General features: G+C 43.0%; 3 protein-coding genes across 12 annotated transcripts in view; all 3 read right to left on the bottom strand.

Annotated features, from left to right (window-relative positions):
- LOC135543590 (low molecular weight neuronal intermediate filament-like) overlaps window positions 1-2208 on the bottom strand; it is a 6626-nt gene extending 4418 nt beyond the window's left edge. Inside the window, exon 1 of the mRNA XM_064970973.1 lies at window positions 1366-2208. Coding sequence (XP_064827045.1) covers window positions 1366-2109 — 744 coding nt within the window. The 5' untranslated portion in view covers window positions 2110-2208. The remainder of the gene's footprint in view (window positions 1-1365) is intronic.
- Window positions 2209-14350: 12142 nt separating this feature from the next.
- On the bottom strand, window positions 14351-33384 carry LOC135543576 (max dimerization protein 1-like). Of its 2 annotated transcripts, XM_064970956.1 has the most exons (6): window positions 32530-33384; window positions 31712-31811; window positions 23942-23971; window positions 18427-18541; window positions 15847-16006; window positions 14351-15544 (listed from the first exon to the last, which is right to left on the bottom strand). In XM_064970956.1, exons 1-6 carry the CDS (start codon window positions 32594-32596, stop codon window positions 15339-15341), a joined length of 678 nt encoding a protein of 225 aa, XP_064827028.1. In that variant the 5' UTR covers window positions 32597-33384; the 3' UTR covers window positions 14351-15338. The 2 variants fall into 2 exon arrangements, with proteins under 2 accessions (XP_064827028.1, XP_064827034.1); XM_064970962.1 differs by lacking the exon at window positions 23942-23971.
- Window positions 33385-34806: 1422 nt separating this feature from the next.
- Window positions 34807-66380, bottom strand: LOC135543535 (beta-adducin-like). 9 transcript variants are annotated; one of them, XM_064970921.1, is made up of 17 exons: window positions 66008-66378; window positions 54093-54304; window positions 53045-53192; window positions 52644-52795; window positions 48901-48981; window positions 48426-48575; window positions 48032-48175; window positions 47650-47748; window positions 47082-47258; window positions 46426-46671; window positions 44862-44969; window positions 44657-44743; window positions 44265-44333; window positions 43895-44021; window positions 36527-36606; window positions 35602-35704; window positions 34807-35171 (listed from the first exon to the last, which is right to left on the bottom strand). In XM_064970921.1, exons 2-17 carry the CDS (start codon window positions 54255-54257, stop codon window positions 35107-35109), a joined length of 2001 nt encoding a protein of 666 aa, XP_064826993.1. In that variant the 5' UTR covers window positions 54258-54304; window positions 66008-66378; the 3' UTR covers window positions 34807-35106. The 9 variants fall into 9 exon arrangements, with proteins under 9 accessions (XP_064826993.1, XP_064826954.1, XP_064826963.1 ...); XM_064970938.1 differs by lacking the exons at window positions 34807-35171; window positions 35602-35704; window positions 36527-36606 and adding exons at window positions 41341-41402; window positions 42445-42482; window positions 42939-43025 and having other exon boundaries at window positions 66008-66379; XM_064970946.1 differs by lacking the exons at window positions 34807-35171; window positions 35602-35704; window positions 36527-36606 and adding exons at window positions 41355-41402; window positions 42449-42482; window positions 42939-43025 and having other exon boundaries at window positions 66008-66380.
- Window positions 66381-72089: the final 5709 nt, after the last annotated feature.

Raw genomic sequence — 72089 nt, 5'->3', positions numbered from 1 at the left:
ATAATCACTACTGAAATCTATGTCAAACCACACAGACCAACATGGGCTTATAGTAGACACATGGGAGCTATGAGCCCTGGGCTAATGTGATCTATATCCAGTGAGGTAAAATACTGAGGGCTGATGTAGTGAGCCCTGAGTCAGGGCTCTGTGCACCACCATGGGGGTTGCTTTCAATTGCTTCCATGGCAATTATATCTCGAGCAGGGCAATAGAAAACCCCTGGAGAAAACAAACACTTAATTATCTTTCCGATAATGAAGATTCTCTGTTGCATCAATTGATATTAAATTGTAGATAAGACTTATTTTTTATTTAAAGAAAAGCATTTAAAGTACTATCACCTTATCCAATGATCTATCCAAAATGCCACTGCCTTCTAAAACACTGTAAGCTACAATATTAATTGTTACCTGGATGAATGATTATATTGCAATTAACCTTGTGTGACAACATGAATCAGTACCATGTTGACAATCTTGTAAATAACAACAGCTAGGCTATGTGCCAGCAGTAATTAACCTATCGAAATCGTCCTGTAAAATGTGTTTACAACGTGTGATCGTGATAGTTGATCATCGTGAGACTGACTACGTAAAATCCAACAAGGGCCATAATTCATCTTTATTTTCGTATACGTTCTGAGTTGACCCTATCCTATCATACCCCCCCCCCCCCCTCCCCTCCCCTCCTACATGCTAGGTCGACCACACCTAGATAATGCGCTACTATTTCTCTGCATCATCAGTGGGAACGCTAGCATCCCTATGAACCCATATGCTCCCCCTCTCTCTCCTCCCTCTCGATCTCCCTCCCATTCCCTCTTTTTAACACACTGGCTCTTGCTTTAGACTGTATAACACTTTCAGACTATGCACAGAATCGATTTTCAGTAAACCACTACACCATTTCAATTCTATTTTATAGTTATACAACTTCCCTCATAGTTTATATATAGTTAGTGTCCTATGTCAATGCTAGGTTTGAATTGACAGAAGAGAGGGAGTACTGCATGGTGCTGTTTTACGCAGAACCGCAGTGCCGTAAAATTTACTGCCACTTATCGCAGTGCGCAGTGTTCACTGGCTTCAGCACCAAGGACAGCGCATGTGCTGTGAATTAACTTTGACTAAGTGAATGTGGATCCACAGTGAATGTGAATGATAAGATAGCCATATGATAACAAGCTATGAACAGTGTTAGTTATTTGGCACTGGTTATCACCATAAATGATAAAAGTTATCATCAAAACTTTTCCCTTGGTGTATATTTATTTGGTAGGCTATTTGGTGGCGGCGAGATGGGGAGATGAGGGTGACAAGTGACAACTGATGGGGGTCATGAAGGGTGATGTGATGTTGGCACCTGTGTGGCTTGCAGGGAAGCCTGCAGCTCTTGCTGCTCCTCTTCGTGCACTTTCCTGAGGAAGGCGATCTCATCCAGCAGTGACTCGACTTTCTTCTCCAGCTCGAGTCGGGACATCGTGGCGTCATCCACGTCCTTACGGTAGCTCTTCAAGGTGCCCTCCGCCTCCTCGCGGAGCCTCGTCTCCTCTTCCAGCTTCTCCTTCACGCGGTCCAGCATCTCGTTCATCTGCACGCAGTCTAGGTGCATCTGGCTCTTTTCGTGCGTCAGCTCCTCGACCCGCGCCCTCAACTCCCGGATCTCCTGCTCGTACAAGTCGTGCAGACGGGAGGGCTCTGTGTGGCGCTGGCGCAGTAGAGTCACCTCGGCTTCCAGAACCTTGTTCTGTTGCTCCAGGTTGTGGACCTTCTCAATGAAGGAGACGAAGCGGTCGTTCAAGCCCTGGAGCTGCTCCTTCTCGTTGGTGCGGATGATTTTCATCTCGTTGGTGACGGCCGTGGACTGGGTCAAGTCCATGGAGTCGGGCATGGAGGAGTGGAAGTTGCGCCCGGCACCCGCCTTGCGGAAGCCGGAGGATGTAACCATGGATGGGGAGCCATAGTTGCGGTGTGAGCCGCTGGAGCGGTATCCGCCGGACAGGCGAGAGGGGCTGCTGCCCACCGACATGCGGCCGGAGCTCCGGGGCGCATCCCCGAAGATCTTCCGATAGGAACTGCTGGAGTAGACGTCGCCGGAGTAACTCATGTTTCCAGGTGGAGAAGTGGAATGCTAGTCTGACCTTTGCTGCTTGCGGAGTCCCTTCTCACTGCCCCGTGTGAGAGTGTGTGGGAGAGAGAAAGAGAGAGGAAGTGAGATACGAGTGATGCCTGGCAAAGACAGGTGCTTTTATAGTGATGAAACTCGAGCATCATTTGACGCAGGGGCAGGAGCAGGGTAAGGGAAACCTGCAAGCTCCTGCAAAAAGAGATATTCTCAGGGGAACACGAATTCAACATGTAAGTATTTCAGGCTAATCCATGCTGCACAGACAAGCCAAGATAGACCTTTGGTCAATGCGAGAGCATAAAATGATAACTTGTAGGGGGCATGTAAATAGTTATTTTTAATAAGACCAAAAGGCCAGGCCTACTAATATCATGATGATAATGATTGTACTAATTAAAGCGAAAAATGACTTTACTATTAAATGTTGACGCTGAGGCCAACGTAGGACATAATAGGCCAAATTGACATTGCCTAGACTGTTTCCGATGAAGTATTGTGAAACGTCCCATGCAGGTTATCCAATCCTAGTAAACACTGTCATTACAGTTTTGCCGTGCTGTCCCAGCAGTCCAGGCATGGGATCGATGCATGTTAACTGTGTGCCAGGACTGAGTATGTATAAACGGTACTGCTGTATTGCAGTCTGCAGCCATGCACCTTTCGTGCCCGACCACCGCAGTGTCAGAATACAGGAAGAGACACAGACACAAAGGCCTGTTTGCATGACTCCCCAATGCCCACATATCACATTAAATAAATGCAAGTCACTTAATAGCCTAACACCTATTATCAAGTTTAGCCTAAACTATATTGAAAACACAAGCCTGTGAAATGGGTCAGTCCTGCAGACATTTTCCAGAATCACAAAGCACTTTTGGGGGATGATTCAGCATATGAGAGAGGATTATTGATGGTGCAGCGCTGTCTTCTTCTCGCGCGATGACTCGACCTGCTGGTTCTGGCCTTGGCCCTGATCCAGGTTACCGACCACTCCATTTAGAGGGTTAAACACACGCACACAGAGCTGTCGGGACTGCAGAATGCATAGCTCAATAGCTATCTTATCCCATATAGTAAACATTCAACACATTTTTAATTTGCATTTCCAATCACTTTAACATTTTTTAAGTATTCATGAAGCTAACACATTCTAAACTAGTTGTTTAGTCACTTTGAATGTTGATGGGGTAGCCTAGCCCTTGAAGATTTATGAGATATTGATATCTTGAACTATATGCTATTATAAGATTGCAGCAGATTGTAACATGGGCAAGGGCATGTCATGATGGTCAAGTTATTCCTAATCAAATTTAATCATGTCACTGAGGCTTTACATATGGAACCACAAATGCACCAACAAGGAGTAATCATGGTTATTATCTGAACAGAAAATAAAATACTGTTGAAAAAATAAACATATTTACACTGTAGATGCCTTGCTTACCATGATGTAATACAAATGTTAAAGTCGATGCAATGCATTTGCAAATGTCCCATTTTAACCACTAGAGGGCAGAATATCCTTAGTAATGAGCAACATCTCCACTTGGCTTTGAGAGATGCCAGGCCAAGTAAACAATGGGATAACCTCATCTCTACTTCCACACTGACCAATCACCATCAGCAGCTAGACAGACTGTCTGTCCTGAGATCTTCCTTCATAAGAAAAAAATTATTGTCCTTATTTCTTTCTCTCATACCATTCACTCTTTCACGCACAACTGTCTCTTCATAGACATCGCATTGTTTGCTTATGGCATGTATTTGAATCCTCTCTCGGTTTTATAGCCGGTAACTCTCAGCTCATATGCTCCCAGACATAATCACCAGACTTCAACCAAAGTCACCTTGACATCCAGAACACAGTGTCACCCACATGTACAGACATGTACATTCAGCACTCCCACATAGTTCCAGCCTACACCTCCTCTATCAAAAACACCTTTTATCATTTGCGTGTGAGACATACACACATCCCACACCCCAACTATACCAGTGGAGGCTGCTGAGGGGAGAACGGCTCATAATAATGGCTGGAACGGAGTAAATTAAATGGCATCAAACACACGGAAACAATGTGTTTGATGTATTTGATACTATTCCACTGTTTCTGCTCCAGCCATTACCACCAGCCCGCCCTCCCCAATGAAGGTGCCACCAACCGCCTGTGCTACACACACCCTGCCGCCACCTCACCAGCGAGCTCAGGCCAGCCATTTCCAGCAGCTCCAACAGCAGGCAGCAACAAAAGGCCCATTGAGACAGGAGACGACCGGGAGTGACTCAGCAGCACATGACAGGTAGAGGTATCATCACCTCTTTCTCGGCCAACGTTTGTATCGTCCAGTCTTCCTTTCTCCTGCTCCAGTTCAGCAAGTCAGTGAACCTCGAAATGGGAACATTTGTTGTACTGAAAGAGAGAAACTGAAAACAACTCACCGCTGTCAAGGTGTAAATCTATGAGATTTGTAAATGAAATGAGTGATTCACATGCATTTACTTTGCAGTCTGCAGTTCCTTTCCTGTTGGGACAAATGCCATTTTTGAAAAGCAGTACCACTTTGAGAGCATTTCCTTTGAATGCTGCAGTATTGATCTACAATGTCTGTAGTATCTCCATGCTTAGGCTCTCACTCAAAAGGCTACTTTAAAACGTTCCTATCCCAGGTGCTTTGATTTGCCAGGTGCTCATGAAGTAGCTGTACCAAGACCAACTGTATGTTACTGGCCAGTAACCATTCTGTTCATCTTTTTTTCTTCCTGAAAAAATAACTAATCCTGTCTGATGTGCACTACCTCGTCTCTCTGGTCCCAAGAGACCCTCTTCCTAATGCAGACTATCAGCTCCATCTGTCAACAAGACCCCTCATTCACAGCATGGCCCCTACCTTACCTACATGTTTTCTCAGTGTAGGGATGGGATTGTCAGTCACGTCCTCTGTCTCGCTTAACACATCATTTATATTCTACAATACGAAATAACTATGAGACAGAAGGGTCCTTCTACCAATTCGGCAACATTTGTATTTCACTTTTTTTTAACGTAATTTTAATATTCTGTCATAAAGAACATGTTCAACTACATAAAAACCCGTTTTCCCATCTCAAGAGGTGAAATAGAAAAAAATACTATAGTAAGTAATTAAGTGTCAAAGTAACACGATTGACCGTAACAGAGTTGCCAATTTCATCTTAATAAATTATAAGGAATAAGGTTTTGAAGTGTCTGTACTATATCTCGGACATAAAAGTAAACACAGGAAATATCGTTTTTTTTATACATACAGTGCATTCGGAAAGTATTCAGACCCCTAAAATGGATTATATAAATAACAATCCTCATCAATCTACACACAATACCCCATAATGACAAAGTGAAAACAGGTTTTTAGACATTTTAGCAAATTTATAAAAAAAACAAAAAAAAAACAGAAGTACCTTATTTACATAAGTATTCAAACCCTTTGCTATGACACTCAAATCAAATCAAATTTGATTTGCCACATGCGCCGAATACAACAAGTGTAGACCGTGAAATGCTTACTTACAAGCCCTCAACCAACAGTGCAGTTCAGGAAGAAGAACAAATATTTACCAAGTAGGCTAAAATGAAAAGTAACACAATAAGAATAACAATAACGAGGCTATATACAGGGGACACCAGTACCAAGTCAGTGTGCAGGGGTACAGGCTAGTTGAGGTAATCTGTACTTGTAGGTGGGGGTGATGTGACTATGCATAGATAACAAACAAACAGCGAGTAGCAGCATTGGGGGAGGGGGGGGGGGGGGTCGAATGTAAATTGTCCAATGCCAATTTTCATGAATTGTTCAGCAGTCTAATGGCTTGGGGGTAGAAATAGTTGAGGAGCCTTTTTGTCCTAGACTTGGCGCTCCGGTACCGCTTGCCGTGCAGTAGCAGAGAAAACAGTCTATATCTTGGGTGACTGGAGTCTCTGACAATTTTATGGGCTTTCCTCTGACACCGCCTATTATATAGGTCCTGGATGGCAGGAAGCTTGGCCCTGGGCCGTTCGCACAGTTGCCATACCAGGTGGTGATGCAACCGGTCAGGATGATCTCGATGGTGCAGCTGTAGAACCTTTTGAGGAACTGGGGGCCCATGCCAAATCTTTTCAGTCTCCTGAGGGGGAAAAGATTTTGTCGTGCCCTCTTCAAGACTGTCATTGCATGTTTGGACCATGATAGTTTGTTAGTGATGTGGACACCAAGGAACTTGAAACTCTCGACCCGCTCCACTACAGCCCCGTCGATGTTATTGGGGACCTTTTCGGCCCACCTTTTTCTATAGTCCACGATCAGCTCCTTTGTCTTGCTCACATTGAGGGAGAGGTTGTTGTCCTGGCACCTTATCGTTGTCGATGGTCAGGCCTACCACTGTTGTCTCATCAGCAAACTTAATGGTGGCGTTGGAGTCGTGTTTGGCCACGCAGTCGTGGGTGAACAGGGACTACAGGAGGGGACTAAGTACACACCCCTGAGGGGCCCCAGTGTTAAGGATCAGCGTGGAAGATGTATTGTTGCCTACTCTTACCACCTGCGGCGGCCCATCAGGAAGTCCAGGATTCAGTTGCAGAGGGAGGTGTTTAGTCCCAGAGTCCTTAGCTTAGTGATGAGCTTTGTGGGAACTATGGTGTAGAACGCTGAGCTGCAGTCAATGAACAGCATCCTCACATAGGTGTTCCTTTTGTCCAGGTGAGAAAGGGCGGTGTGGACTGCAATTGAGATTACGTCATCTGTGGATCTGTTGGGGCGGTATGCGAATTGGAGTGGGTCTAGGGTGTCTGGGGGGATGCTGTTGATGTGAGCCACGACCAGCCTTTCAAAGCACTTCATGGCTACCGATGTGAGTGCCATGGGGCGGTAAGCATTTAGCCAGGTTACCTTAGGATTCTTCGGCACAGGGACTATGGTGGTCTGCTTGAAACATGTTGGTATTACAGACTCAGACAAGGAGAGGGTGAAAATGTCAGTGAAGACACTTGCCAGTTGGTCTGCGCATGCTCGGAGTACACGTCCTGGTAATCCGTCTGGCCCTGCGGCCTTGTGAATGTTGACCTGTTTCAAAGGTCTTACTCACATCGGTTGCGGAGAGCGTGATCTCACAGTCGTCCGGAACAGCTGATTCTCTCAAGCATGTTTTAGTGTTACTTGCCTCGAAGCGAGCATAGAAGTTATTTAGCTCGTCTGGTAGGCTCATGTCACTGGGCAGCTCTCAGCTGTGCTTCCCTTTGTTGTCTGTAATAGTTTGCAAGCCCTGCCACATTCGATGAGCGTTGGAGCCGGTAGAGTACGATTCAATCTTAGTCATGTATTGACGCTTTGCCTGTTTGATGGTTCGTCGGGGGCATACCAGGATTTAGCATCTTCTTCATCTGATCACTTTTTTTATAGACTGAGTCACTGGTGCGTCCTGCTTTAATTTTTGCTTGTAAGCAGGAATCAGGATGATAGAATTATGGTCAGATTGGCCAAATGGATGGCGAGGGAGAGCTTTGTACATGTCTATGTGTGTGGAGTAAAGGTGGTTGCACATTTAACATGCTGATAGAAATTACGTAAAATAGATTTGTTTTCCTGCATTAAAGTCCCCGGCCACTAGGAGCGCCGTCTCTGGATTAGCGTTTTTCTGTTTGCTTATGGCGGTATACAGCACATTGAGTGTGGTTTTAGTGCCAGAATTGGTCTGTGGTGGTATATAGACAGCTATGAAAAATACAGATGAAAACTCTCTAGGTAGATAATGTGGTCTACCTCAGGCGAGCAAAACCTTGAGACTTCCTTAGATATCGTGCACCAGCTGTTGTTTACATATATGCATAGGCCCCCGTATCGTATCTTACCAGAGGCTGCTGTTCTATCCTGCCGATAGAGTGTTTAACCCGCCAGCTGTATGTTCTTAATGTTGTTGTTCAGCCACGACTGGGGGGAACATAAGATATTACAGTTTTTAATGTCCCATTCATAGGATATACAGCACGTGCTTTCAGTTCGTCCCTTTTTTCCCCCCAGCGATTGAACGTTAGCTAGCAGGATGGAAGGCAAAGCCAGATTAGCTATTCGTCACCTGATCCTCACAAGGCACCCTGATCTTATTCACCAAAATGTCCTTTTCCAGCGAACGACGGGGATCTGGGCCTGATCAGGTGTCTGTAGTATCTCCCTCCGGCTCATTGAAGAAAAACTCATCGTATAATCTGAGGTGAATAATCGCAGTTCTGATGTCTAGAAGCTCTTTTCGGTCATAAGAGACGGTAGCAGCAACATTATGTACAAAACAAGTTAACAATGTGACGTCATACCCAAGAAGACTCGAGGCTGTAATCGCTGCCAAAGGTGCTCCAAGAAAGTGCTGAGTAAAGGGTCTGAATACTTATGTAAATGTGTTATTTCAGTTTATTTTTTATAAATATGCAATGAAAAATTAAACTGTTTTTGATTTGTTATTATGGGGGTATTGTGTATAGTTTGATGAGGGTTTGGATGCTACAAACAGAGGTTGGCACATTGACGTTAACAACTTCAGATGATTCCCGTTTTTGTGAGAATATCAATTTTTGGGATGTCTCATTGTCTGACAAACAACTGTAGCTCGGCCACCTCCCACCACAGATGTGGAAGGCCGCCATAAGCGGACGTGGTGGATTGAGTTGCAGCCCATTCGGATATCTCTAGCTTAAACTGAACAATTTTGATGGGGCTTTTTTTACATGAATTAGATTGACGCACCGATGCATCTATAGACTCTAGGGAGTTACATCAGCCATAAATACCCTAGTGACATGAGGAATGGAAGCTTGTGGCAAAGTGCAAAAGTTTTCCGACCACAAAATACCAGAAAACTGCCAAAAAGAGTAGAACCAACTCAACTGCTTTTACACTATGATTTGACTATCAGATGTTCAATGTTTCTTTTGAAGTAAATATTTAAAATTGAATAGTTTCAACATATTAAGAGTTCAGTTCACATAAGTGTCCCTCATTTTAAGGCCAACAGATGTACACTGAGTGTACAAAATATTAAGAACACCTGCTCTTTCCATGACATAGACTGACCAGGTGAAATCTATGATTCCTTATTGTTATCGCTTGTTAAATCCACTTCAATCAGTGTGGATAAAGGGTAGGAGATTTTGAAGCCTTGGATCGGGTATGTGTGCAACTGAGGGGTGAATGGGCAAGTCAAAAGATGTAAGTGCCTTTGAATGGGGTGTGGTAGTAAGTGCAATGTGCACAGGTTTGTGTCCAGAACTGCAACGCTGCTTGTTTTTTTACACTCAACAGTTTCCTGTGTGTATCAAGAATGGTCCCCCACCCAAAGGACATCCAGCCAACTTGACACAACTGTGAGAATCATTGGGGTCAACATGGGCCAGCATCCCTGTGGAATGCTGTCGACACCGTGTCGAGTCCATGCGACGAATTGAGGCTGTTCTGAGGGCAAGTAATCTTCAGAAATTACTTTGAGAAAGTGGGTTAAAATCTTCCTAGAAGTCACAGACGGACAGGCCAAAATGCAGAATTTTGGCACTGTAGCAAGTCTTGATTCATATTAAAAATCAGATTGATTGAATTCCACGTGGTCTATAGGGCACTTCATTTAATATAACAGGCTTTAAAAATTCGATATTGGTGGACAATTTTTACTTAAAATATAAAAGGGCATTCCATTTGTGGAACGACCCAGAATTCTGTCTGTATGTATTTTTTTGTTGTAAACTATGCCATTTGATCTCACAGAGAGAATACTTCCTAACTGCAGCTACCTGTTCTGTTTCATATGCCAGTGTTTACATTTGAATAAAAGGGTGCGATCTGGCATGACTGTTGTGCGAGTCTCTAAACATATTAACGATAATGCCGAAAGCAAGCATCTGCAGTGGTGATTCAAAGTACATAAATGATAGAGTCGTGTACTCAATGTTTATTTCCCAAGGGCATGTTGCAATTGTATTGCAAAGTGTTATTCGGGCCCAGGTGTGTGTGTGCGCAAAAGGTTGTGGTTCGTTGGGTCTGCAGGGTTGGGATAAACTGATGGATTTGCCTAATCTGACAGCCAGGGGGATGCAGGGGTCACAGGGACTCGGATCCCACTGACAGAATATAGACACACACACTTGTCATGGCATGCACACACGTCAATGATAAAGCCATCTTTGTACACTTGTCATCAATACACTGACACGATAGTGGACCTGCAAACCAGTAACAGATGCAAGTAGAGAGTAGGCTATTCCAGCTATTGCAGCAATGACAAAGACAATACTATATCAGGTAGCGTAGTGTTGTGGGAAAGCATTTAGGGTCAGAACTGCAATGCAAAACATGTACGCCCCATGAGACAATGACACTGATGGCATTCAAAGACTGTCCATTCATGTCTGTTGTTTGGAGTCTATATTATATTCAAGGTTTCCTTGACAGTTGTGTTCCCCCCCCCCCCCCCCGGACCTCCCACCTACTAGGGTAGACTCACTCCCCTTTAAGAATATCCCCTGTAGACTCACTCCCCTTCAAGAATATCCCCTGTAGACTCACTCCCCTTCGAGAATATCCTGTGTGTGTGTGTGTGTGTGTGGGGGGGGGGGGGGGTCAAACAGGTCAGGTCAAAATACTGTAAAGCACCAATGCTTCTTCTGCTATATTAGTTCAGAACAGAATAAACCTGGAGTGAAAAACTCTTCAATAATATAGTAATTTAACATGTACTTTTATCCAAAGCGATTTAGTCATGCGGGCATACATTTTATGTATAGCTGATCCCGGGAATCAAACCCACTACCGTGGCATTACAAGCACCTTGCTCTACCAATGAGCTACACTTCAGATTTCCTTTGGCCAGTGTGTTATAAGCAGTGAGCATCTCATAGACTGACCTGGACACATATTATTCCAGTCTGAATTAGATGCTGGAAGAATAACTCATCTCAGTCACCAGGAAGGAGAAGGGTCAAAGGCGTGCTGGAATCATAGAGGGTGTAAGAACAGTAATCCATAGTAGAATATCCACACTGCACTCTCCATCTTCCTCCCGCTGAGTTGGCAGCCAGACAAGGACAGACTGCATCACAAAGGTGCCAAAATATAGAAATTGCTTTGCGATGTGTCATTTGTGACTATGTGCAAGTGTGTGTGTGTACTAGTGTGTGTGTGCTTTAGCAGTGAGCAAAAGGACGACAGACTTGAGAGGAAGGATGCCGACCAAGGTTCCATCACTCCCTCCTCTCCTCCCTCCATCTCCTGGTTATTAAACAGCTGCAGACTTATCTAGTCATACCAGGGATTTAGGCAGGAGATTACTGTCAGAAACAAGTTATCCTGCCTGCCAGAGCGAGCTTTGATTACCTCCCAAGACGATGGCTTTGTTTTCCTGTCTGACATCATTCCACATTGAAAAGGTCTCAAACCCAAGCTGATTATTGCTACTATAGAATATAGGTACTAGAGGCTTGGCCTCCGCATCAGATTTACATTACGGTCATTTAGCAGACACCCTTTTCCAGAGTAACTTACAGCCTGAGTATTCAATTAAGGTAAGACAGACATCTGCTATCAGCATAATCATAGATAAATACATATTTCAAATCATCAGACCAAGTCATAAATACAAAGACAAGGAAAGTAGCTAGGTAAACAAGGTTGGGAGATGTTTTATTCCTTTCATATCACTGGCAAATATAAATTACTGCTCCACATTTCCCCATTTTTTCTCTCTCTCTCTCCGAAATGTTTAAGTGCTTTCTTTTAAAGTCAATATTCAAATTCCCCAATTCTAAAATGGAAGTGCACAAAACGTCAACCTTTTTAATAGTTGAACCAACCCTCGAGCCATCGTTTTTCTGACGTGCGTGTATGACAACGTGTGTGCGCGTATGAGGGAGAGCAACACACCCGAGACAGTCACAATGAAAATAATGACATTTGTAATAACACGTCTATACTTACATTATATACATTCATATATAATATACTTTACTATGGTTCTCTTACAGTTGTCTGTTTTAAGGCTTAAGCCCCTTCGTATGAACCTAACCCAAATATACACACACATTTTGTTTTTTGAATCCCGAGGGTGATATCCCATATAGCTTACACAGGACTACACAGAAGCCAACTGCAGTGATCTGCTTGTTCTTTGTAAGAATCCACACCTGCTCAAGGCAGATGCTGAAGCACCAAGGGTGTTAAAAGAGTGTAATACGGGGAGGTAGGAGAGCTGCAGCTATACTGTACAAACAGCCCAGTCTGCTCCCTCTGCACCATGGTGGCTGGCCAACAGCATGTGGGAGGAAGGGGGTGGGACCACCATAGAAATGAATCAGGATCTCTTCTCAATGGGAGCCACATTCACACACGAGGAGTGGAATACACAGAAAACAGGCCATGGACTGAGGGAAAGAGAAGTGTGTGGCCCCCGAATAACAGACAATGCTTAGGTTAAAGTGATGCTACAGAGGTTTCGTATATTTTCAAGCAGTAGTTTTGAAAGTAGCACTCAAGACAAAACGGGTCCCAGAAAATTGTGCACGTCATCCTTTTTTCCCCCTTCTCAATTCGTATGTTACGAATTCCAATTCATACAATATGTTATGAATTTGTAAGTGCTTAAGATCCCATTCGATCTTTTAATAATACATGAGGTCTTCTTTGAAGAGGTGGGATAAAAAAAAAAACTTGTAAACAACTAAAAACATCCATATAAGTGCCATTTTTATCCCCCATTCAAAACAACCCTCCCTCTCCCAAACCCTTATAGTTTCTCTCTGAAGACAGTGACGGGACATACACACACCTGCCCCATAACACCAGTCTCAGCCAGGGGCTCAATTCACAACAATCCCCTTCTGGCAGGGCTACATCGTTCCTCTCCTTTTGGATACCTTTTTTTTAAGTGACACAGAAGTGCAGCATTCCACACACACACACACACAACACTAAACAACCCTAATCCTATATTTTTTTTGTCTGTGTATCGACCATCTTCCCATTCTAACAAGATTCTGCATGTGACAGGTTCCAGGTTCGCCATTGTGCTGCAACAGTGCAGGAGATAGATTACAGGCTAGTCAACTACATCCAACCGCTACTGCAATCCTCTCCAGTTTATCCCCCAGGTTATTGAACCCACCATTTCCTCCTCTCGCTACACTATGTTATAATCTCTTGGGTCAAGGAGCCATTTTGTTTCAGGCTCTCAGGCACAAAGAAGGGTGAAACCCCACTTCCCACCGTCACAGCAATGCCAAAGCACCAACACCAGCTCTTCTTAAATTATATACATTTTTATATTTCATTTTTTTATTATTATTATTATATTCATTAAAATTATTTTCCTATTGACAGAGGATGTTTATTATTATTTAAAAATATAATCAACCACGTAACAATTTCATTCATTTCTAGGAGCACCGTGCCAATTTCTGAAAGGACACAAGTCTATAGGCACAAAAGACAGTTCTAAAAAGCTATGGATTGACTATGCTGTGCAAACCAACCACACATAGAAAACCTCACAAGAATAACATAACTAAAGCGATAACTAATTAAATAGATATTTATATATTTATATATAATATAAATATTTTTTATTCAATATACATAGAGCTCTTTCTGTGTCAACTATTTACATAAACATGACTACATTTTGCTAAAATAATAAATAGCTCTATAGGCCAGGCAGATATTTAGTGTACAGTAACCTTTCTGCTCTTTCCTTTTCAGAGGTGAACTAATTCAATAGACGTTGACTCTCCTTGTTCTGTGTTTTGACTGAAAGGCAAAGCAAGTCAGCAAATCTGTTGTGTTCTGCTTGTGGGTAACCTGAAGCTGATAGCTAGATCCTTCCTGTCATTAAAACTGCAAAACGCTCTCCCTCATAAATATGGGCGAAGGTAATTCTCTACTAACACACCTTACTTTCTCTCTAACATGGAATGTGCTTTTAATCTCTTTACTGGTTTATTTCAACAGTTAATGTACTGTCTGTCTGTGTGACTTCCCTTCAGACACATTTAAGTGATCACCACTGGCTACAGTGCGTGACCAGCAGCAACACAGACACGTACATTAAAACACAAGCTAGACGCCACCGTCATCAGAGAGAGGAAGATACAAGTTGCCTTAACCCCAGTCACCCCACCCCTTAATCTCATGCGGCACATTGTTCCTCACAAGTTTTATTTTCCTACCCCCCCCCCCCCATCATAAAAATTCTGAAATGGCAGGTGTGGACAAAAAAATTACATCTTGATAAATGTATTGCTGCCGACCACAACAACGAAGAGGTTGTGGAACATGGATGACGTCACAGCCGTGCTTAGTGTCGTAGAACTCCCAGTGAGGCTTCACGTGGAAAGTGCAGGTAGACAATTATTCACCATAAAGACTTACTGAAAGACTACACCTGATAACATTACTACAATAGCTGCAGTGTAGATTGTTTAAAATGACCACGCCACAGCTCTTTGACCAAGACCATCCATTCCTATACTCCGTTCCAAAATACCATGCTGTGATTGGTCAGCTGGTTAGTCAGGTGGCACAGCTCTGCTGTCTGTACGACCACCACCTATGGAGGTGCCAGTCTCATGGGAGAAATGGGCGAGATGGGATTTAGAGCTGGGGGTCGAGAGGGGTTCTCATCATGACTGGATTGCTTCAGATGGCTTCTGAACAAGAGAGAGGCAGTGGGGTGTAGGTGTGGTGTTGTAATCACATTCTCTAGCTGTCTTAAGTTTTCGGACGCTGGAAGGGGGACACTGCATGGATGTGAAAAGTCAGTCACCTCTACTTGGCTCTTGCACTGAAACAGACAGCAGAGCAGGAAGGACAGAAGGAAGGGAGCAAGCTGGTGGACACAAAGGGACGGACGGAGTGTCTTATCTTCCTAATCCTACTCATCAAAAAGCTCTGATTGGGGAGTGCCACAGACTGATCCTCCATTTTGGTTGGCCGATGGACGGTTGAGATAGGACGGTGGGTGTGTCTAAGAGGTGTTGCATTGGGGGGTTTCAGGGGGGAAAGAGGTGGAATACAGTTGGAAAGGAGGAGGGGGCTTGGTCAGAACAGGCCAGTCCTGCTGGGAGTGAGGTCTGATTGGCAGAGACTGGTTGGAGGGCGGGTGTTAACTGGACGATAGAGGGACGGGATTGGATGGGGGCTGGGGGTCAGAGGTTGAGGGCTGTGCTCTTATAGGCTGCAGCCCAGCTGCTCGGCCTTCTCCTGAGTGTTTTGGTTCTGCATGCGCAGGCGCAGGCTGGCGCTGGAGTAGCCCTCGTCACTGCAGCTGCTGCGCAGGCTGCCCCGCTCATCAGAGTCACTGACACTGCTGGTGCTCCACTCCAGATCCCCCAGCAGGTAGTCAGTCCCCTCCACATCCACATCCAGCTCCTCCTCTGCAACACACAACACAGGTCAATATTATGCAGGTACCACAATCAGCCCAATGCGTTCTCTACTGAGCTCATATTCAAATTCAATAACTTTGGTTAACATAAAGCCCCATCACTAAAGAAGGGAGGAAGGATTGGTGGAAGAGAATGGACACCTTTACATTGTATTATAGTGTGCTTTGATGTAAAAACGTGAAACTTTGACAAATGAAGAAATGAAACATGTTATACTGTAAACCTCCACAAAGCATTAATGATCCCAGTTCAGTTTGTAATGTAGGAGAGGGATTCCCTTGTGTGCTCACCCTGGTCTGAGTCAGGATTGTCGGAAGAGACAATGGATCCTGTGCTGTCCATGCGTGTTCTCTCCACCCCCAGCTGCTCCAGACGCCGTTGCAGGTGCCTCTGCTCTCTCTGCAGCTGGTCTAAGGTATGCTGGGCTCTCCGCTCGCTCTCCTCCAACCTCTACAGCAGAGACACATACAGCAATAGACACTGGCCCTCACTTTGTGTGTGCGCTCGTGACAGCTGCCTTTTGCCCTCCTGCAACCTCTGACCTCGGTATGTACAGTGCCTTCAGAAAGTATTCGTACCCCTTGACTTACTCCACATTCTGTTGTGTCAGATTCTCTCGCTCTCACCCATCTACAAAATGCCTCATAATAATGACAAAGTGAAAAAATGTTAAGACATTTTTGCTAATGTTTTGAAAATTAAACAAATCTCATTTACATAAGTATTCACATCGATGAGTCATGTTGTAGAAACACCTTTTGCAGTGATTACAGCTGTGAGTCTTTCTGGGTGTCTCTAAAAGCTTTCCACACCTGGATTATACAATATTTGCACATGATTATTAACAAAAAAGCTCTGTCAAATTGGTTGTTGATTATGGCTAGACTCCAATTTTTCAGGTCTCGCCCTAGATTTATCTCCCAGTGTCTGGTGGAAAGCAGACAACCAGGTTTTCCTCTGGGATTTTGCCTGTGCTTAGCTCCACTCTGTTTCTTTTTTATCCTGAAAAACTCCCCAGTCCATAACAATAACATGATGCAGCCACCACTATGCTTGAAAATATGGAGAGTGGTACTCAGTAATGTGTTGTATTGGATTTGCCCAAAACATCATTTTTTTGCAGTATTACTTTAGTTGCTTGTTGCAAACAGGATGCATGTTTTGGAATCTTCCTTCTCACTTTGTCAATTAAGTTAGAATTGAGGAGCCATTAAACACTGTTTTAAAACTCACCATTGGTCTCATGGTGAAATCCCTGAGCGGTGTCCTTCCTCTCCGGCAACGGAGTTAGGAAGGACGCCATTATCTGTGTAGTGATATACCATTCAAAGTGTAATTAATAACTATACCATGCTGAAAGGGATATTCAGTGTCTGCTTTATATAAATCTACCGATATGTGGCCTTTTTTTGCTAGGCTTTGGAAAATGTCCCTGGACTTTGTGGTTGAATCGGTGTTTGAAATCCACTGCTTGACTGAGGGACCTTTCAGATAATTGTATGGGTTGGGTGCAGGGATGAAGTAGTAATTCAAAAATCATGTTAAAACACTATTAGAGAGTGAATACATACAATTTGTGGCTTAAGCAACTTTTCACTCCTGAACGCATTTCGGCTCGTCATAACAAGGTTGAAAACTTATTGACTAAATACTTTTCAGCTTTTCATTGTTCATTTGTAAACATTATGGGGTATTGTCGGCCAGTGACAAATCTCAATCTAATCCATTTTAAAATCATGCTGCAACAACAAAAATGTGGAAGAAGTCGAGGGGTGTGGATACTTTCTGAAGGCACTAACAGTGATTCATTCATATACTGGCCTCCTCCTACCAACCACACATAGTTAACCATAGACAGGTTCCTCAATAGTCTCGTCTACAAGGTAGGTAAAACCTGGTCCTGGAGTGATGCAGGGTTTAGTTTTTACCAGGCGCCGCTTTACTCTACCTCATCAAACCCTGATGTCGCTCACCCGAGTTAGCATAACACTAATCACCCTCTAGACCACGAGGGTAACAGACATAGAATTAGAATACTAGAATTAACTTGAACCTTCTTATGATGGTATAAAAAAGTCAGCCATTTTGGTCAGGAAGTTGGTCAACCGTAGTTTGCCAGTGGGAGTTGGTCAACCATGGTTTGCCAGTGCGTCGATAAGATAATGTAAAACAATGCATTTGAAGAATTTATCTGCACTCCGTTTGTTAGCTAGCCAGACAGTTTGAGGAATGAGCCCATTCATTTTTTCAAATTAACTGCCAATATACCATTCAAACGATGCAGCCAATCCACAGCCATACACTAGCAGATATCAGCTGATGATAAGATATCTATACTTGTCTGAGTCCTAACACAATGGAGACATTTATGGTCTATTCACATATTTTAGAGGCTATTTATACAGGCACTTTGTATAAAACCTGTATGAACCATGATTTGACCATTTTTTTTTTAAATTGACGATAATTCTATTACACAATTTCTGATATATCATATGCCTTTTATTTTCCTACATAAGTCAAATCAGGATTATGCCTCTACTGCCATTCACTCCAATTAGATTGGTTTGGATTTCTCCCTGACCAACATGGCTGCCATTTTCACCCCTTTCTGGAACTAAGGGTTTATTATATAGATCCCTCTAGTAATTTAATAGGGTCTCCATGGTAACAGATATCTTTCTATTTTAGTCAACTCTGTGGCTGTAACCACGCCAAACGTTGCCATGACAGTAAAAAGGGAGTTGGCTGAGGCAGAAACAAAGTGGCACCGTTTATTACCCTCTTCCAATGGTAGAATAAATTGCCCTCTTGAAACTGTAAACACTTTAAACTGATTTCTCATCACTTCTCCGCCCACCATCACCCACCACAATGTGTTTCTTGGCCCTCATCAGCAGGCTGAGCGTGGTATGCCTGTTGGAGTCTGGTCCCAATGGAACGAGGGATTTCAGTCGCTCTAAACACAGCCGTAGGTGTGCGCGTCTGGAGAGAAAGAGAGAGATGCATCATTTCATCAGCTCCCTATAAAAAGGCCCAGTGCCGCCTAAATTCAGTTTTTCCCTGTGCTTTGTATCATATTCTGCAACAGCTGATGAAACTAACACAGGAAAAGTGAGAGAGAAAAAAAAAAGTTATTTCCTGATTGTATTTTCAACCAGGCAATCCTGGTGATGTCACCAGCCCACAAAATGGTTAATATAGCTCTGCAAATAACAGCTAGCTTTCAGTTCCCCACTCAGACCACTCCCAGCTAAATTCTTGAGAAATAGTTTGAAAATGTTAATGGAAAACTAAGAATTGTTACGCAGAAATATGATATTGATATGAAAATGATCGCATTGGGCCTTTAAACCCCCTCAGACGTCATTGGTCACCTCATATGGTGTCAGATCTCTAGCTCCCTGTAGCTCTCCTGCAGTCATTTCACCCCTGAAAGAGATCACTTTCATCCACAAACACTTGTCTGCCTAGGGCCTGCACCTGCCTGGTGATCACAACATTTACATTAAGCTGCCCGAGATCTCTTTATTATCCCCCCTCGGCTTGGCAGCTAAAGGGGAGTAGTGGGTGTTGATAGGTGACCACATGACCCCCGTTACACATCACATTTCCAACTGGAGGCTGCTACATGCACACAGGCAGACAAGGGGCATGACCTCACTATTTACTGCAGGTGTGTATAGCGATCTTAAGATGAATGCGCTGGATAAGACTATATGCTAAATGACTAAAATGTGCATATCAAAGGCCAATGCATGAGTGGGGATAACTTCAATTGAAAACGATTACACAAAACGTGGGATAGTTGAGAACATCTGAAATGCTATTTGTAGCTCAAGGCTAGGAATATGAAGCATATTTAGTACTGGGAGTACTGCAGAGAGATGATATAGTATGTGTTTATCCATTCCAACTGCAGTGTGAATGACTAAAGAATATTCTAAAGTTCATTGGAGAGAGACCCACACACACACAGCCAACATGACACACACAGCCAACACACACAGTGTAGATAAACAAGTACATAAGAGTGGGACATATCCAGGTGTGTTCCTCTGCTAGCGTAATATGAACTATTCCAAAGGGCAGGAAACTGGCATGACATAATGTGACAGAGTCCGAGCAGGAGCTCTGTTGTGATAGAATCAGGATGTACAGGGAGGCTAATGTTTGTTAAACAATGTCAACTGACGGGAGGGCAGAGCCATGCATGTTACGGTAAGCAGGCCTACAGTACTAAGCCGGTGCTATGCGGTCTGACTAGGGTTACAAAGCTACTGGTAATTAACTAAAAGGTACCAGAATCTTCAGTAGTTTTGGAAATTAGCAGAATCTATCGTAACTTAGACTTGAATAATGTTTTATTTTTTTATTCATATATAGTATATATTTGTTTATATCTGTGTCCATATTGTCCATGAGTTTCTAGTAGATAGACCATATGGTTCAAGAGGAACTAGCCTAATTAATGAAAAAAACCCGTCTAATCGAGAATGGCATTATTTTAATTTACCTCTGCAACTCTTTTTTTGACCACAACTGCCATCAGTTTGACACCAAAACACTAACAGTGCGTAAAAAACTCAATAAACACCAATGATATTCAGTAAGTTGATTTATATTTAGTTAAATGTTTTACATCTTTGTCATATTTTTATATCATCGTATTTCATTAATTTTTAAATGTGATAAGGTCAGAGATAAATTGCAGACACCTGTGATATTCGGAAGTACCCAAAGGAGCCACTAGATGTCTAGTGATAGATGACATAAAATCCTTGAAAGATAGCGAAAATCTGGTAGTTTACTGGTAAACTTAGAAAGTTTACATAACCCCTCTTTTCAACACTAGGTGTGACTGAATGGCAGGACTGTAAGGGTGTGGTAGGAAGGACACAAAAACCAGGCTATTTCTGCAACAGGATATTCCAGGGATGTATACACTTTCAACGTATCAATGGGGTGACTGTTTATGGGTCTGTGTTCATGTAGCCTATATTTCTGTGAGCCTGTACATTAAGCCTTTTGACAAATCCCACCAACAACATCAGGCGTTGAAGTCCAGACCAGGGTTTTACGTTTGGAAAATGTGGCCCCGGACAACGTGATCGGGAAGATTTGAATTTAAAGGCCATTTGAGAAATTTACCAGACTCGTATGCATTGGGTGTGTAACCCATTAGAGCATCCACCCACTGCTCAGAATGACAGGAATCACATTTTAGATTATGGTAATTCATCTGAACAGAGCATGCAACTCCTGTAATGAAGCAGCCAATACGAAATCATTTTCAAAACAATTTGCCAAAATGTAAAAGTATTTTTACTTATTTGAAAATGGAAGCTCATTTCGGCTATTTAGCCGCCAATGACTCACGGTGTATCAATGTGTCCATATGGCAGAAGCTGGTGCGCTCGCATTAGTAGCATTTTGATTTTTATGTTTGAGGATTTTTATGATTAACCATATGACGATTTTGAAAAACAAAAAATGTTATTGAAATTAAACCATGAAAATGCGAATATGAAAATCATAACAGTCCCGCAGATAGGTAGTAATAGTAGAATATATTGTATCCTTCCCCAAACTTGAAACTCACACGCCCCTTATGAAGTCTTTATAAAATAATTGCCATGTTTCTACGGTCGGATTTTCAAGTAAGTTAAGACATGCCTCATAATATGGAAGTAAAACATTCAGGTTTCAAACAATTAAATAGGTTTTCAAATGCATACTGCCTCCAGCTCACATTGTAAAGTGGTGGGTGACGTGCTGATAGCCTGCCTACCTTTTTCTCAGTCAATTTAGCCGGCAACAGTTGGATTTTATTTAGTTTTTACAAAAGCCGGCCGTTACCGGCTAACGGAAACCCTTGTCCAGACATTTCAGTGTTGTGTAATATATAGACCAGAGACAAGACCATGCACGGGCAACTCCCTCCGCTCCAACCAACATGATCTCTTACAAGGGCAACCGGGCCTCCTGAACGCAGGCCTTCCACTTGCCCTGCAGCGTGTAAATCACCCTCCTGTACCGTCTCTGACCTCAGGCTAATTGCCCCAGGCAGAGGGATGAGGACAGTAACGCAATCCATACATTCCATTTCTATGGGGATGAATTCGTACGCACAAGGTGTGGTGGAGAGAGGAGTGAGGCTACACAGATGGCCAGCTCCAGCAGGCAGACTCCGCTACGGAACTCACTGCAACAGAGGACATGGACCGAGGCAGGGTGGTAGAAGTGTAGGTGGGGGGGATTCATTTGAGCAAACATAGGAGTAGAAAACATTGAGCCCATCGAGACACACACACAACGACTGACAGGTGGATCAAGTCTCACCGTCCTCTGGCTGGCAGTGTGTTTGTGTTTCATCATTGGCCAAACAAAAATGTTGCCTTGCAATAACTGCCATCTTGTGTGTTGGAGTAAGAGGCCATGCAGGTTATAATTTGTAGAATATTTGTCATACCCGTTGTCAGTGGTGTGAGGGGTATAACGGTACACGTATTCATACCGAACCAGTCGGTACGAGGACCTTGGTTCGGTTCGCACTGTAAACCTGAATGAAAAAGTAAAACGAATATTTACAGCAAAAACACTAGGCCTACGCTTCGAGTGAATCTGAGCTTTCGTTAAAACAACTCGAGCCTATGCGCACGTTGGAAATCAACATTTCAATCTTAAATTGCCGCATTTCAAAACTGTACTTTTGTGAGGCGCAGCTGGGAACTAGTTCTATACAATGGTGAGGTCAAGAAGCCAGAATTGGGAGGATCCTCCATCATCGTTTAAATCTCGCTTGGGAACGGCTTCCCAGTAGATTACAACGACGCTGGACAGAGAGTTGTGGATAAAACATTAACAGTATGTCGCCACGCTTTACGAGAACAGCCACGCAGCTGCCAACACCTCGAATATGTTGTCACATTTACCCAGACATCACCACAGTAGACCGAAATGCAAAGAAACAACATCGTCTCCCCTCTGCAGCCCTTTGGCAGCTGATTCTGACTGGGCCAAAGAAATTACAAGAGCGATAGATTAAACATTTTTTACAGTCTTTGGTTTATTGACACAGAATCGGTTGGTTTCAGTCAGCACCTCGTAAAAGTACTCGAGCATCCATCCTGCACTCATTTCAGCAAACTTGTAGTAGCCACTCTATATAAAGAAAGCCAAAGCTTCAATGAACTGACCAATGCACTCTGTGTTGCGCTTTCTTAACAGTGACCGCCCATCACATTACCCACAGAGGGGAGATGTACTGTGCTAAAGACAAGCCCCCACTGACAGGCAGTGTCATGGTGCGTTCGTAACCAAGATGGAAGCGGGAATTTACCACATACAACTGGGGGGAATCCACTTGAACGGCCCTCCAACTGGTAATTACTAGTGGGAAACTCATCTAGCATCATGAGCACCCACACGGTGACCTCGGACTTCACCTACTAAGTAAATGGCCTCTATAACAGCATTTTCACCAGTTAAAATGTAACAAAACATTTATAAAAAAGGAATCTATTAATGTAGTTTTTGAAATCTATAAATGTGTTTACAGGCATGATAGCTGTACCTTTAGTTTATGGTTGACGCTGTTTGTTGGCCATTAGCCAACTCTGCATTTCTCAACAAGTTCAAATCACATGAACGGGTCAAACTGGTATTTACGACTTCACAACTGGTAAATTCCTACCTCCCACATGGTTACAAACACAAAATCAAGAGTGGAAACTTGAGGCCCAACATAACAATAGTCACAACAGACAATGGCAGGAACATTGTGTATGCTGAACATTGTGAATGGCATTTCATTTTCCTGCTGTATCGAAACAGAACCAAACATTGACCCCAAAACCACAATACGAACCGATCCATGGGCTTTGGTGAACTGTTACACACCTAGGAGGGATACATTGATATAGGCAATAGGCAGCAGGAGTGAGATGGCTGCCTTCCTTCCAGTTAAGGGAATGTGTACGGGCTTATATAGCCTGAGAATCACACACACGCTCATGCTGTGCTGCTGTTCCCAGGCCTAAGCTCCAGAGCCATGCATTATTCAGTCAGTCTGCCTGCGCACTGAGTCATTAGCCCTGGTTGAACCAGAACACCACTCAAACCCTGCCTAGAACACCAGAGGGACAGGGACACCTCCAGGGAGAGACTATGGAAACAGGGAGACTCCAGGGAAAGCCAGGTAGAGGTCAAAGAGAGACCAGGGATGAGGCCTGTAAGTCCCTTTTTGGATAAGCTGCATTCTGCACTGTTCATTTCACTCTCATTACTCCTTTCTAGCCATGTGGGACTGAGGAGAGATTCGATGTCTAATAGGGTGGTCTGACAGAGCTAAGAGGGAGACAGTGATGTGGGGATTCAACGTACCTGTTTTTCTCCATCTCGTTGTGTGTAGATCTGTGAACAGACAGACAGAGGTCAGAAAGTGTCCTTACACATCATCACACAGTAGATTCAGCGTGCTTCAGTGAAGTGCTTTAATAATAGACGATCCCTCTCGGTTCGCAACCACTGCAGTCAACCAGGGAGTTATTGCAGAGAGGGAGAGGCTTGTTTTGTGTGGGAGTTTAAGAAGCGCCAAAAAGCACAGGGAAGTTAAACTCTACAAAATGAGAAAAGGCAAGGATAGATATATATATATATATATTATGGTGGAAAATAAGTATTTGGTCACCTACAAACAAGCAAGATTTCTGGCTCTCACAGACCTGTAACTTCTTCTTTAAGAGGCTCCTCTGTCCTCCACTCGTTACCTGTATTAATGGCACCTGTTTGAACTTGTTATCAGTATAAAAGACACCTGTCCACAACCTCAAACAGTCACACTCCAGACTCTACTATGGCCAAGACCAAAGAGCTGTCAAATGACACCAGAAACAAAATTGTAGACCAGCACCAGGCTGGGAAGACTGAATCTGCAATAGGTAATCAGCTTGGTTTGAAGAAATCAACTGTGGGAGCAATTATTAGGAAATGGAAGACATACAAGACCACTGATAATCTCCCTCGATCTGGGGCTCCACGCAAGGTCTCAACTCAACTCGTCGTGTTTGGAGGACAAAGAATGCTGAGTTGCATCCAAAGAACACTATACCTACTGTGAAGCATGGGGGTGGAAACATCATGCTTTGGGGCTGTTTTTCTGCAAAGGGACCAGGACGACTGATCCGTGTAAAGGAAAGAATGAATGGGCCCATGTATCGTGAGATTTGAGTGAAAACCTCCTTCCATCAGCAAGGGCATTGAAGATGAAACGTGGCTGGATCTTTCAGCATGACAATGATCCCAAACACACCGCCCGGGCAACGAAGGAGTGGCTTCGTAAGAAGCATTTCAAGGTCCTGGAGTGGCCTTGCCAGTCTCCAGATCTCAACCCCATAGAAAATATTTGGAGGGAGTTGAAAGTCCGTGTTGCCCAGCAACAGCCCCAAAACATCACTGCTCTAGAGGAGATCTGCATGGAGGAATGGGCCAAAATACCAGCAACAGTGTGTGAAAACCTTGTGAAGACTTACAGAAAACGTTTGACCTCTGTTATATACCCTTTGTTGGCAATGACAAAGTATTGAGATAAATAAGTATTTGGTCAATAACAAAAGTTTTCCACCATAATTTGCAAATAAATTTATTAAAAATCCTACAACGTGATTTTCTGGATTTTTGTGTGTGTCTGTCATAGTTGAAGTGTACCTATGATGACAATTACAGGCCTCTTGTCTTTTTAAGTGGGAGAACTTACACAATTGGTGGCTGACAAAATACTTTTTTGCCCGTGTGTGTGATATATATATATATATATAAATATTCAGGAGGCACACACACGTGTACACACAGAGGCCCGGGGAGGTAGACTTAGCAACAGTAACTAGAAACAGCCTGCTGCCTGGTACCAGCCAGGCTACAGAGTGAGTAAAGGGTGAAAAGAGAGTAGCGGTTGGAAGAGGGACAGAGAGAGAGAAAGAAACAGAGACGATTTGAAGGTCATGTAGTGATTGTGTATTGGTGGCCACCTTGCCTCCTACATTGCAGTGTAAACTGCATTGTTCACCAACAGCCTATGGTCCTACCAGCTCTACCGGAATGAGGCCTGTAGTCCCTTGTAGGATAAGGGTACACAGATACGCACCCCTCTCTCCAAGCTCCACACAGGGCAAGGAAGCTGGCCAGGTCTCTTTTTCATAAAGAATCTGCAAATGGGGTGAGAGGGAAAGGGCACTAGGCAGAGGGACAGGAGCAAAGTCCTCTTCTCTCCACTACACAGGAACTCCCCAACCTCCAGTCCCAAAAATAGACCAACCTGCACTCTGCAAGCTGACTGCTGTCAGCACCCCGACAGCCTTGGACCCCCTCAGAAAGATCAACCTCGCACTACAGACAACACAAATATGAGTGCTTGCTTGCCCCAGCCAGAGAGCACAGTTCATATGACAGGACAGTAGAGCTGACTGGTAGAGAAGACTAGGATTTGGATATGAATAGGGCTACCAGTGTAACCCATTTCCCATGTGACGGGGGGCGGGAGAGGCATGCCACTGCCAGAGACCTTTCCTCTCCTCTCCTCTGCCAGGTCATATTACTGTACAGGACAAGGCCACCTCCCCCTTCTACTCTAGGTGCCATCTACCTGGCATGCTGTACATGAGGAGCCCATGCATTACCGTACAGTTATAACATAGAACAAATCATTACAGACCTATTGACTTGAATGGGGATTAACGATCTAGTGATTCTGTGTACAGTACAGCAGTAATATGATCAATGCAATAAGCAATGAATTAGGCTACACAGTATTCCAGCTATGTAGTACTACACACATTGGGAGAGCTTTAGAATAAGGATAAACATAGCTGCATTGTTGTCGTTAGCTATATATAGTCTAATCAGTCAGTGTTTCCCCTGGGTTCTCCTAAGGCGGAGAGCTAGGACGTCCTGGGCAAAATGTTCAACTGAGTCCAAGAGGCCATAACACCAATATGATAAGATGATTAGATAGATATTCAACATCTTCCTCTCCATGACTTCATAATAGAGTGTAATAAACAGGTCTAGAGTCTAGTCCACCAACACAATAGCATGTCAGGCCTGTTTCTGTGTGCACGGGGGCAGGGGAGAGAAAGAAGTAAGAGAGGAGGTGAGGACCATTTCTGTAATGGAGGAACTGAAGCAGCATTGACTGCCAAGAGTGAACAGTAGAACAAAAGGGGAAAGAGGGGAGCGAGAAAAAAGGATAGATTAGAGTACATTCATAAAAAGTGCCAGCATTTACATTGTTACCTAGCAACGCACAACTACTACTTTTACAGATCCACTGCCCAGCCATGCAATTTATAAAACTTGATCGCCACTGTAAGAAGCATTGAGACCAGGGATGGGCAACTAGCAGAACTCAGTCAAGCCCTCATTGATTGTTAGTCAATCTCACTCATATATATTAAAACCTGCAAACAAGGCCACCTGACTGGCGCAGCGGTCTAAGACACTGCAGTGCTTGAGGCGTCACTACAGAGACGGTTTTTATCCCGTGCTGTGTCGCAGCTGGCCGTGACCGGGAGACCGATGAGGCAATGCACAATTGGCCCAGAGTTGTCCGGGATAGGGGAGGGTTTGGCCAGCCGGGATGTTCTTGTCCCATCGCGCTCTAGTGACTCCTGTGGCAGGTGCATGCACACTGACACAGTCACCAGTTGTACGGTGTTTCCTCCGACACGTTGGTGCGGCTGGCTTCCGGGTTAAGCGAGCAGTGTGTCAAAAAGCAGTGCAGCTTGGCAGGGTCGTGTACCGGAGGACGTATGGCTCTCGACCTTTGCCTCTCCCGAGTCCATACGGGAGTTGCAGTGATGGGACAAGACTAATTACCAATTGGATTTCACAAAAATCGGGGAGAAAGGGGGTAAAGAATGATAAAATAAAAAAATAAAAAACTGCTAACATTTCTCTCCATCCTATGGAAATTTTATTTTTATTTTAATATTTTGTAGAAGTGCAGTAAATTAGTTAGAGCAAATGTCCCTCTCTGGAAAAATGTGTAGAATTGCAGTAAACCCGCTCTAGAGGGAGACTGCTCAAATGTGTTGCTCGCAATGTGGTGTGGTGGTGGTGGGGCTATGCATAGATAACAGAGTAGCAGCAGTGTAAAGGGGAAGGCAATTCAAATAGTCTGGGTAGCCATTTGATTAGATGTTCAGGAGGTTTATGGCTTGGGGTAGAAGCTGTTAAGAAGCCTTCTGGACCTAGACTTGGCGCTCCAGTACCGCTTGCCACGCGGTAGTAGAGAGAACAGTCTATGAGTAGGCTGGCTGGAATCGGACAATTTAAGGCCTTCCTCTGATACCGCATGGTATAGAGGTCCTGGATGTCAGGAAGCTGGGCTGCACGCACAACCCTCTGTAGTAGCTTGCGGTCGAAGGCCAGCAGTTGACATACTAGGCAGGGATGCAACCAGTCATGATGCTCTAGATGGTGCAGCTGTAGAACCTTTTGAGGATCTGAGGACCCATGCCAAATCTTTTCAGTCTCCTGAGTCTCCTGGTGGAATAGGGTTTGTCGTGCCCTATTCAGGACTGTCTTGGTGTACTTGGACCATGTTAGTTTTTGGTGATGTGGACACCAAGGAACTTGAAGCTCTCAACCTGCTCCACCACAGCCCCGTCGATGAGAATGGGGGCGTGCTCAGTCCTCCTTTTCCTGTAGTCCACAATCATCTCCATTGATCACGTTGAGGGAGAGGTTGTCATGGCACCACACAGCCAGGCCTTCTCCCTATAGGCTGGCTTGTCGTCGTCAGTGATCAGGCCAACCACTGCTGTGTCATCGGCAAACTTAATGATGGTGTTGGAGTCGTGCCTGGCCGTAAGGTCATGAGTGAACAGGGAGTACAGGAGGGGACTGAGCACGCACACCTGAGGAGCCTGCGTCTTGTGGATCAGTGTGGTGGATGTGCTGTTACCTACCCTTACCAACTGGGGGCAGCCCATCAGGAAGTCCAGGATCCAGTTGCAGAAGATGGTGTTTAGTCCCAGGGTCATTAGCTTAGTGATGAACTTTGAGGGCATTATGGTGTTGAACACTGAGCTGTAGTCAATGAATAGCATTCTTACATATGTGTTAATTTTTTTACAGGTGTGTGTTACGTTCTCCAGTTTCTGTGTTGAAGTTTGTGTATTTGAGTGTGTTTCAGGAGATGGCTTCCTGAAATCCTCCAGCAGCTGATTGGTAGACTCCACGATTAATTGGAGAGCTGACCCCGCCCCCTCATCAGGTGTGGAGTGCAATAGAGATTGCATCATCTGTGGATCAGTTAGGGCAGTACGCAAATTGGAGTGGGTCTAGGGATTCTGGGATAGTGGTGTTGATGTGAGCCATTACCAGCCTTTCAAAGCACTTCATGGCTACAGAGGAGTGCCACAGGTCGATAGTCATTTAGGCAGGTTACCTTGGGCACAGGGACTATTGTAGTCGGCTTGAAACGTGTTGGTATTACAGACTCGGACTCAGTGAAGAAACTTGCCAGTTGGTCAAAGCGTGCTTGGAGTACACGTTCTGGTAATCCGTCTGGCCCTGCGGCCTTGTGAATGTTGACATGTTTAAAAAAGGCTTACTCACATCGGCTGCGGAGAGCGTGATCACACAGTCGTCTGGAACAGCTGATGCTCTCATGCATGTTTCAGTGTTACTTGCCTCGAAGCGAGCATAGAAGTAATTTGGTTCGTCTGGTGGCTTGTGTCACTGAGAAGCTCTTGGCTGAACTTCCTTTTGTAGTCTGTAATAGTTTGCAAGCCCTGTCAAGTCCGACGAGCGTTCAGAGACGGTGTAATACGTTTGGATCTTAGTCCTGTATTGACGCTTTGCCAGTTTGATGGTTCATTGGAGGGCATACCAGGATTTCTTATAAGCTTCCGGGTTAGAGTCCCACTCCTTGAAAGCGGCAGCTCTACCCTTTAGCTCAGTGCGAATGTTGCCTGTAATCCATGGCTTCTTGTTGGGGTATGTACGTACAGTCACTGTGTGGACGACGTCGTCGATGCACTTATTGAAAGCCAGTGACTGATGTGGTGTACTCAATGCCATCGGAAGAGTCCCGGAACGTATTCCAATCTGTGCTAGCAAAACAGTCCTGGAGCTTAGCACCCGCTTCATCTGACCACTTTTTTTATTGACAGAGTCACTGGTGCTTCCTGCTTTAATTTTTGCTTGTAAGCAGGAATCAGGAGGATAGAATTATGGTCAGATATGTCAAATGGAGGGCTAGGGGGATCTTTGTACGTGTCTCTGTTTGTGGAGTAAAGGTGGTCTAGAGTTTAACATGCTGGTGAAAATTTGGTATAAACGGATTTGTTTCCCTGCATAGTCCCCGGCCACTAAGAGCGCCGCCACCGGATGAGCGTTTTCCGGTTTGCTTATTGCGGTACACAGCTCATTGAGTGTGGTCTTACTGCCAGCATCGGTCTGTGGTGGTATGTGGACAGCTACGAAAAATACATACTCTCCAGGTAGATAGTGTGGTCTACAGCTTATCATGAGATACCCAGGCGAGCAAAACCTCAAGACTACCTTAGATATCGTGCACGAGCTGTTGTTTACAAATATACATAGACCACCACCCCTTGTCATACCAGAGGCTGCTGTTCTATCCTGCCGATACAGTAAAACCCACCAGCTGTATGTTGTTCATGTCGTTGTTCATCCATGACTCAGTGAAACATAAGAAATTACAGTTTTTAATGTCCCATTGGTAATTAAATCTGGCTGTAGGTCATTGATTTTATTTTCCAATAATTGCACGTTTTCCAATAGAACGGATGGCAGTGGGGGTTTACTCGCTCGCCTACGAATTCTCAGAAGGGAGCCCGATCTCCGCCCCCTTTTTGTCAGTCTTCTCTTCACGCAAATGATGGGGATTTGGGCCTGTTCCCAGGAAAGTAGTATATCCTTCACGTCGGACTCGTTAAAGGAAAAAGGTTCTACCAGTTTGTGTTGAGTAATCACTGTTTTGACATTCAGAAGTTATTTTTGGTCATAAGAGACAGTAGCAGCAACATTATGTACAAAATAAGTTTTAAAAAATAAGTTACATGCAAAAATAAATCAATTTGAACAAAATAACATGGTTGGTTAGGAGCACGTAAAATGTCAGTCATCCTCTCCGGCGCCATTCTACTTTGCTATAGTCATTAGAATTTAACATGAACATTTGACTAGTGCTAAAACTACATATGGAGCCTAATATCTAATATGAATCAGGTTCCTATTACAACAAACTGAGGCATAAATAGATCCATGCGACCCCTCCTTACTAGTTTAAATTTAATATCCAGTTATCTCGAGTTACTGCCTCGCCCGGCCACCCAGCCATACTGCTTAATCTTTGTCAGGGTTAGGTAGGAGACTGCCGTAGGAGGCTGTTTCTTCATAGCTAGGTGTCTCGGTAAGCTGGATAACAACAGACAGCTGGCCAGGCGAGGGTATCCTGTCCTTCCAGGAGGAGAGCTGTTGATCAGGGTGAACTGCTTGACTGCTGCAGTCGGTCCTCGGACACCCTGATCAACCTCAATCTGCTTGGATTTCCCACTACTGCATGTTGCTACTAGCTTAACTCTGCCTAATTCTGATTGATGTTTTTCCTGTCTGGGATACTGCAAGGGCAAAATGCTATTAAAAATGCTCAAAGCAAACTTACAGGCACAAACACACTCAGACACAAACTCAAAGCATCATTTTATAGAGTTTCAGAAGGACTGGGTTGTTATAGATTATGATAATACAGTTAAAGATTATCATTGGCTGTAAACAGACCAATTGAGAGCATAACATTAAAGATCAGAACACAATCCCAATGGACAGCAAAGAAACAACTCAAAACAGCCCCTGCAAGTTGGTAAAGTCGAGTTGTTTTTGTCAGTGCTGCATGCCTACACCGTGCCACCACGCCTATATGACATTCACTACATGAGTGAATGTAGGACGAGGGGGGCTCTGCCTGCACATGGATGAATAACACATCATGATGAGGGGGTGTTTCAAAACTGGACCACACAAACTGCTTGTTTTCTGAAAAACTGATCTTGCCATTACAGCTGAATCATTGAGGGGGTCTACAGTACACAGGGGATTATACACTACTGTTAGTCAAAGGACTACCTGCTATTGGAGTTCTTCTTGCTTTTGTTTTTCCGTTTCAAGCTGTCCTTCTCTTTGCTGCTGGTGAACGGTAACATGGAGGCATAGCCATGTTCTGCTTCTGCAAATAAATGAGCAGGATAGAAGTCAATCACATCATTATAATTCTCAACAGTGCAAGGAATGCATTCAATGCAGCCATACACATTCCAATGAAAATTGATTAGGGACAGAAATGTTAGATGAGGGAATACTGCATTTTTGCCTAGGTAAGATGAGACAATTTGTACAAAATATACATTTATTTTAATTTTTCCCCTTCAGCCAATGATGTCATCTGAACTAGAGTAAACCCTACCAAGCTACCAGGCAAACCACAACAGAGAAGTGAAGGGGTCGCTTGGAGAGAACATCAAGATCAAATCCAATGAAGCAAGCAGGAACCATTACCGTGTGAATGTGGGAAAAAAATGTTTTGTTATAAAATACGGTCATTTTTGCATTTCAGTAAGATTGCAAACACTATACTTTAAAAAAGTGTCTAGATAAATACCCTGGTAGTGTCGACTAATTATTGCTGTACATTTGTTGTTGCTGTGAACATATTGCTGCCAGCTTCCCCTATTTGTCGATGTAGCCTAGTTACAATGCAATTACTTAGCTATGCATTCTTGTATAATATGTGGTCTGCAATAATAATCAATACATTATTTATAGCTAATCAACCTGACAAATTGATTATAACAGGTGTGTCTACCAGCAATGCAATTGAGGCACCGTAGTACTAACGCAATCATTCATTAAAAAAAAATAAGAATGCAAAGTTATCACTACTGTACCTCTTTCTCTGCGATCAAGGTATTCTGCTGCTTCGATCAACATCTGCACCATTTCGATCGCCGCCATTTTCAACAATAGCACCGAAAAAAAGATGACAATTCGGGTCTGAATTTGTATACACAACTACTTCTGTGGGTTAACGTTAACTACTTCACGTTCAATTACTATTTTTTGGTAATGATTAAAATAAGCAAGATATATACTATCTCCCACAAGGCAATTTATCGATAACAGAAGTCAGTTATCGCTGTGATACTGCTCTGATCAGCTTGATAGCTTATTTATTGGCTAAGTTGTTTTTGTCAAATTCGCTTGACTGATGCTGGCTCGCGGTTACAATCGCTGTCAGTGGTGGCAAGCTAACGTAAATGCTAGCCAACGTTCGTGGAAGTCACCAACAAAAATCTTGCAGGCAGAATTGGTGTTGAACCAAACGTCACGCCTTGTTGTTGACAAAGTAAAAATGACAACCGGTAGCTAGTTAGTTATTAGTAGATGGCTTTCAAAAACAAAGTACGTTTAAACTTAGCCGCAAAAGGGGGGGAAGTATAGCTTTCTTGCTAGCGTGTGAATCTAACGACACAGCAAAGAAATGAACCCGTTTTAAAATGTGATGTCTGGTCTATTCAAAATTTCGAACCAGTGAATGTAGCTAGCTATCCAACGTCAAAACAGCCTTGTCGAATTCAAATACTGTAGTAACAAGCTGGCTAGTTATGCTGCTCGGTCTCGAGCTGCAAAGGATGACACAAAAAAACAAGTTAACAAAATATTTGAAAAGAGCGGCTAGCCAACCTGCTACCTTGCAACAGTGTTGATCAGACCGCAAATATATTGGTAAACTAACTCTTGTATTTTTTGCCAAAAAGCTTCTGTGAGCTGCGATGCGATTGGGTACCCTAAATAGTAAATGCATTTCTTATTGGACCTAGCCACTGTCGCTTCAACCAATAGGGCTATCACATACGAGTCATATGCGACTGGTCAACATGTTTCGCCATTTTGGCTCAATCATATCCTAGGGGGAAATCGCAATTGCATTCTCCTCCTTCTCAAAAGAGAAGGTACGAGCGACCTCTGACTTGCTCATGCAATGGGTTTTGAGGAGAGAGGACACGAGGGGTATTTAATTGAGATTCTCCCCCACTAGTCTAGCATTGTTACAATACATGATCCACAATGGAGTCTTGTTTCGCTAATGTTGGCACCAATAAGTGTTTTAGCGTTCCACCATTGGTTGTTCTCACCGAGACTGGTCACGATTTATCAACAACTCGCACGAGCTGCGGTGGCAACACCCATTTTTCTGCGAAAGTCCACGCCCCGTGGACATGCTGCTTTCGCTGTGTACATCGGTGATTGGTTTCTCAGTGTTGTTTGCCGTATATCAAGATCAGTGGTTGGCCGAATTCACATGTTGTTCCACTATTGGCCTGTCTCGTTTAGTGACAGTTACCTTTGTTTTCCTGATGAGATAATATGGACCGCAGAAGTAATTAAGCATTTTTAACCATAAAAATTACTGATAAAATCAATTGAATTCTAGAAAGCTTGACAGTGGAGAGCCGATCTTAATTCAATTTGCATTTATGTTAGAACACCTTTTACCACTTGGAAATCTCCAAATATGCTTGAAAACGAGATTGGTAGATTGATTCATAGCAGGTTATGCAATTGGCATACTAGCTATGAGGGAAACGCCAGCGTTGAATTGCATATGTTGCGGCAAGACTACACAAAATATATTATGTGCATGCTTGACAGGACCATAATTGATGATCTTCTGGGAAGATTAAGTTGAGATATTCCATCAGAGTCGAACCAAAATGCCCAGAATCAAATCTATTAAATTCGAACGCAATTGTTCTTGTATGCGAGAATGATTAAGACAGACCAACAGGAACTTTGGCCATGCAAGGTTGATCAAATGGGAGGCATTCACTAGGAACCAAACGGAATGAAACCATTATTATAGCAGTGAACGAAAAAAAGACCTTCCAGCGCTGAAAACTAACCCACTTAGAACCTACATCTCCATCTAATATTTATATATTTCTTGATTCCATTTTTTTACTTTTAGGTTTGTGTGCATTGTTTTTAGATACTACTGTATTGTTGGAGCTAGGAACACAAGAATTTCGCTACACCCACAATAACGTCTGCTAAACATTTGTATGTGACCAATAACATTCGATTTGGTTTGATTAGAGCACTACATTTCAACAATTTGTTTGCTTACATGAATCATACATATGAGAAGGGGCCATGATCTGAATTTAAGTTTTTAATCTGAATCAAAAACACCTTAAAATTCATTATGAAACACATATTAACCCAGGCATGTTGTTAACAAGGCTCATTCTTAAAATAAATAAATAAAACTGATATTACAGAAAAAATTTACTTATTCAGTCGCATGAGTATTTGCAGAATTTATATGCAGTGCAGGGAGTCAATAAATAAAAAAGGAACAGACTATAAAACATTTTTTTTTTTACTTTATCACCAAAACACACAGTGTCACAGTAGAGACCACAAGGCTAGTACATTTTAGGTAACATCGATGAGTCTGCTGTTTATCCTACTTCAAGCAATGACGTCCAGAGGTCTGTTGAATCCACCTTTTCTGTTCGTGTACTGCCTGAAAAGAGAGGGGCGAACGTTACATCACTGCTACCCTTGCAGCACTTGTACATTACATCATCATCCACCAATAGGAGAGATGATCTGTCTGCATAGAAACACCTGCAGAAGTGATTGGCTCCAGTGAGAATGAGTACTGTTCAGACTGCTCAATATCAGCCAGGCCCTTGTGTCTTGCAGTTGCAACTGTTGATTTATAAACAAACCATGCTATTTGGCACATACATCAACAAGATATGCTACTTAATTACAGGTGGCCAGAATGTGATGGAAAATAAAGAATAGCCAAACATGAAGGACTAGATACTGAATATGCAGTCCCACTCATATGCAATATTATGAATACTAGATGCAGTCTATATTATAGCATTTACACAAATACTTGCGGGCAGTTTTGAATGTTATTTGTGAAATGATAAACCACATACCACCTCTTGTAGTTTCTAAAGAAAATGAATCAGCATGCCTGTATTTCCTCTTCTGGGACACATTGATAGCATGTGCATTGACTGTGCCATCGGTCTTCCTTCCCTGTTGGTAAAGACAGTCACATTAACACATCACACTTGGAAGTAGGTCAAGGTATCATCCAAAAACAAGCGATTGCCACCATTGAATGAATAGTGAACAATTACGACTTAAATTGTTTCAAATGAAAACATGTTCTCACAATAAAAACTGCTACACACCAATGGAGACCTACCCTTTTGATAAGAATCACAGCCCTAGCAGATTCCCTTAGTCTTATAAACTGTGAAGTGTCACACGTTCTTTATAATCACTATTATTACCATATGGTTCTTAGATCTGTGATTGTTGTTGGTGAAGAGCACTGTAAAATCAGTTTGGTTTATGAGCCTGAGCAAACTGCCACCCTGTGGCGAGTTGGACTATTTGGGCACTTACCTGCCTACAGCAGTGGTTCTCAAACTTCTCCTCCGGGACGTCACACATTTAATCATTTTATGGTATGGTGTAATGATGACGCTGATCGTGTTGCAAAACGTTTCGTCTGTTGCAAAAACCGTTAACTCCAAATGGAAAACGCGCAAACAAGTGTTTCTATTGGACAAATGCAGTTCGGTCCCTCCCCGTTTTGTTTGCTCCGTTTGCTTCTTAAAACGGTAAAATGTTACCGTAATGAATACACCCCCGAAGTAGCATATTTGATTCACTAATCAAGGGTTCGGTGTTAGTTGAAAACTAAAATACGTGGAACAGCTAGGAGTCACCAAGGAGAGGTTTGAGAACCAGAGGCCTACGGTATAATACAAATAAAATAATATCTATAGATATCGTTGACAAGCCTAACCAGGAACCTCTAGGTTTGAGACAAGTCGACAGAATCCTTACTTTTGTGGTGTCAAAGTTGCCGAAGCCCATAATCTTCATCATCTCAATCTCCTCTTCGGTTTTGCCCTGCATGTCTTCCTCTGTAAACAATACACACATTTTGACACTAAGCAGGTTTCCATCCAACCTTTTCATGCGAGTAAAGTACGTTGGATTTAAAAAAATGTCCTGATGGAAACAGCAAATATGTCCATAAACATTACAAATTGACAACACATGCCAGACAAGGTTGGATCTTTATGTGTCTGTAAAATGAATTATGCAAGAAATGGCAGTGGAAATTATTTTACGTGCAAATATTGAAATAAGCATCCTTTCTAAGTCCCACGACGATAGTCTATGTTATGTGATCCTCCCTCTATGAACTTTAAAGGGTAGTGAAAGCGTAGTGATGAGTTTGATGCTTCTTTTCAATAAATATCGAGCTTTTTATTTTGGTGACATGGATGCTTGCCTGCTGTTTGACAAATAAAAATTATATTTTGTCCATAATAATCTCATCATGTAGTAGGCTATACCCATACTGTATCATTAACTTGTTGGCTAGAGTGCACGTGCCCATATTATTTTTAGTTACATTTTTAGCTCTACTGATTATTTTGTAACGGAAACCATGAGAATGGTTTACCAAGAAGAAACATGACTAATTCGAGGTAAAAAGGGAGTTGGAGAACTCAACAAAAAAGAGCAGAGTGATTTATTTCTGCTCACTTTAATCTACTGTACAGGATGCGAACTGGTGAACCATGTAACTTGTCTTTTTTTAAATTGACTCGGTACATGGGAATTAAACCGCAAACGTTATTATGTGCCCTACGTTATCACGCACAAGTACATATGTTTTAATATTCACATTGGAATCTGTCGCAAATTGATTGGAAACCTAGCTAGTGACATGCAACAATAGTTTTTATCCATATCCCCACATAGGGCGTGCGTCCCAAATGGCAGATTTCACCATTTGAAACGCATCCAAATTCATAGCAAATAAACCACCCGAGATCTGATGCTACTCCGTTTATCCTTGGAATCCTTTTGATCATCATCACGCCTGTCCTTCTGCCTGGAGGGAGCCAGAGCGTAGTCTGCGAAGAGACCTAAAGAAAAGAGACAGCGATAGCTAGAGGACAGGTTATCCAGGCAGAGATCCTATTCTATATCATCTTCCTTGATGTGTACACTAATCATTTCCTCTAATGGACTGGTTTAAGAAATATTATGGAAACTGCGAATACCCTCCAGGCCATTCTAACACCAACGCAACGCTTTTAAATTCTTGAGGATTAGGTGAACAAGTGCACCTTTTGGGGAGAAGCATAGGGAATCAGAATGCTTATTCGTTGCTAAAGCGAACCTCGTTTTGGTGGGGATCGGCTTCTACTTCTGCCCATTTTAGTGCCTTCTTGTGAAGGTCTTCAAACAATAAACAAATTCAAAACCTCGACAATTTAACAGATCATTTCCGTTTGATTTCAGTAACCCCGAGTCCGCAGATGAAAAATACAGGACAGGATAAACGGAAGCCTTCAACACAGAAAGCTATCTTGACTGCCCCCTAGTGGGTGGAATCGATATGAACGAAAATTGCATGTGGATTTCGGTAATTCTATTTCTTATTTTTCTTCTTCTTCTTTGGGATTGGGTTGTCTGATCGCGTCCAATTTTTATGGTGTATACACACTGCCACCTACTGTAATGGTGTGAGAGGCCAGTCACGGCCTAACTAAATTAAATTATATTCATTCGTCCTGTTCCTCTAAGAAAGTGAAATAGAGCCCTCCCCCCACTACACCACCCAAACCCCATCCATCTTCTCTAAACCTTTCACACAATCTCTCATTATCTACGTCATACATTTCACAAAATATCAACACATGCTCCTCCACTAAACACGCATCACACAGGCCTGTTTCTTGTCTCCCTATCATCCACAGCGGCATTCTAACCTGTTTGCCCAAACCATAGTCTACTCCACATAACTTCCTCTGTCCTACATCCCACCTCTTCCTTTACTGATCGGTGCACGCAATAAAATTGCCTCCCCTTACTACTAGCATCCCACTCCCTTTGCCAAAGATCTAACCCATTTCCCAGATCATGGACTTGACTGGCGGCCCAGCGGGACCTGAATATCTATCCCCTCTCTCCGCACAGCACTCTTAGCCACCACATCGGCCTTCTCATTACCCTCCACACCCACATGGGCGGGAACCCAGCAAAAGCTTACCATCACTCCCATCCTCTCCAATCCCACTAACCTCACCATCATCTACACAAACAAGTCTCCCCAATCCGACCTGCTCGTCTTCACTGCTCAACATTGCAGCCGAATCAGAGCAGATCACCACTCTGAGTGGTTTCACCTCCTCCACCCATCTCAAACCTATCTGGGATGTACACCCACCCTACCACTGACTGGATTCTTTGAACCATCTATATCCTTAAAAACGAATAAAAACAACTATCTATAGCTCTCCACACACAGTCTGACGTCCTCAGCCCATTCTCTCCTGCCGTCAATCATGTCCACATCTACACTTGGTTTCGGAAACACCCGCAGAGGAATGGTCCCCAATGCAATTGCGGGCCCTATATCTCTCTCTCACCCTGTCCATATTCTACCACCTTCTGCCTGATTGTCCACCCATACGTCCTCTGCTTACCCACTCCTCCCTCCCAGCATCCCCCAGTTGCCGTGACCGCAGGATGTCCTTCTGAACTCCCTTTCAACCTCCCCAGTATGCTAATATCAGTTTGTCCCGCCTTATCCTCAGTGGGAGTTCCCCACTATCCACCTGCAATGCCTCAACAGGTGTCGTCCTGAAGGCACCCACACACAATCTCAGGGCCCTTGACTGTATCCTATCCAGGCGCTGTAGTACCGTTTTAGCTGCCAATCCATATACAAAGCACCCATAATCCAAAGATGACCTGATCAATGCCTGGTACACACAGTATACAACAGTGTTTGTCTATTCGACCTCCAATCATATCCTGCCACTGCCCTCATGAGGTTCAGCGCCTCCCCTACACTTTATTTAAATATACTCAACATGTCTCTTCCACGTAAGCCTCTCATCAAACCCCATACCTAAATAGTTCAACTTAGACATCCTACCTATATCCTGGCCGTATATTTGCTGCGTAACATCTTTAACATTCCAATGTATTCTTCTTTTTCTTCTTTGGTATTATGGTGGTCCGCAAACAAATGTTTTAGTTGCATGCCGCCGCCTACTGTATTGGCTGCATATCAGCCTACTATTCTGTAGTATGAATTCATTACACTGTGGAAAACAATTGCCCTACCAACTAACCCTACACCCATTAAAACGTCATCACTTTTCCACTACTTTGGCCCTATCGGATCCTGCACCAGGCCAGCAGCCTGGGAGGACGGGACAGTCTCATTTAAAACACCTTGTAACTCTTCTGCATTAAAATACCGTACACCCAAGTACTTCTCTGTCGCTGCCACCGTAATATCTATCATCCGTGAATTACATTCTATTCATATGGTACATTTGACAACCATGGCCATGGAGGCAAAAAAAGAAGAAACAAACGTATTGAAGCACGTTATTCCTATCACACGTGAGATCATGACTTGATAAGGCATATCTAACCAAGATGAATTATAAAAAAGGTAGGCAAGGTATATCGGAATGGCAACTTTACAGTACCTGAATCTCACATGATTAAGTGCAGTTGCTAGTGTAACGAACAACAGATCAAACCAAACTGGATTGAAATCAACTTTGATCTTTAATGACTGGTACATTTTAACCTTGCAACTTTTCACTTTACATTCTAATACGAAATAATACATTAAAAAACAACAAATATCACACATCAGCATTTTGATAACAGCTACTGATCATAAAAATAATTACAGCTGTAGAGGTATTTTGTACACATATTTCAAAGAAAAATTTGGGGAAGAGTGGAATGTTTAGTACCTTTTAGTTCGGCTTCAGTTTGCAACATCAAGCAACACGTTTCTTCCACAATGCTTAGATCATATCCTTGCTTGGTATTAGTGGCATTTATAGCTGTCAGCTTAATGTTGGGGACTTTTTCTTTTGTGCATTTATTTTCTTATTTGTCACTGCTGTCTATGACTTGAATAGTTAGTTTAATTGGAACAAGACTTCTGCTAAAAAAAAGAGCACGTTATTATACCTGCATAATTCTACATGTACTGCACCTGTGCTCGTATGTACATACCTGTCACCTTCGTCTGACTATTAAAAACGAATAAACATGACTAGGCCAGGGGGTGCCTATGAGGATACTTCAATGCAACATTGGTTTATATACACACGTATCAAGTGTGTTACTTCTTATAATAAATAGGGAGTGCATAATCCAGGTGGTGTTGTTGATTCCATTTCATTTAGAATGATGGTGGATTGTTTCAAGATCATACAGAAACAATATCGCCCCCCCAAAAAAAAAAACTGAATTAGAATTACTTCTAGACGTGATGAGTGACTGAGCTATACATACAGGAGACTTGAGTGCGTGTTAGTGTGTTTGCCTCCGTTGTATATGGCTAGAAGTGGAGGGTGCGTGTCAGAATCATTTTACATGTCCCCTCAAGTTTCAGCTTTCTCTTTCTGCTCTTTCTTCTTGCTCTTCTTTAGGAATGAGGGGGCCTTGAACTTCTTTTTCTTCTTAGAGGGGGACTTGGAAGGGGATCCCTCAGGGGTGTTGCTGGGCGGTTTAGCGGGTGGTGCAGCAGGGTTGGTGGAGGGGGGTGTAGAAGTGTCATTGGTAGACAAAGCCTTCATCCCTTTCTCCAGCTCCTCCGTGGTCTGCTTCTCCTCCTCTCCTTTCCCGTTCTGAACTGCTGTGGAGTCTTTCTTTGTCTCATCTTGCTCATTTATTATTGGAGTAAAACAAAGCAAAGGAAAAAACTATCAGAGTAAATAGATTGTTTTTGTGTTAGCTGCATGGAACAGTAGGGGAGAGTGGAGTAAGTCCATAGTATGCGGGAAGTACACAGAAAACCCCCACCATCGATATAGCCGTCTGTAGAGCATGCAAAAAAAACATCCTTCCTACATATATTTCAGGATGTTGTGTATCCCTGGAAATAAGCAGAATTCATGTAAAAACACAGCTTGTCCCCCAAAAAAGTGATACGGGTATGGGGTAAGTTGAGCCGCAGGACAGGGTACGTTAAGCCACCTTCTGCCCTGATTTAAATATTACCGCTACCTTTTTAAAACTCTGTCTTTATTTCCCTCAATTCAACACAATCCCTTTTTGTCTTTAAATCATTTTAAGCATATTTTAACACAGGCTTAACACCTAATAAACACTTTGTGCTGTTTAAAAACACGTTTAAATAGGCCAGGCCCTGTTGTTACCTCATATCCCAGCGATAATGTCTTGCATTACGCCTGGGAAGAAAACACTTACATTTGCTCAACTTGCTATTAACTTACCCCATGCCCACTGGCTCAACTAAACCCAAGGGAAACATTTTGAATATATTAGCCCACACATCTACAAGGATGCACTTTGCTCAGACATGTTTAAGACCTCATATTGAAGCTTATAGAGACCCCAACTGATGTATAACAATCTTAAAAGGATCTACTTTGGCTTAGATGCAAGCGTCATGGAACTTCTGACACAATAAATGAATTAGACTTGCTTACCACTTTTTCCATGTGGTTTCTTCCTTCACAGACTCCATGAAATGATGACCTCTTTCTAAATATTTGGTCAAATTATTTTTGGGGTATGGTTTCCGAGAAAAAAGGGTGGCACAACTTACCCTTTTGGCTCAACTTACCCCACTCTACCCTTCACTGCAGACATGTCATGTCATTGCAGTTGTGCCCAACAAAACATGCTTGGTTAATGAGAGTGCAACCATGTCTTACAGTTTGTTTCTCAGTACTTACTTACTATTGAGACAAGATCTCAGTACCAGAGGGGTGCCCTATGAGTCAGTATAGAGGAGCATAGACAAAGACGAACACAGAGACAGAAGGAGAGAGGTACATACAGTAGTTGTGAAGACAGATGGGCGTCACTAGACGGCGCTGAAATGTGACACATTTACAACAACAACAAACACCACCACACACACACACACACACACACATCACTCAGCCACTGAGCTTATTGTACAATATTCTCCTAATTGAGATCCATGCACGTAACTCCATACATTGATATCAATGCATGTTTAATGCGAACGTCCATGTTACATATCTCAAGTTAGGATTGAAATATTTAGGGAAATATTCAATGATGGTGAGCGCAACAAGGGTTGTGGAGACAACAGTACAGGGTCCCACATATTGTCATGTAGGAATTTGAGCGGTCCTTCTCCCCTGTATGCAAGGCAAGCAGAGACAGCTGTGTGTGTTCAGCACTGCAGGCCGAGTCTCACCTGAGGGTGGGGCATTGCAGGGGGTAGGGTTGTTGGTGGGGGGGGTAGCTGGGAGAGACTCCTTCTCGTTCTCCACCTCCTCCCCTACTGACGCACAGAACGACAGACAGACACAGGAGAACAGCGCATAGAGCTAATTCTAGTAAGCCGCGTGCAAGAGTTGTGAGGCAGAGTGAGAAGTGAATTAGGAATTGGTGAAAGAAAGGCACATTAACTGTACAGTGTGAGGTTTCATTGCTGTGAGTATAGCGAGCCTTGCCTGGCTACCCAAACTCCTTGCTCCTGGTCCAATTCTACACCACGCCCACGGACATTAGTCTCTTCTCCGCAATGAGCCTGGATCTGAGTACCTCCCCAAGGATTTATAGAAGGCAAACACATTCTAACCGTTCTGATTCTTGCCAGAAAACGATGGGTTGGGCCAGAGCCAGAGCCATAACACACATGGGTAAATACTCTGATTGGTTAGAGATGAACCAATCGCTGATGATTTTGTACAACACCCCTCATTTGGACGTCACCACAAACGACTTTAACGACGGCAGTCTCAGACTGAAGTATGTAGCGAACATAGCGGAATAATAAGTTTGAGTCATAAGGCAATAGCGAGCCAGTAGTAAGACACATTTAGAGTGAGGGATAGTGTCAGGCAACATTTCGAGAGCTTGGGACTCTAAGGTTCTATCTGCAAAAATATTATTCTGAGATAATTGGCTTTAAAGTTCCCGAACCCTCATTGGTTTGAATGGTGTCAGCAATGTTTTAAAATCTTTTATTCTTTTGAACTTCACAACATGAATTGGGATATTTAGAGAACTATACACACTGTAGGTAGCGGACATTGAACAGAACAAAGCTACGTCAGTAACAACAATTTGACAAAAATGCAGATAGAAACTAATAGTCCAAGCTCTGGATTTAGTGTGAGGGATAGTTTTTGGGAGCAGTGCACTTACCATCTGTTTGACCTCCTGCTTTCCTCTGCACCTCCTTGCGGTACTCCTCCAGCTCCTTGTCTGTCAGCTGGTTAAACGGGTTGGGGGTCTCCGCCTCAAGTGTCGCAAGTTCTGCCGGGTCTGGAGACTAGGATGAAAAGGAGAAGGAAAGGATATTACAATTGTTTTGCTTTTGATAATCACTGTCGACCCAAGAGGCTTCCCATCTCATTTCAATTTCACACTCAAACGATTCGTTCCCAGGAAAGTTGAACATTGCAATATCTTCCAAGTCTTCTTTGCGTTTGCTCTAAGAAGAGCTCCTTGGTTTAATCGTCTTCATGGTTCATGATTCCCCCTCTCTCTCAGACTATCTTATTTATTTGTTTACCTTTACTTTGATGCTTTTGTTGACTGAGAGCACACTCTTATTTACAGCAACATGCAGTTTTTTCTGGACCTGGGGAAGATTAGCAGGGTGGAGGATGAGGGGTTAAATGAATGAATGAATGAATGAATGGACTTTACAATGAGAAACAGGGGAGAAAGGATGATTAGTGGGGATGGTTAGGTGGCCAAAGTAGCTTCTGCAGCTGGGTTAGGAATCGTATTTAACCAAGACAACAGGGTAAACAACCCATCTCATGCGACAAGACCATAGGGCCTCAGTTTAACACCTAAGACAGAAATACCATACATCAAATGAAAATGTAAAAAGCAAGAATTCATACATACTCCAGCACTAGTAAGCACATCACTGTAGACCTAGTACTCGAGCCTTACCAGTGGACTACCGTCCGTTATGACACCGGCTAGTACTTGGGACTGGGGTCCTGCTGTCTTCATGTCCTGACGGTTCTGCTGCCGGATCTGGAGATACACAACAAGAACCCGAAAGGCTGAAAACCCAACACCCAACCATGTGATCCCTGTAATACATCCATACTGTGACATCATCACTCATTGGGAGCAGTTAAGGCAGACGTACCTTATTTCGTGTTTCCAGCACCTCTTGAGGGTTGGTAAAAAGAGGAACAAACTGATTTGAGTTCTCAATCTTGATGGCTCCTTGTTGCATCTCTTCTGTCTTCAGCCACTGAAGAAAGAGAGATGAGTGTTGAGGGTCAGGAGTTCGGCTGCATGACCCATCCCATAAACATTGCTTCAAATGCTTTTGCCCCATCAACACGTTTGTGCTTTCAATGACATTTTCTGGGGACAAAGTTGATCTTATATATGACAGTGTGTGAGTGAGAGAGAGAGAAAGGCATTGGGCTGGGCAATGTGCCTTTCTCGAATGACATCCTCCTAATATTCTATGGAATCCAGTAAAGAATATTTCCACCATGGTCATTTCTCTCTGAATGCATGTTTCACTGAAATCAAGACGCAACAATAACCATTATTTTAAACCAGGGTGTTATACAGTGTTGTTGTCATTTTGAGTGCAGTGTTATTATTATCACGTGTTCTCAGACAGAGAAACACCCCTGCAGTGACTTTCTTTTCCTCCACCAGAGGGCAGATGGCACTGCAGTAATCAACACCAGTACTGGGCTTTCCCCTGCAATGCAGAGGACAGAGGAAAGAGAGGTTGGGAGGTACAGGAGAGAGAGAGACAGGGAGAGTGGGAGCTAGTCTCCTCCCCCTGCCTGATGTAAGAAGGTCTCTGCCTGGATGGTATTGTTCTGTCTGAAAGGACTCCATTGCTGGAGTACTCTATAACAATCTCTCCCCCTGAGGTACGATAGCAAACACCCTGTTTTAAACACCTTTTCACGCACACAAATAAAGGTTGCATCTGCATCCATTAATTAGCCACACACACATAGCCTTTAATGGCTGTTCAATTCAATTGCATTAGTGGAAATTCTAATATAATAGATATTTAAAATAAAAGCAACAATGTAGAGGGAACATTGCCCTCAGATACTTACTGTGGTGTGCTGGTGTCCGAGGCTGGCCCTCAGATACTTACTGTGGTGTGCTGGTGTCCGAGGCTGGCCCTCAGATACTTACTGGGGTGTGCTGGTGTCCGAGGCTTGCCCTCAGATACTTACTGTGGTGTGCTGGTGTCCGAGGCTGGCCCTCAGATATATATTGTGGTGTGCTGGTGTCCAAGGCTTGCCCTCAGATACTTACTGGGGTGCGCTGGTGTCCGAGGCTGGCCCTCAGATACTTACTGTGGTGTGCTGGTGTCCGAGGCTGGCCCTCAGATACTTACTGTGGTGCGCTGGTGTCCGGGGCTGGCCCTCAGATACTTACTGTGGTGCGCTGTTGTCCGGGGCTGGCCCTCAGATACTTACTGTGGTGCGCTGGTGTCCGGGGCTGGCCCTCAGATACTTACTGTGGTGTGCTGGTGTCCGAGGCTGGCCCTCAGATACTTACTGTGGTGCGCTGGTGTCCGGGGCTGGCCCTCAGATACTTACTGTGGTGCGCTGGTGTCCGGGGCTGGCCCTCAGATACTTACTGTGGTGCGCTGTTGTCTGGGGCTGGCCCTCAGATACTTACTGTGGTGCGCTGGTGTCCGGGGCTTGCCCTCAGATACTTACTGTGGTGCGCTGGTGTCCGGGGCTGGCTTGGTCTTGGTTCACCCTCAGGTAGGAGTTGGGGGTGTTGAGCCAGCGGGTCTTCTCCAGTTGCTGCCGCTGGGCGTAGGGGTGCTGGCGGGGTAACGGGTGCACTCCCTCCTCCTCAAACTGGAAGGAGTGGACTGTGGCAGGGACCTCCACCTCCCTCCGTGTCCGAGAGCGCTCCAGCAGCACGGGGAAGCGGTAGGCGTAGCCGGTACGGTAACCCTGGAGGGTGGGGAGAGGGAGGTTTATAGGAAGGTTTTTGTCTGATTGATGTATTGTAAATGTCCAATGTCCAGGGGTAAAAGTGATCCATGTGATCCACATCCTGGAGGGTTAAAGTAGGTAAGACCTGTCTGGAGCCCTTTTAGTCTCTGCACATTCTATGTACTGTTTATCCAGTGTTGTGTGTGGTGGATGTTAATGGATTCGTGCAGGGGGACACACGTGACCTGTTTGATAAGATCCAGTGCAGTGCATGTCATAAACAGCATTTTACCTGCCCTAATGACTTTCCCCATTCCACAAAATTGACCATGCTTGTAGCATTGTAAAGCAGTACTCTACATTGAATCATTCCACTAAATTGAAAATACTTCTAGCATTGTAAATGTGCTTCTGTCTTTTGATCTCACCAGGTTATCCAGAGTCCTCATGAGAGCCTCAAACTCGTGCTCCCCGAGTCGACTCTTGGTCAGGGGGCCGAAGGTGGATCCGGCCCAGCCCACGGTGCCTGCAGCGTTGGGTTTGTGGGTGGAGCGGTCCAGCATGATTAGGTTCTGCTCTCCTCCAGCACTGCACAATGCTGACACCTGTCAGCACAACACAGGATTGCAGCAGTGTGTTATGCTTTGTGTTTGACAAGCATACAGTTACAGTACTGCACATACAACAGTCACAGTACAAGGGTACTAAGGCAAGGACAAGCACTCAGGAGTGAAACTGTCAAAGCTGTGCATGTGTGTGCTGTTACTCTCTCTCGTACACACACATACACAGACATTGAGCTATGAGTCTGGCAGTTCTCTCCCTCTCCCTCACCCTCTCCCTCTCCCTCTGTCTTTCGCTCTCACGCACACACAGTCACTGAGCTATGAGTCTGGGAGTCCTCCTTCTCTCTCTCAGTGTGGTTGTCAGAGTTGTGCCTCAAGCCTTTGGCAGGAGGGAGCAGCAGAAGCGATGTCAGTACATGTGTCTCTGTACCTGGATCTGACAGGCAGCCTGTATGTGGTAGATGGTGTAGAAAGCCTCCTCCACTGACTCCCCCAGGGCCACGATGCCATGGTTTCGAAGCAACAGCACCTAGGAATAACGATAGACTTCAGCAAGACAAAAAACGTAGTAAAACCCTCTTTTGCCTAAGAGTATTATTATTTTTGTTCATTATCTCTCATTTCCTCCTCTTTCTTCGGCCCTGTCAATGCAATTGTTATTGTTTAACAAATATATTGTTGTAACTAATATATTGTTGTAACTAATGTTTTCCCTATTTATGGTGCCATTTTTTTCTCAAGCAGCAAATTAGCAGTATCAGGACAATCACAAGCCTGTTCCGTTAACCCTTGCTCTGCCATAATGTTTTCACCTTGCAGGTGGGCCCGAGACTCTTCTGAAGCTCCACCCGGTCCTCCTCGTTCTCCATCAGCCCATTGTAGTCATAGGACGCCACCTCACCCACCAGCAGAGCCTCATGGGACAGTGGCAGCAGGCCACACTTCATGGCGGACACCTGCACACCCAGACAACTATAAGTCACATTCTGGAATGAAGGATTTGACATGCTTTTTCAACACTGGTCATCATTAAATGTGAATAATGTCTATATCTTATACTAAAAAGTATATTCTTTAGTTCTACCTAGTCCTAAAACTCTATTATTTTAGAAATAACATTTGAGACTTTGTGAATATATGTTAATGATAGTTCTGAGTGTGCCCTGTCATCTAGGCAGGGCCCCAGTGTGTGTATGTGTGACTCACGGCGGCAGTGGCGGGGGTGTGGAGGTGCACCAGACAGCGTACGTCTGGCCGGGTAGAATAGATGGCTGAGTGGAGGCTGAAGGAATCCAGGTCTACCCCCAGGGTGGTGCTGCCCCTCTCCACCACCTCCCCAAGGATATTCACCTTCGCCTGGGATGACAACAACGCAGAGCAACACAAGCATTAGAGCTCAGTGTCACATTCATTTATATTTGTGTAATGCCTATTGCAATGCGTATTGTTTATTACAATGTTCAACTGTTGTTGAAGGAGTTCTGTGATAACAGGGGCAAGTTAAAATAAGCATCAGTGAGATGACTGCATAGTTAGTGCTTACGTGTATCGGCCAGTATATAAAAGTACCGTTTACGTTAGCAGCTAAACTCAAATGTGGATCAGGCTATTTACATAATAACCCACAGCAAGTAGAGAGGTTCGCTTTATGACTGTGGAGCAGAATTAGTAGTGAACTCACCAAGCTAGAGGCAGTGACCTCACCATAGGCCAGGCCATTGGGCAGAACCAGGAAGTGCTCCTGTTCCTTACTGACACGCAGCTGACAGGAGACAACACACACACACACACAGCTCTGTCAGATACCAAACTTTACGAACAGGGATAGAGAAAAGGAAGGGATGGATAGAATGCAAACAGAGCGAGAATAAGGACAAAGGTTAAAAAAAAAAAGATACGAGTGAGAGAAAGTAAAGGTAAAAACTGAGATGTTGTCCTTTTAAAATGAGTTACACAACGGCATAATCAAGTATCTGCTCCAAACTTTCAAAACCTGCATACAATTTTACTCTCATTGATAGGGCTGTGGCGGTCAGCCGGTGATTGTCAAGCAAATAACTGCCGCTCTCACGGTAATTGACAGTTCATTAACATAAACACATTTAGCATCTCCTGGCTTCCACGCATAGGTCTGGTGATGCAGAGCTTTGAAACAACTACATTTTAGAAAGTCTAATAAATCAATGTAATATTGCCTACACCACATACAGCCTTCACAATAAATCCATTATTTATTTTAGACAGATCTAAAGAAGCATGATATGAAGAAAATGTAGTCTATTTGAGAAGAACAGAATAGCATAGTCTGAGTTGTCCTTATGTTAGGTCCTGATCTGGCTATACCATATGGCTGTGGGCTACACTAGTTCATTTAGCAGACAAGATTTGCTTAGAATTCCATATCATTATTTTATAGTATGAAGAATACAATTGAACAAAGCTGAATAAAACAGAAAGGATATTTTCTCCAAACGATTTGAGGGAGTGTGCATTCTGTGTTGAGCGGTTAACAAAGAAATACTTACTCCTATCTGCTTAATTTAGAGTTATAAATGTAATGTTAGTTGTTCTACAAACATTGGGCTATGTTTTTGATTTTTAATACATTGTAAGGCTGCATGATACGACTCTAATGATATGAAAAAAGTTGCTTGAAAAGGCATGAGCTCTGCTTTGTGTTGTGTGCAGTCTGTACACACTGCATCAGTCTCTCATTCACAATTTGACAAGCACTTGATAATGCCTAGAATTTCACGGTGGCATCCCCTTTGTGTGGCCGTAATGCCCCCTAAAAAAAATCCATGCCTTTTGCGGCTAGTGGCTATTGTGCCCTTCTCCCTGAGTACTGCATGCTCCATCACATGATCGGGTCTTTCACACAGGCTACAAGTGAAGACAGACACATCAGGGATGCAACTGCACACGTCCTTATCCAATTCCGAGGTGCTTATTGAAGAACTGTCCACATTTAATTTTTGTCAGCCAATAAGATTGAGTAGGCCTAACGAACCACAAAAGCACTAGCCTATGTCAATCTACCATCCCCCATAGTACAAAAGTCAACCTAATCTATTCCTTGCAAGAAATAAATATTCCAAACATAGTCTGGGACAGTTGTGGGACGCGATCGATTTTTATGCAATGTGGCTGACGCAACAGATCAGAACATTTATCTTAAAATATTGATAAACTATTAGGCTATTTCTTCACATTATAAGGGCAGCAATGAGCTCATGGTAGTAGGCTATAAGCGCAAATGTTCCATTAGCAGGAAAACACCTTTATCAAAAGTAACCACAAATGCAACTATGCACGTAATGCTTTTATTATAAAAGGTGCATTTTTATGGTGAAAATGATCTTCCCCAAACATGAAACTCACGCGCTGCTTATGTATGCCAGTTAGGCTCTACATACCTTGTAAAGTGGATTAATCTCCTTAATTTTAAGAAGTTATTTGGCCACTTTAGTTGTGATACAAAACTTATTAAAACATATAGGCCTATGGAATAGGCTACATGTGTGACTATGATTAGAAAAAGTCGCAAGAAAAGGGCATTGTTTCTTATGCTGGGCATCATTCACTGATAATATATACTACAAGTGATAGGCTAATATTGTCACCCATCAGACTATTCTTGATTTAACCTCTTGATGCTATGGGGGCGCTATTTCATTTTTGGATGAAAAACATTCCCGTTTAAACAAGATATTTTGTCACAAAAAGATGCTCGACTATGCATATAATTGATAGCTTTCGAAAGAAAACACTCTGACGTGTCCAGAACTACCAAGATATTTTCTGTGCGTGCCCTAGAACGTGAGCTTCAGGCAAAACCAAGATGAGACGGCATCCAGGAAATGAGCAGGATTTTTGAGGCTCTGTTTTCCATTGTCTCCTTATATGGCTGTGAATGCGAGAGGAGTGAGTCAACCCTTTCTGTCGTTTCCCCAAGGTGTCTGCAGCATTGTGACGTATTTGTAGGCAGATCATTGGAAGATTGACCATAAGAGACCACATTTACCAGGTGTCCGCCCGGTGTCCTGCGCCGAAATTGGTGCGCAAAAGTCAGCTGCCAGTATTTTTCCATGGGATTCAGAGAGGAAAGCAAGCTTCCACGAACGATATATCAATGAAGAGATATGTGAAAAAACACCTTGAGGATTGATTCCAAACAACGTTTGCCATGTTTCGGTCGATATTATGTAGTTAATTCGGAAAAAGTTTGACGTTGTAGGTGACTGAATTTTCGGTTCGTTTCGGTAGCCAGACGCAATGTAGAAAACGGAACGATTTCTCCTACACACAGACGCTTTCAGGAAAAACTGCGCATTTGGTATGTAACTGAGAGTCTCCTCATTGAAAACATCAGAAGCTCTTCAAAGGTAAATTATTTTATTTATTTGGTTATCTGGTTTTTGTGAAAATGTTGCGTGCTAAATGCTACTCAAAATGCTATGCTAGCTTTGCATACTCTTACACAAATTAGTCAATTTCTATGGTTCAAAAGCATATTTTGAAAATCTGAGATGACAGTGTTGTTAAGAAAAGGCTAAGCTTGAGAGCAGACACATTATTTTCATTTTATTTGCGATTTTCAGAAATCGTTAACGTTGCGTTATGCTAATGAGCCTGAGGCTTTAGTCACGATCCCGGATCCGGGATGGGGAGTTCCAAGAGGTTAATCTTGTCTTTACATATACTAAATAATATATGTGTGAAATTTGTTTTGATTTAGAATGGACCATTATTATGCACCTGTATCGAAACAGAGGCAGCGGGAAAAAATACATGTCATCTATGCACTTAAATAGCGAATGGAGGACGCTTTTTCCAGTGGTTTATTTTCATGCCAGCCAGGTAGGCTATACTCCTGTTGTAAAGATAAGCAATGTGCTTAATATTAGGAAAGTTGAGAAATACATATAGTCGGCCTAGCCTATAGAAAGCTGATGGGATCCTCCTATTTTTATTAGCGGCCATCACTCTGTTTTCTCCGGCTATAGAAATGTTCCGCAACATGAGCTCTCATGAAGTGTTTGATTAGATCTTCGATTACATTTGCGTTGATGTCAGAGTGATTAGAGGAACAATAGAGTGCTGAGTACCAGGCAGTTAGCAAGTTTGGTAGGCTACTAATGACTGTCAGCAGCATCAGAGCTTTGAGAAGCCTAATTACCGGCACTAAACGGTCATGTGGAATTTGACTGCCTTCATGACTCGTGACTGCCGGTGTGGCGGTAATACGGTCACCGCAACAGCCATACTCATGGACATTGTAATGGTAATGATGGTACTAAAAGCATCTCTTAGAACAGTAGTGCTTTTTGCATTGTCAAAATAGGGCTCTAAAAGAATGAAGCAAAAGAATGATGGAGAGAAAGAAACACAGAAAGAGAGTGTCAGCTAGGCAAGTCTACTCACGGTGAGGCAGGTGTGGCTGAGCTGGGCCCAGCCGTAAAGGTCCAGAAGGCGGTGGACACTGGCCAGTTTACAACGCATCAGCCTCTCTCCCTTCACCATGCCGCTGGGCTCCAAGCCATGCAGGTCGTTGATGGGCGTCACCATCATCATGCCTACACAGAGAGAGAAGTCAATAGCAGATCACCGAACATTACCTTGTGTGTGTTTTTTTTATCTGTTGGTGAGGCGATTCAGGGAGTTATTTGTCTGTGTCTTGATGTTAGAAATCGATTGCAAAATTTCCCTATTTGTCTCAATGTCTGGGTGACGTCTATTTTAACAGGAGTATGTCTATGAGTATGTTTGTGTGTGAATGTGTGTATGTGCGTGCGCATGTATGCGCGCGTGTACCTGTACAGTACCTGTACTGGAGGGGGAGGCGGACAGGGCGGCAGGTGAGCCATGAGAGGCCATGTAATCAGCTAGCTGCCTCAGAGCCCAGAGGTTGGAGCTGCTGCCTCCCTTCTTCATCTGTTCCTGGATCAGAACATCCAGCTCCTCACGGAACGACTGCACACACACACACACACACACACACACACACACACACACACACACACACACACACACACACACACACACACACACACACACACACACACACACACACACAACCACACACACACACACTGTTCTATTAGTCTGCATGCTGCTAAAATGCACACACAATTAGCCTGAGGGCTAAAACACTCACCCAAACACACTCACAAATATTGCATAGAGCAGCATAGTTCCTAGAGCAGACAGACACATCAAATGTTCACAATAAAAGGCTTTTAAACCGCATCATCTAATGCATTTCTCTCTTGCCATTCATTAGCACTGTCCGCTGCTACTGCCTATCTTCACAACTCCAGGCCTCCTTTTTGTGTCCCTCCCACACACACGGCACATGCACACACACACACACACACACACACACACACACACACACACACACACACACACACACACACACACACACACACACACACACACACACACACACACACACACACACACACACACACACACACACACACACACACACACACACACACTATGGCAAAGGCTCCCGTATGCAGCTGTCAAGTGGTGATTCAGAGCAGATTAAATCTGAGCTGTGGAGATAATCATATCTTTGGAGATCTAATAAGGGGGAAGGGAGAGTGGAGGGCAGAGAGATTGGACACAGGGTGTACATGAAAGGGTGGAACGATGGGATGGGGGGGGGGGTCAGGGTAGAGTGAGTAAGGGATGTCCATAATGCAAAACTGAAGTGGGACTTTTTAAAACCGCTCCTTGAAAAGTTATGTGAATATGCACAAACAGACACGTGTGTGCGCTCACACAGACCCAAACAGACTGGACGCACACACATGAACACACGCACGCACGCACACACACACACACACACAGTGTTCTACTCACCGGGCTCTGCAGGAGGCTGGAGACACGTTTCTTGTGTTGGGGCCCGGAGGAGCCAGGTGTAGAGTGCTGTGGAGACACAAGAGCCTCGAGGACCCCATCATTAGGGCCCCCCTCGCTGGAGCTCTGCTGCACAGGTGTGCCCTTAGGGGTGGGCGTGGTGCTCATCTTCTACTGCTTACAAGGGGGTGTCACAGGACGTGGGGTGGGGAGAGCTGGGAAGAGGAAAATAAGATGAATTAATTTATGTTTCAAATAGATAGATATACATTTAGAAAATAGAATTTTAAGTCATGCTAGTGACGCACACACTTAATTTATGCAACAATAAATACAGTGCATGAATGGACTGTATTTTTTGTTGTTTTTATTGTAATCTACTGTAGGTACCAAGCCTCAACTTTCAACATAGACATATGAGTTTACCTCCCACCCCAAAACCAGGGATGAGATATTCCACAGAGTAAAGCCTGTGTGGGATGTTGGCTAGCGGAACCAATAGGAAGTGGAGAAATGCAGCATTTGCAGTAAGAGCTCAGACAGAAACATTACAACACCCGCCAGCAGGAAGTCAACTCAATCATAGAGGGCCAGTAATGGGAGAACCAGTAAAGGCTTACCGTAAAGGTTTTCAAAAAGAGCCAACCAACCCTCCCCCAGTGAACATACACATTTCTGCTAACAGCAGATAAGACCACAAACACGCCCTCTCTCCTGTGCTATCTGAAACTACTCTGATTAGCCACATGCACAGTGCCTTCAGAAAGCATTCAGACCACTTAACTTTTTCCACATTTTGTTACATTACAGCCTTTTTCTAAAATTGCTTAAATAAAATAATTTATGAGGTATTTACAAATTTCTTACAAATAAAACACAGAAATACCTTATTTACATAAGTATTCAGACCATTTGCTATGAGACTCGAAACTGATTCAGGTTCATCCTGTTTCCATTTATTAACCTTGAGATGTTTCTACAACTTGGACTACACCTGTGGTAAATTCAATTGATTGGACATGATTTGGAAAGGCACACACCTGTCTATATAAGGTCTCATAGTTGGGAGTGCACATCAGAGCAAAAATCAAGCCATGTTGTCGAAGGAATTGTCCGTAGAGCTCCGAGATAGGATTGTGTCGAGGCATAGATGTGGGGAAGGGTACCATAAAGAATTCTGCAGCATTGAAGATCTCCAAGAACACAGCGGCTTCCATTATTATTAATGGAAGAAGTTTGGAACCACCAAGACTCTTCAAGGAGCTGGCTGCCCGACCAAATTGAGTAATCGGGGAGAAGGGCCTTGGTCAGGGAGTAGACCTAGAACCGATGGTCACTGACATAGCTCTAGAGTTCCTCTGTGGAGATGGGAGAGCCTTCCAGAAGGATAACCATCCCTGCTGCACTCCACCAATCAGGCCTTTATGGTAGAGTGGCCAGGCAGAAGCCACTCCTCAGTAAAAGGCACCTGACAGCCCACTTGGAGTTTGCCAAATGTCCCCTAAAGACTCTCAGACCATGAGAAACAAGATTCTCTGGTCTAATGAAACCAAGATTGAACTATTTGGCCTGAATGCCAAGCGTCATGTCTGAAGGAAACCTGGCACCATCCCTACGGTGAAGCATGGTGGTGGCAGCACTATGCTGTGGGGATGTTTTTCAGCAGCAGGGATTTCGAGACTAGTCAGGATCGAGGGAAAGATTAACAGAGCAAAGTACAGAGAGATCCTTGATGAAAATCTGTGCCAGAGCACTCAGGACCTCAGACTGGGGCAAAGGTTCATCTTTCAACAGAACAATGACCCTAAGCACACAGCCAAAACAACGCAGGAGTGGCTTCGGGACAAGTCTCTGAACGTCCTTGAGTGGCCCAGCCATAGCCCGGACTCAACCCAATCGAATATCTCTGGAGAGACGTGAAAATAGTTGTGCAGTGACGCACCCCATCCAACCTGACAAGGCTTGAGAAGAACTGCAGAGAAGAATACAGGTGTGCCGAGCTTGTAGCGTCATACCCAAGAAGACTCTATGCTGCACCAAAGGTGCTTCAACACAGTACTGAGTAAAGGGTCTGAATACTTATGTAAATGTAATATTTCAGTAGTTTTTTCAAATAAATTATCAAAACTTTCTAAGAACCTGTTTTTGCTTTGTTATTCTGAGGAATTATGATTGATGAGGAAAAAATATATTTCACGTGAAAATAACGTGAAAATAACATGCCTGGTATTGTAGACATCTCAAGAATAGGCAAACATGGTGATGAACTCAGATAATAAATGCATATTTAACCAAACATACAAATCTATGTGCATTTCTCTGAATTATGAAAATGTATATATTGGTTGAACTATCCATTTAAATAGTCAATGGTGAATTTCAGGATATGCACTTTGTGTTGGTAAATTTTCCCAAGCTCCCAAACTGTTTTGACCCATAATCTGTAAACATTCTACTACTATCTAAATCAGTGGTGGCTCCTCCTCAGTGAATTTCATAAAAATAAAATAGTGAAACATTTAAAAAGTTGTCCTTTTTAGCTTTTTAGTCACCAGATAACTAATTAAAACACACTGTTTTACAATGAAGGTCTACAGTAGCCTCAACAATACTCTGTAGGGAAGCACCATGGTGTAGCTGGAGGACAGCTAGCTTCCGTCTATGGAATCCATATCCGTCTTCCTCTGGGTACATTGACCTAGAAGACTCATGGTTCTCACCCCCTTCTATAGACTTACACAGTAACTATGAAAACTTATGGAGGACATCCTCCAACCTATCAGAGCTCCTGCAGCATGAACTGGCATGTTGTCCACCCAATCAAAGGATCTGAGAATGAATCTAGTACTGAAAGCATAAGCTACAGCTAGCTAGCACTGCAGAGCATAAAATGTGGTAAGTAGTTGACTCAAAGAGAGAGAAAGACAATAGTTGAACAGTTTTAAACAAATAATTTTATTCAAACGTGTAGAAGCAAGAGAGAGAGAGAGAGAGAGAGAGCGAGAGAGATAGATTTCCTTGTATTTCTTCCACTTTACTTACTTCGGTAATTAATGCAGCTAGCTAATTTAGCCTACTCAAACCCAGCTCAAACAGCGAGGGATTCTCGCCAGTGTAACTGCTAAACTGCTTACTGACTGTACGCGGTACTGGATGATTGTAGCGGGTTTACTAACGTGTTTGTTCTATTAGCTTTGTTGACTATGACGTTACTTTAGCTAATATGGTGACAAAAATGTAGGCTGTTTTTAACGGTTACCGGTTATGATATGGTTTGGGATAGAAAGTATTTTTTTGCCTGGTCACAGACATCTGATGTGTTGTGCATTGAAATCCACAAGCAATGGGAAAAAGTGAGAGGAAGAGAGCATGTAGATGCAAGAAGGAATACAATGTGGCTGCTATGAGAGTGAACTGTGTTTACGTGTGATCAAGGTTGTATTCTGTTGAAAAACGTTTCTGAAATGGAAGCAAACGGAGCAAAACGGGGATAAACATACCTGCACGAGAAAGTCTTGTTTGCAACTTTAGGACTAATGATTACACCCTAGATCAGCTCGATGCAGGCAAGAGTGTGAAAGGCAGTATTGAATATGTCACTCTCTGTCCTTGTGTCACTGTCTTTCACCTCAAATTTTTCTCTCGACGTGTGCACCTATGTTGTAAACTTTCATTCATAGGCTAGGTTGTAGCAACCTCATGATGGGTATAGAGAAAATTGAAGCATCATGTAGTAGGCTAAACCTATCAATGTTACATTGAACTGGGTGAATGGAATATGAATGACAGCCATCCAATTTGCTGTAATAGAAATAAGGTCATGCTCATAAAAAAATAATCACCCTCCCTCATCTTAAACTGCACCGACCGCCACTGATCTAAATGCACTCTTAATTCCTCCTCCCTAATGCATTAAATCTACTCCCAAATACCAAGTCACTCCCACCACCAGGCCTAATAGTATGGATGAACTGCTGCCCACAACCTGTCATTTGAAGGAATTTTTTCTGTGGTGGTACAAACTTGAAATAACCTTGGTACACAGAAAGCATTGTGCACTATCACAGAAAAATCTTAATTATGTGTACTGTAACACCACATTCAGGTTGATTTTTCATCATTTTTAATACAGGTTACTTATTTATTTGCCTAAGCTTTCCATCCATTCCCTCTTTCACTTCAGCAGTGATAAATTCATGAACTTATTTGACGAAAAGATCATGATCATTAGAAAGCAAATTACAGACTCCTCTTTAAATCTGCATATTCCTCCAAAGCTCAGTTGTCCTGAGTCTGCACAACACTGCCAGGACCTAGGATCAAGTGAGACACTCAAGTGTTTTTAATACTATATCTCTTGACACATTGATGAAAATAATCATGGCCTCTAAACCTACAAGCTGCATACGGACCCTATTCCAACTAAACTACTGAAAGGGCTGCTTCCTTTGCTTGGCCCTCCTATGTTGAACATTAAACGGCTCTCTATCCACCGGATGTGTACCAAACTCACTAAAAGTGGCAGTAATAAAGCCTCTCTTGAAAAAGCCAAACCTGGACCGAGAAAATATAAAAACTATCGGCCTATATCAAATCTCCCATTCCTCTCAAAATGTTTTGAAAAAGCTGCCTTCCTGAAGACAAACAATGTATACGAAATGCTTCAATCTGGTTTTAGACCCCATCATAGCACTGAGACTGCACTTGTGAAGGTGGTAAATGACCTTTTAATGGCATCAGACCGAGGCTCTACATCTGTCCACGTGCTCCTAGACCTTAGTGCTGCTTTTGATACCATCGATCACCACATTCATTTGGAAAGATTGGAACCCCAAATTGGTCTACACGGACAAGTTCTGGCCTGGTTTAGATCTTATCTGTCGGAAAGATATGAGTTTGTCTGTAGATGATTTGTTCTCTGATAAATCAACTGTAAATTTGGGTGTTCCTCAAGGCTCTGTTTTTGGACCACTATTGTTTTCACTATATATTTTACCTCTAGGTGATGTCATTCGGAAACATAATGTTAACTTTCACTGCTATGCGGATGACACACAGCTGTACATTTCGATGAAACATGGCGAAGCCCCAAAATTGCCCTCCCTGGAAGCCTGTGTTCCAGACATAAGGAAGTGGATGGCGACAAATTTTCTACTTTTAAACTTGGACAAAACAGAGATGCTAGTTCTAGGTCCCAAGAAACAAAGAGATCTTCTGTTGACGCTGAGAATTAATCTTGATGGTTTTACAGTCGTCTCAAATAAAACTGTGAAGGACCTCTGCGTTAATCTGGACCCTGATCTCTCTTTTGACGAACATACTGTATCAATACTGTTTCAAGGATAGCTTTTTTCCATCTACATAACATTGCAAAAATCTGAAACTTTCTGCCCAAAAATGATGCAGAAAAATGTATCCATGCTTTTGTCACTTCTAGGTTAGACTACTGCAATGCTCTACTTTCCGGCTACCTTGGATAAAGCACGAAATAAACTTAAGTTAGTGCTAAACACGGCTGCTAGAATCTTGACTAGAACCCAAAAATGTGATCATATTAGTCCAGTGCTAGCCTCTCTACACTGGCTTCCTGTTAAGGCATGGGCTGATTTCCAGGTTTTACTGCTAACCTACAAAGCATTACACGGGCTTGCTCCTACCCATCTTTCCAATTTGGTCCTGCCGTACATACCTACACATACGCTATGGTCACAAGACACAGGCCTCCTTACTGTCCCTGGAATTTCTAAGCAAACAGCTGGAGGCAGGGCTTTCTCCTATAGAGCTCCATTTTTATGGAATGGTCTGCCTATCCATGCGAGAGACACAGACTCGGTCTCAACCTTTAAGTCTTTATTGAAGACTCATCTCTTCAGTGGGTCCTATGATTGAGTGTAGTATGGCCCAGAAGTGTGAAGGTGAACAGAAAGGCACTGGAGCAACGAACCGCCATTGCTGTCTCTGCCTGGCCGGTTCCCCTCTCTCCACTGGGATTCTCTGCCTCAAACCCTATTACAGGGGCTGAGTCACTGGCTTAATGGTGATCTTCCATGCTGTCCCTAGGAGGGGTATGTCACTTGAGTGGGTTGAGTCACCAACATTATCTTCCTGTCTGGGTTGGCATCCCCCTTGTGTTTGTGCCTTGGGGGAGATCTTCGTGGGCTATACTCGGCCTTGTCTCAGGATGGTAAGTTGGTGGTGGAAGATATCCCTCTAGTGGTGTGGGGCTGTGCTTTGGAAAAGTGGGTTATATCCTGCCTGTTTGGCCTTGTCCGTGGGTATTGTTGGACGGGGCCACAGTGTCTCCCAACCCCTCCTGTCTCAACCGCCAGTATTCATGCTGCAATAGTTTATGTGTCGGGGGGCTAGGGTCAGTCTGTTATATCTGGAGTATTTATCCTGTCTTATCCGGTGTCCTGTGTGAATTTTACTATGCTCTCTCTATTTCTCTCTCTCTCACTTTCATTATCCCTCTCTCTCTCTCTCTCTCTCTCTCTCACTTTCATTCTCTCACTTTCATTCTCTCACTTTCTCTCTCTTTCTCTCTCTCTCTCTCTCTCTCTCTCTCTCAGAGGACCTGAGCACAAGGACCATGCCTCAGGACCACATGGACTCCTTGCTGTCCCCAGTCCACCTGGTCGTGCTGCTGCTCCAGTTTCAACTGTTCTGCCTGCGACTATGGAACCCTTACCTGTTCACCAAACATGCTACCTGTCCCAGACCTACTGTTTTCAAGACCTACCTGTTGCACCCTCTACAACCACTGTGATTATTATTATTGGACCCTGCTGGTCATCTATGAACATTTGAACATCTTGGCCATGTTCTGTTATAATCTCCACCTGGCACAGCCAGAAGAGGACTGGCTACCCCTCGCAGCCTGGTTCCTCTCTAGGTTTCTTCCTAGGTTCCGGCCTTTCTAGGGAGTTTTTTCTAGCCACCGTGCTTCTACACCTGCATTGCTTGCTGTTTGGAGTTTTTGGCTGGGTTTTTGGACAGCACTTTGTGACATCAGCTGATTTAAGTAGGGCTTTATAAATACATTTGATTGATTGATATAAACATACTAATGTATGTTTCCTCTGCCCTGGCAGGTTCCAGTTCATGCTGTGCTGTGCTGTGGTGTGGTTGTGAGTGTGACTGCATCCCAAATGGCACCCTATTCCCTATATAGTATTCCACACTTGACCAGAGCCAACCTGGTCCTCAGGACAAATATACTGCTCCTCCACCACTACTTCCTCCTCCTGCTGCTCCCCAGCCTCATCACCTGAGCTCCAGGAAAATCCAGAGGAAAGAGAAGGAGAGGGGAGCTCTGACAGGGGAGCTCTGACTGCTGGTTATATGATGAGCCTCTGCCAGTCCAAATTAGGCATTGGGTATGTGGAAACCACATTTAATGTGCATGTGTGCAAATATTTATTGATCTGTGTAAATGCACCGGCCTCTTTCACTGGATTGATATGGCAGCCAGGCCTTTCTCCTGACTCCTGCATCTCCTGAGCTGGAGAACCAGTTAGAGGAAAGAGAGGGTGAATAGGAGAGTAGTCCCAGATTGATTTCTCTGGCCAGGCTTTCATTAGGTTAATGAGAGAAAGTGCAGTTAGTGGATACAAACTAATTATGGAACTACATTGGAAAAAGTCAGCATTGATTCTGTCTTGTTTATCCATGCTAACCCACTTTCATCTCAGCCAGTTGTCACTACCTAGCTAACTTAAACAAATATATCTGGGTGAAGATACAGTGTCTTTGTCATTGGCATTTTAGATCTAGACCCCCTTTTCATCTCAAGTTCTAAAAATAACAGAAAACTCAGCGTTCATATCTTCCTGAATATTCAAGCATAATTATATGCATAATGATGAGATCATCTTTCATAAATGAACAGGCCAAATTGCGTTGGATTGCTTTAATCAAAGTTCCTCTTGAGCATTATTGGTAGGGATGTTAACGTTTTAAATTAACCCTTGTATAATATTAGTCGTCTCTTCTGTGCTCCGGTCCTCATTATTTAGTCAGATTATTTAACCTTTTACTGCAGTGGGCTAAATCAGGTTCATACAGAATGTTTCTTAGTAGTATTAAACAAATATACTTTGAAAGAAAAGTAAAGACCTCACACACATGGTTCTGGGCTTCAAAAAAAGATAATAGTTTAAATGTATATGATTTTGAGTTTGCATCCCAATATTACACTTTGTATATCACAGAAGACTGAAATATAATGAAACCGTTTGAAATAGAAACACCTGATTGTCCGTGGGTTTTTGAAATAATGTTGATTAATTATGAAATTATGAAAAATATGAATAACATTCCACCAATGAGGCCACTAGAGGGGGATTTGGTCATTTGACTGCTGCAGGAAAGGGTTTTAATAGCCTGGGTGTGTTCTAAACGAACAAACGGACAGGAGGAACTGAGTGGTCTGATAATACACTATGTAAAATGATCGTGACCAGGGGTAAATGGTTACATGTTCTGCTATGTAGACTTTGATCCGAAGCCATTCTTGTGATTATTGTGACTTTGCCATTGTAATTGTTCGTAAGCTTGTGTAGTCTTGAATTAATTTATGATCGTATACTATCCATTTGTTGTTTGTATGCTGTTCTTGGTATGCCATTTTAATATTTGATCATTAACCAATGATATTAGGCCACGATTACAGACACCTCTGTCTCTTATACACTACATAAACGAGTCATCCCGCAGTGTTTGTGATTATACCCTGATGAAGACAGCTTGGCTGTCGAAACGTTGGTAATTACATTTTGCATCTGAGCTCCTAGAGTGTGCGGCTCTCTTTTATTTTTATTTACATGTTCTGCTATATCAGCTGGGTAGATTTCTAAACTGGACAGGATGCTGGAAAATCGTTGCAGAAAATCTGTCAAACCATCAGCATCTAAACACGCGAAACAGGCCCTGAGATTAGAGCCAGGCTTCTGAAAGGATGTAATTATGGTTTTCATTTATAGTTATCGACAATTATGCTCAAACTTGTGAACTATACACAATCAATGATGAGTGGGCATTCTTCTGAACCAATGGCTGTCATGCACTGCCTCGGTTGGGACAACACATTGAGGAGGATGAAGGATGTTAACTGGAAAGAAATATCAAAATGCACACTCAACAATAGAAAATCTATGAAAAATAGACAAACAGGCAGCTTTAAAGTTCAGCAGAACAACTGGGAACTTGAGAATGCATTTTCATGACATGTTTTAAACAGAACATGGAGCCTAGATAAAACATAGTCTAAAAAGATACAAAGACAGCTGGAGTTGAACCAAGGACAGGGCCAGGAAGGGTCTGTCTACCTTAAGCACTTTCCTAGATTCTGTAAATGGGGACAGTGCATCTCTCCGGACAGCAATGTCTCCACTGTTTCCTCTCTCCTGCATCTTGTCTCCCTTCCTCTTCAGCCATTAGGTCTCCATACATTATTGATTTTCTGACTTACTTCATACCGATAATGTTTATGATAAGTATTCGTATCTGGAACATAAAAGATATTCCACATAAACTTGTGTGTAGTTTATCTGTACACTTAGGCTACAATTGAACCGATTCCATTGCGAATAGCTGCATCAAACTATGTAGTTTAATGCCATGGAGTTAAGAACATGCCATGAGCTCACTCCACAGCTAGCTTGAAATGTTGCCAATGGAGCTGTCAAATTAGACATGTTTCTGTCGTTCAATCGGTTCGTAGTTTGTCAAGGAAGGCGGTCACGTGTGTTTGTGAGCAGAGGACCACTAGTCCACTAGGGGCAGTGGAGCTATATTGTTAGAAGCACACAGACTTCGGTTTCACCTACTAATGAATGATGATGCAGTGAAATAGACTCCATTTAGTAATGTAACCTGTGGCGTCCCACTAAGGATAGATACACCGACATATTATACATTGAGACTATCAGAGTTCCTAGAAACTAATCCTCAACAGTCTCCATGATGTGGCTGGTTCACCAGAGACCAGATTTCTCTCAGAGTATAAAGGGCTTGTGCCATGAACAAATGCTGGGTGCTTGTCTTATCTACATACACCCACCCATTACTCCACAGATAAAAGTCTACCCCTCCACTGTGAGGGAGAAATATCAAATCAAATCAAATGTATTGATTTAGCCCTCCTTACATCCGCTGGTACCTCAAAATCCTGTCTCAATCCTGTCTCAATCCTGTCTCGGAGCTCCAAGGACAATTCCTTGGACCTCATTGCTTGGTTTTTGCTCAGACATACACTGTCAACTGTGTGACATGATATAGACAGGTGTGTGCCTTTCCAAATCATGTCCAATTAATTCATTTACCACAGGTGGACACCAATTTAGTTGTAGAAAAATAACAAGGAAGATCAATGGAAACAGGATGCACCTGAGCTCAATTTTGAGTTTAATAGCAAAGGGTCTGAATACTTAAGGTATTTCTGTTTTTTATTTTTAATACATTTGCAAAGATTTCTAAAAACCAGTTTTTGCTCTGGCCTTATGGGGTATTGTGTGTCGATTGATGTGGTAAAATATGTATGTAATCCATTTTAGAATAAGGCTGTAACGTAACAAAATGTGGGAAAAGTGAAGGGGTCTGAATACTTTCTGAATGCACTGTACATGAAAGAAGCCATTTGATTATGATTACTAAAGCATGGTCAAGGGAAAGGGGGATACCTAGTCAGTTGACAACTGAATGCCTTCAACTGAAACGTGTCTTCCGCATTTAACCCAACCCCTTTGAATCAGAGAGGTACCGGGACTGCCGTAATCCACATCCAAGTCTTCGGCGCCCTGGGAACAGTGGGTTAACTGCCTTGCTCAGGGGCAGAATGACAGATGTTTATCTTGTCAGCGTGGGGATTTGATCCAGGAACCTTTCGGTTACTGGCCCAACGCTCTAACCACTAGGTCTGTTCAAAACAAATTGTCATCTGAAGAGAGCAATGCTTTGGGGAGGTGAAAGTGGATTTAAGTGACTCCTTTAAAAAAATAGGCCTAGCCTCCCCATTTTGTTCAGTTCCTCAATAGCAGCATCCCTCATATGATACCCCATGGCCCCTGCACGGCTGCCTAGCAACCAGACGAGCAGCGCTGCAACATCAGCTCCCACTGCGCGACTGATGTTTCAGCCCTGCCTGGCAGGAGGATCTAAACTGATGGCCACCCGCAATATGCCGAGCTATGTTGTGGTGTTACCAAGAGGTGAGCGGAGACGCCACTTTTTGTCCTCAAGAATCCATTATAGCCTGGCTACACAGGCCCAATTTGCATAATAAAAAGCGAAATGACCAATCCCCTAAAATTACAAATAAAGGGCGCACCCATGCAAGACGGTCCCTCCTCGTGACATAATCCAATTCCTTTTATGCGGTTTGACGTTGTAAAATAAGAGCATCTGCCATGCATGGGCTTTGTCAACTCGAATATAACATAACCACCGTGTAATACGTTTAAAGACAAAAGAAACGAATTTCTAACATCGAAAAGAATAGATAGGCTATACTATTCTGACGAAGAATGTCCATAAATCATAGGCATCCATGTCTGCTGCGGCAGAACAGATTGCTGGTGATGATTAGCAGACCAATAAAAATGTAGGCCATAGTAGGCAGCACAGCTGGGAGAAAAAGGTGGATCAGCTAGGCTTTTGAAATGATATTATAGGGAATTAGAAATGTTATTAATTTCAGGTTGGAGATGGTTTTATTTTCTACATCACTGGTCATTCTCCCATCAGTGGTATGGCAGGCATGCATCACACATTATAGTATAGGCTTAATTGCGGAGCAATGTCACCAAATGAAAGGTGTGTATCGGCAAATGGATTATCACGAATATGTTGATTACTCAAAACGAATTTACATCAAAGAAAAAAAACATTCAGGTATCCATTAAGTTATGTTGAGCGCTTACCTCAGTGCATTTTCCGCGCCTTGTCCTTTGTGGGTGCGCGTCACACCCTCTGTCGTAGGAATTAAAACCCAAGTAACACTATCTGCAGGAATTAAAATGCAACGCTAATGTTTACAGTGCTTGGTGATTCCGCTATGTCTGCCTCTACTGTGGCGGTTGGTATATATCCCCGTTGTTTTTCATCGTTGAGCGCGCCTGGACCAGCCCATCGCTAAGCCTGCCCACACTCCCAACACCCTGACCTCCGGAAATATCTTCTGCACGATCCGACACTGCCTGCACTCTACAAATTCTACAGCAATTTATTTGATTTGATATAACTTTTGTGAGAAAACTTCACCTTGGAATTCAATGTAAATATGGTGCACACCCCAATGGTGTTAGTTTTATTTTTGTCCTATGGCAGCCTGGAATTGTAATATTGTAAAAACATTGAAGCTGTGAACACGAATTACATCAAACTGGCGCCACCTTGTGCTCGAGGTTGAAGGACTCATAGGAAAAACAAACAAAGACCATTAGGTCCTACCCTTCATAGGCATGGCATTTAGAGGCAGAAGCTATGTATGTAGGGGTGGCGGTCAATAATCAAATATGACTATATTAGTCAGTCAAATTACATTTAGAAGTGCATGTGTATTGTTTACTTTGTTAGGTGTATTGTTTACTTTGTCATTATTATTTCATACAATCCTACACATTTTGCCATGGGGTGTAGAGAAAATGTTGCTGTTTTAAACAAGTTTGTTGCAATTCTACACATTTTGTCATGGGGTGGAGAGAAGATTTAGCAACTTAACAGGTCATTTCATGCAATTCTACACAATGTTTTCAGTTTTTAATATGATATCGAAGTCAGACTGATTAACAAAATCAATGGCCGGGCGGTTATTCGACCATGATTACCACAAGTTTAGATAGCTGGCTGCTAGACTAATATACCAATCTACATGTTTTTTTTGCTGACATGGCCAATTGAGTGACTATCACTGACTGACATAAGAGAAAAACTGCTAAAGCATAAACACATTTTGAAATTGCACCTTGGGTATTCTACTATTCTAACTCTCAACTCTGTGTTGAGACGCCCTTTTTGTTTGTGGGAAATTGATCAAACGCAACATGCAACAGATTTTGCATGTTGCGGTTCAAATAAGGAAATCAGTCAATTTAAATAACTTCTCTTGGCCCTAATCTATGGATTTCACATGACTGGGAATACAGATATGCATCTGTTGGTCACAGATACCTTAAAAAAGGTAGGGTGTGGATCAGAAAACCACTCAGTATCTGGTGTGACCACCATTTGCTTCATGCAGCGTGACACATCTCCTTCGCATAGAGTTGTTCAGACTGTTGAATGTGGCCTGTGGAATGTTGTTCCACTCTTCTTCAATGGCTGTGTGAAGTTACTGGATATTGGCAGGAACTGGAACACGCTGTCGTACACATCGATCCAAAGCATCCCAAACGTGCTCAATGGGTGACATGTCTGGTGAGTATGCAGGCCATTGAAGAACTGGGATATTTTCAGCTTCCAGGAATTGTGTGCTGATGCTTGCGACATGCGTCCGTGAATTATCATGTTGAAACATGCAGTTTTGTAGGCGGATGAATGGCACGACACTGGTCCTCAGGATCCCGTCACGCTATCTTTGTGCATTGAAATTGACATTGATAAAATGCAATTGTGTTCGTTGTCCGTAGCTTATGCCTGCCCATACCATAACCCCACCGCCAGCATGGGGCACTCTGTTCACAACGTTGACGTCAGCAAACCACTCGCCCACATGGCGCCATGCACGTGGTCTGCGGTTGTAAGGCTGGTTGGACGTACTGCCAAATTCTGGTAGAGAAATGAACATTCAATTCTCTGGCAAGAGCTCTGGTGGACATGCCTGCAGTCAGCATGCCAATTGTGTAACTCTGTGTTGTTATTTTTGTCACACTGCTTTGCTTTATCTTGGACAGGTCGCAGTTGTAAATGAGAACTTGTTCTCAATTGGCCTACCTGGTTAAATAAAGGTGAAATATCACAACTAGGTGCAATGCTTATTAACAGGAATGTAAACAAATGAGTGCACAACATTTGAGAGAAATAAGCTTTTTGTGCACATGGAACATTTCTGGGATCTTTTATTTCAGCTCATGAAACATCTTGGTCAGTAATGACCTTAGTGTACAGCAAGCAAACTTCATGGCTGAGTCCCAAATGGCAGTGCAATCCCTTTATAGTACACAGGAATAGGGTGCCATTTAATTTGCTAATAGTGCGCAATTTAAACACTTGCCCGCTATCATTCACCCCTTTCTATGATACATGTGTGAATATTGTACTATAAATTGTGTCTTCCTGTATTATACTTATACTAAAATGTGTATTTTATTCTACTGAGCCATTTACTTTATGTTCATATTGTTATCTTTTATTATTTCTTATTGTTGCATTGTCGAGAAGGAACCTGCAAGTAAGCATCACGTTGGACGGTGTATACCATGTGTATCCTGTACATATGACTAATTCAACTTGAAACATTTGGTATGCACACAGCTGTTGTAAACCTACCTGTGAGGTGTTTGTTGACAAACAGGCTTAGTCTCTCAGCCATTCCACTCAGTTGGGCTGGAACATCTGCAGCCTTCAAACTCAACTCTGGACCTTGATGCCTGACCCACTGCATTTTTTCATTGTTCTTCTTTAATCAGGGACTGGTTTAGACCTGAGACACCAGGCGTATGAAATGAATGACCAGGTAAAAAAGAAAACCAGCTCAGGACCTCATAGAGTAAGAGTTGAACATCCCTGCTCCATAGAGAGAAAACGGGTTGTGCGGTGCTGCCTGCTAGTACAGTCTAGGCCTGAGAGAATATCACAAGCTATAGACTGAGTATATAAAACATTATGAAAACTTCTCTTTCCGTGAAACAGACTGACAAGGTGAATACAGGTGAAAGCTATAATCCCTTATTAATGTCACTTGTTAAATCCACTTCAATCAGTGTAGATGAAGGGGAGGAGACAGGTTAAAGAAGGATTCTTAAGCCTTGAGACATGGATTGTGTATATCTGCCATTCAGAGTGTGAATGGGCAAGACAAAAAATGTAAGTGACTTTGAACAGGGTATGGTAGTAGGTGCCGGGCGCACTGGTTTGTGTCAAGAACGGCAAAGCTGCTGTTTTAAAATAACTCTTTCAACAGTTTCCTGTGTGCATCAAGAATGGTCCACCACCTAAAGGATATCCAGACATTTTGACACAATTTTGGGAAGCATTGGGGTTAACATGGGTCAGCATCCATGTGGAACACTTTCGACACCATGTAGAGTCCATGACCTGACAAAATGTGGCTGTTCTGGGGTGCAACTCAATATTAGGAAGGTGATCCTAATGTTTAGTATACTCAAGTGTATACAGGGTTGTCTTGCTAGCAGTCTAGGCCTGAGAGAATATCATAGGTTATATACAGGACTGTCTGCTAGCAGTCTAGACCCGAGAGAATATCACATGTTATATATAGGACTGTCTGCTATCAGTCTAGACCTGAGAGAATATCACAGCCAGTGGTGGAAAAAAGTACCCAACTGTCATACTTGAGTAAAAGTAAAGATACCTTAATAGAAAATGACTCAAGTAAAAGTCAAAGTCACCCAGTAAAATTCTACTTGAGTAAAAGTCTAAAAGTATTTGGTTTAAAATATACTTAAGTATCAAACATAAATGTAATTGCTAAAATGTACTTAAGTATCAAAAGTAAAAGTATAAGTAAATATAATATAAATATAAGTACATTCCTTATATAAAGCAAACCAGAAACCACCAATTTCTTGTTTTTTAAAATTTACGGATAGCCAGGGGCACACTCATTCAGACATAATTTACAAACGAAGCATGTGTGTTTCGTGACTTAGCCAGATCAGAGGCAGTATGGGTGACCAGGGATGTTCGGTTAAGAAGTGCGTGAATTGGATTATTGTCCTGTCCTGCTAAGCATTCAAAATGTAACGAGTACTTTTGTGTGTCAAGGAAAACGTATGGAGTAAAAAGTACAATATTTTCTTAAGGAATGTATTGAAGTAAAAGTATTTTTACTTAAGTACTTTACACCACTGATCACAGGGTATATATAGGGCTGTCTACTAGAACATTCAGACCTGCCAACATTGAAGAATTTGTATTAGTACCAATTGAGCGCGGTGGCACCCACAACAGCAAGTGTGAAAACCATACTAGTCATATCACAGGCAAATGCACTTTTTGTATCCTAATAACGATGTCAGAAGACTGCCTCAGTAAGAATGGTAGGCTATAGAGTTATGGGTACTTGTTAATTGACTGCTCTTCAGTAGCTAACAAGAAATAAGTTTAAATGCACAATCAGGGCTCTCCCTAGGATTTTCTGACAAGGTGGTGCTGATGTAGGGCTAAGGTTGGGTAGGGGCAGAGCGGAAGAGGCGAAGCGAGAGGATTTACTCCACCCAAAATCTGTCTGCGTGAGATAAGCCCTTTTGTGTAGGGAGGTCTATGAGTGAGTATCAAATAAAATTAGGCTTATTTTATCAAATAGAATTTTGGTAATGTTTAGACTGTTACAAATTTACTGATATAAGTGGATGCAAGTGACATTCCGGAAATTTTGAGAAAAACAACTTAGTTGTGCCTGTTGTTCACATGCGTTCAGAAAGTATTCAGACCATTTGACCATTTCCACATTCTATTACATTACAGCCTTTTTCTAAAATGGATGAAATTATTTTTTCCCCTCATCAATCTATACACAATACCCCATAATGACAAAGCGAAAACAGGTTTTTAGACATTTTTGCAAATGTACTACAAATAAAATACAGAAGTCCCTAATTTACATAAGTATTCAGACCATTTGCTATGAATCTCGAAATTGAGCTCAGGTGCATCCTGTTTCCAATGATCATCCTTGAGATGTTTCTACAACTTGATTGGAGTCCACCTGTGCTAAATCCAATTGACTGTACATGATTTGGAAAGGCACACACCTGTCTATATAAGGTCCCACAATTGAGTCCTGCAGTTATTTGTAACTTATTTTGTACATAATGTTTCTACCACCATGCCTTATGACTGAAAAGAGCTTCTAAATATCAGGACAGCATTTACTCACCCCGTAGTGGAGGAATACTTTGTCTTTAAAGAGTCGGACAGGAAGGTTTTACTTCAGACACATGCCCGACTAGCATCACCACCCTGGATGGTTCCGACCTAGAATATGTGGACATCTATAAGTACCTAGGTGTCTGGCTAGACTGTAAACTCTCCTTCCAGACTCATATCAAACATCTCTAATCCAAAATCAAATCTAGAATCTGCTTTCTATTTCGCAACAAAGCCTCCTTCACTCACGCCACCAAACTTACCCTAGTAAAACTGACTATCCTACCGATCCTCGACTTTGGCGATGTCATCTACAAAATAGCTTCCAATACTCTACTCAGTTAACTGGATGCAGTTTATCACAGTGCCATCCGCTTTGTTACTAAAGCACCTTATCCCACCCACCACTGTGACCTGTATGCTTTAGTCGGTGGCCCTCGCTACATAATTGTCGCCAGACCCACTGGCTCTAGGTCATCTACAAGTCCATGCTAGGTAAAGCTCCGCCTTATCTCAGTTCACTGGCCACGATGGCAACACCCACCCGTAGCACGCGCTCCAGCAGGTGTATCTCACTGACCATCCCTAAAGCCAACACCTCATTTGGCCGCCTTTCCTTCCAGTTCTCTGCTGAGTGTGACTGGAACGAATTGCAAAAATCGTTGAAGTTGGAGACTTTTTCAACTTTAAACATCTGCTATCTGAGCAGCTAACCGATCGCTGCAGCTGTACATAGTCCATCGGTAAATAGCCCACCCAATTTACAGTGCCTTGCGAAAGTATTCGGCCCCCTTGAACTTTGCGACCTTTTGCCACATTTCAAGCTTCAAACATAAAGATATAAAACTGTATTTTTTTTGTGAAGAATCAACAACAAGTGGGACACAATCATGAAGTGGAACGACATTTATTGGATATTTCAAAGTTTTTTAACAAATCAAAAACAGAAAAATT

This window comes from Oncorhynchus masou, chromosome 1, assembly GCF_036934945.1.
Source record: "Oncorhynchus masou masou isolate Uvic2021 chromosome 1, UVic_Omas_1.1, whole genome shotgun sequence".
In the NCBI taxonomy this organism is placed as follows: domain Eukaryota; kingdom Metazoa; phylum Chordata; class Actinopteri; order Salmoniformes; family Salmonidae; genus Oncorhynchus; species Oncorhynchus masou.
The sequence above is the reverse complement of the archived record's forward strand: the minus strand, read 5'-3'. Positions and strand labels throughout refer to the sequence as shown.

Excerpts from the sequence above, each read along its gene's own strand:
- LOC135543535 (XM_064970882.1), bottom strand. The coding sequence starts at position 54,257 with ATGAGCACCACGCCCACCCCTAAGGGCACACCTGTGCAGCAGAGCTCC. Across the intron at positions 52,796-53,044 it reads CGCCTCCCCCTCCAGTACAG|GCATGATGATGGTGACGCCC; the intron begins GTACTGTACAGG and ends CTCTCTGTGTAG. Across the intron at positions 44,744-44,861 it reads TGCTGGAAACACGAAATAAG|ATCCGGCAGCAGAACCGTCA; the intron begins GTACGTCTGCCT and ends GTGTATCTCCAG.
- LOC135543576 (XM_064970956.1), bottom strand. The coding sequence starts at position 32,596 with ATGGCGGCGATCGAAATGGTGCAGATGTTGATCGAAGCAGCAGAATAC. Across the intron at positions 16,007-18,426 it reads GGGCCAAGAAACACATTGTG|AGGTTGGAGGAGAGCGAGCG; the intron begins GTGGGTGATGGT and ends TCTCTGCTGTAG. Across the intron at positions 15,545-15,846 it reads CAATCCTGACTCAGACCAGG|AGGAGGAGCTGGATGTGGAT; the intron begins GTGAGCACACAA and ends TGTGTGTTGCAG.